At 41.2% G+C, this 72,089-nt stretch overlaps 1 protein-coding gene across 1 annotated transcript; it reads right to left on the bottom strand.

Annotated features, from left to right (window-relative positions):
• Positions 1-34,179: 34,179 nt before the first annotated feature.
• On the bottom strand, positions 34,180-46,241 carry ISL1 (ISL LIM homeobox 1). The gene is made up of 6 exons (XM_020878288.2): positions 45,975-46,241; positions 44,959-45,148; positions 41,991-42,250; positions 39,923-40,209; positions 38,533-38,700; positions 34,180-36,510 (listed from the first exon to the last, which is right to left on the bottom strand). Exons 1-6 carry the CDS (start codon positions 46,000-46,002, stop codon positions 36,394-36,396), a joined length of 1,050 nt encoding a protein of 349 aa, XP_020733947.1. The 5' UTR covers positions 46,003-46,241; the 3' UTR covers positions 34,180-36,393.
• Between the last annotated feature and the right edge of the window lie 25,848 nt (positions 46,242-72,089).

Below are 72,089 nucleotides of genomic sequence, written 5' to 3'. Positions count from 1 at the left end.
GTGCTTCTTTGGGGCTGGAATGAAAACTGACCTTTTCCAGTCCTGTGGCCACTGCTGAGTTTTCCAAATTGGCTGCCATATTGAGTGCAGCACTTTTATAGCATCATCTTTTAGGATTTGAAATAGCTCAACTGGAATTCCATTACCTCCACTAGCTTTGTTTGTGGTGATGCTTCCTAAGGACCACTGGACATTGTATCCCAGGGTTTCTGGCTCTAGGTGAGTGATCACACCATTGTGATTATCTGGGTCATGAAGATCTTTTTTGTGCAGTTCTTCCATGTATTCTTGCCACCTCTTCTTAATATCTTCTGTTTCTGTTAGGTCCATACCATATCTGTCCTTTATTGAGCCTGTCTCTGCATGAAATTTTCCCTTTGTATCTCTAATTTTCTTGAAGAGATCTCTATACTTTTCCATCTTATTGTTTTCCTCTATTTCTTTGCATTGATCACTGAGGAAGGCTTTCTTCTCTTTCCTTGCTATTCTTTGGAACTCTACATGCAAATGAGTATATTTTTTCCTTTCTCCTTTGCTTTTGGGTTTTCTTCTTTTCACAATAAGTCCTTCTAAGACAGCCATTTTACTCTTTTGCATTTCTTTTTTGGGGGGAATGGTCCTGATCCCTGCCTCCTGTACAATGCCACAAACCTCCATCCATAGTTCATCAGGCACTCTGTCTATCAGATCTAGTCCCTTAAATCTATTTCTCACTTCCACTGTATAATCGTAAGGGATTTGATTTAGCTCATACCTAAATGGTCTAGTGGTTTTCCTACTTTCTTCAATTTAAGTCTGAATTTGGCAATAAGGAGTTCATGATCTGAGCCACAGTCAGCTACCAGTCTTATTTTTGCTGGCTGTATAGAGCTTCTCCATCTTTGGCTGCAAAGAATATAATCAATCTGATTTCAGTATTGACCATCTGATGATGTCCATGTGTAGAGTCTTCTCTTGTATTGCTGAAGAGGGTGTTTGCCTTGACCAGTGCATTCTTTTGGCAAAACTCTATGCAGAGTACATCATGCAAAATGATGGGCTGGATGAAACACAAGCTGGAATCAAGATTGCTGGGAGAAGTATCAATCAACAGCCTCAGATACTCAGATGATACCACCCTAATGGCATAAAGTGAAGGGGAACTAAAAAGCCTCTTGATAAGTGTGAAAGAGGAGAGTGAAAAAGCTGGCTTAAAACTCAACATTCACAAAGCTAAGATCATAGCATCTGGCCCTATCACTTCATGGCAAATAGAAGGAGAAAAAGTGGAAGCAGTGACAGATTTTATTTTCTTGGGCTCCAAAATCACTGCAGATGGTGACTGCAGCCATGAAAAGACATGTGCTCCTTGGAAGAAAAGCTATGACAAACCTAGACTGTGTATTAAAAAACAGCGACATTACTTTGCCAACAAAGGTCCATTTAGGTGAAGCTATGTGTTTCCAGTAGTCATGTACATATGTGAGAGTTGGACCACAAAGAAGGCTGAGTGCCAAAGAATTGATGCTTTCAAACTCTTGGGTCCCTTGGACTTCAAGGAGATCAAACCAGTCAATCCAAAGGAAATCAACCCTGAATATTCATTGGAAAGACTGATGCTGAAGTTGAAGCTTCAATACTTTGGCCACCTGATGCAGAGTCAACTCACTGGAAAAGACTCTGATGCTGGGAAAGACTGGAGGCAAAATGAGAAGCAGAGGGCAGAGAATGAGATGGTTGGATGGCATATCCAACTCAATGGATATGAATTTGAGCAAACTCTGGGAGATAGTGAAGGACAGGGAAGCCTGCCGTACTTCAGTCCATGAGGTTGCATAAAGTCAGACCCAGCTTAGCAACTGAACAACAGCAACAACAGTGTATACTTTTAAAAACTATATGCATAGGTAAAAATTCAGATTAAAATTATATAAACCTGTGATAATAATTGTTTGGAATGATGATAGATGATTCTCAGTTACTTCTTTTTTAGTTTTCTTTTTTTTCCCCTTCGCCATGTATTGCTTTTGTAATAAGAATATAGAAACAAACATTTTTAAAGAACCTGAATATAAAGAAGGCCATTTCTTAGAAAACATATAAAATATATATTTAATAATCTTACATTTCTATAAAATTTTACATGTAATACTTTTCCATACAGTATTGTCTGAAGCCTTTGTGATATATCTATTATTCATCCCAATTTAAGGATGAAGAAACTAAGCTACTTCAACAAAGTCATCCCACTGATAAATGACAAGTGTGTTAGTTTCTTCAGTTTCTTCAGCCATATGACCCAGTAATCCCACTCCTAGGCATACACACCAAGGAAACCAGATCTGAAAGAGACACGTGCACCCCAGTGTTCATCGCAGCACTGTTTCTAATAGCCAGGACATGGAAGCAACCTAGATGCCCATCAGCAGACGAATGGATAAGGAAGCTATGGTACATATACACAATGGAATATTACTCAGCCATTAAAAAGAATTCATTTGAATCAGTTCTAATGAGATGGATGAAACTGGAGCCCATCATACAGAGTGAAGTAAGGCAGAAAGATAAACACCAATACAGTATACTAATGCATATATATGGAATTTAAAAAGATGGTAACGATAACCCTATATGCAAAACAGAAAAAGAGACACAGATGTACAGAACAGATTTTTGGACTCTGTGGGAGAAGGCGAGGGTGGGATGATCTGAGAGAATAGCATCGAAACATGTATATTATCAAGTGTGAAACAGATCACCAGCCCACGTTGGATGCATGAGACAAGTGCTCGGGCCTGGTGCACTGGGAAGACCCAGAGGAATTGGGTGTAGAGGGAGGTGGAGGGGGATCGGGATGGGGAACACATGTAAATCCATGGCTGATTCATGTCAATGTATGGCAAAAATCACTACAATATTGTAAAGTAATTAGCCTCCAACTAATAAAAATAAATGTAAAAACAATTAAAAAAAATAATAAAGCCATGGCCCTTTCCAACTGCACTGAGAGCTGCCTCCCACTTAATCCCCGCATGGCAGTGAAAGAAGCCAACCAAGTATTAAAATACAGTAACTTCAGCATTTCTGCTCCAGAGGCTTGGAGGAGCAAGTCAGTATATCATTATTTTTCATTTAATCGAGTTTTTTAATTACAAATTTTGACTGCAAACTCTTTCCAGAGTGAAGAGTTCAAATTAAAATGTCAGTTTTGATTCAGTGAAGATGCTTTACTTTCAAAATATTTAAGGAAAATATTTTCATTAAAACCAGGATGATTGGATGTTAGGGGATAGAAATATTGTAACAAGTTCCACTGTTTAGTAAAAAGATTTCAGCCCTCATTAGACAAATCCTGAAACTCTGTAATACAGGAAAATACTCATCTTATTAAAAATACACACATGCATATATAGCACATTTACCTAAATATTTAAAATGTATGCACCAAGTTCAAGATCTGGATACTTTAGTTGTCAACGTCTATGACAAACAATCCAATCTGCTGACAAGCAGTCTCCAACAATTATTGACAATGACAGCATCTATTAGACTTCTGTGCACTAGTAGATGTCTCACTGATGAATTGCTATGCATACTGCTAAGTCTCATTTCCTTCCATACATACATATTAACTCCTTTGTAGTTTTTTTCTAAATAGGAGGTAGATGTAGACTTTTGAGGTTTCTTTTAGTCTAGACTGACATTCTTCAGACAAAACAAAATCTCATTATTTAAAAAAAAAAAGACCACAATTTTTAATACCCCCAGCATCCTACACCAAAATGGTGGATCATATCACAAATAATTTTATTAGAGTCTGGCCTTATGGGCAGTTTTCATTTGAATTTAAAACTTCACCCATAATTGGGTAGAGATCTCTTCAACCATGGTGAAAAGATCACCACTGTCTTAAGAGAAGAGGCTTTTGCACAAATTCCACTTCTCCTCCCCTTCTTTCTCTCTTCCAGGATCTAGAATGAACTCAACCCAATCTCTTTCTCTTTCAGCAGCATCACCATTTGCCTTCACATTTCTCTGCAATGTTCAATAAGGATAAGGGAAGGGCTTCTTTAGTTCTTCCTACTCTGAGAATTTCTAAGTACTCTTCTGCAACCCATGAAAACTGAATCAAAGCAGAAGCTGTAGTTAATTCTGCTGTCCTAGCATCGCACTACCTACTCTGCTCTCTCCCATCTGTCCTGTTAGCCTTCGTCTTTATTTTTCTGCCTCTCATCAGTAAGTCTCTTTGAGATTTCTCCAGCATGATGGAGGTCTCCCAACAAGGTCCTTCTCATTGGGAGGGTGATAATCCACACTCTGGATTATCATAATCTCTGCTGCTTGCTTTGTTTTACTATGCAGACCATGGCAAGACCCTTCCTTAGACATGCACATGGCTTATTAAGGGTTTTATATACACAAGGCTTAAAAGTGGTATCCTTGCATGTATAAACTCATTCAAAAAGCACAATAAAACTATTTTAACTGATTTGATCCCATTGCCAAAATACTTAAAAACAAGTCATCTACTGAATTTAACCAGAATGCTTTGAAGGTTAGTGAAAGTCTCTCAGTTGTGTCCAACTCTTTATGATCCCATGGACTATACAGTCCATGGAATTTTCCAGGCCAGAATACTGGAGTGGGTAGCCTTTCCCTTCTCCAGGGGATCTTCCTAACCCAAGGATCGAACCCAGGTCTCCCGCATTGTGGGCAGATGCTTTACCAGCTGAGCCACAAGGGAAGCTTTAACCATTGTATTTAGACATGGAAAATCATGATTGGACAGATCCACTAGAAACTGGAGCAAAGAGGGTTTGATAATGTTGAATTCAAGAAGGGTTCTCTTAGTCAACCCAAAATTCAAGTAATAATTATTTATAGAGAACTTAGATTCCAGTACTATGTGAAATTCATCAAATATTCCACCAGAAACATAAGACAAGTTACAGGAGAATTCAGGAGAAGCATACATAAAGAATTTAGAGAACAAAACCACAAAACAGTGTATAATTAAAAGGTAATCACCAAGGTAAAAGCAGAGATACTAAAGAAATTCTTATAAGTGAAATACTAGACAAGGATGGTTTGGATGAGGATATGGAACTCAAAATGAACTATGTGGATTAAAAAAGTAATAATAACATTTCAGGAAAGGATATGAGGAAGGACACAAAGTTGAAACTAATAACCATGTAAGGGACTAGAACTAAACATTATAAGAAGTAGATGACTTTCTCATGTATCTGTTTCAAACAGTCTCACATGGGGAAATTCAAAATAGCCACAGATCTTCCCTTCCAGGAGCTAAAGTCTATCTCTTCACCTCCTGGATCAGAGTTGTCACTGTGGCTTCCTTTGGCCAATAGAACCTTAGCAAGCATGCCACAGCAGAGAAATGAGTGAGAAACACTTGCATCTTGGAGCTTGCCTTTTATTATACTGGTATCCTAAGACCATCATGGATGAAAAAGAACCCAAGCTGGCCTCCTGTAGGATGAAAGATGAAAAGACCCCAAGGGGAAGTGAGGTGACACAAATAACAATCAGACAGCTCCAGGAAAAAGCCAGACAACTGCCAGGGATATAGTGAGGCCAAGCAGCCTGCTAGCTCACCAGGGACCCATGAGTAAGTAAGATCAGTGCGGCCAGCCCAGTGCACCTTGCCAATCCATGGAATTCACACACACACTCTCTTGAGTGTTTGTGTCTTCCTTCAAAATTACTATCTTCCAATTAATAACCTCCGAACTGATGACCCAGCTTTCAGCTTTTCTGTCCAAGCTACCTTAATCATTGCTGTCAGATTAACTTTTCAAAAGAGTTCATCTTTGATCCTCTCATTCCTCTGATCCCAGGTTTCTAATAAGCATTCATTCATTCAATACATTTATTGATCACCTGCTAGGTCCTGGCCACTAATCTAGATGTAGGAAATACAGTTTTTAAAACATTGTACAAAATCTCTGTTCCACAAGATTAACACTTCAGCTCATCAGTTTCTTTTTTGTTTTTGTTTGTTTTATTTATTTTTTCAATTATTTTTATTAGTTGGAGGCTAATTACTTTACAATATTGTAGTGGGTTTTGTCATACATTGACATGAATCAGCCATGGATTTACATGTATTCCCCATCCCGATCCCCCCTCCCACCTCCCTCTCTACCCAATCCCTCTGAGTCTTCCCAGTGCACCAGGCCCGAGCACTTGTCTCATGCATCCAACCTGGGCTGGTGATCTGTTTCACTATAGATAATATACATGTTTCGATGCTGTTCTCTTGAAACATCCCACCCTCGCCTTCGTTTCTATAGTAAAGGATCTCCAGTTACTCCACATAAGATCACTGGGGGAGATTAATAATGACGTACTGAACATAAACAACAGAATGACTAACCACACATTGTTTAAATGGTTATCCACAGGGGGAAGAGGTATATAGGCTGGTGTAGTTTTGTTGTTGTTGTTTAGTTGCTAAGTCATGCCCGAATCTTTTGTGACCCCGTGGGCTGTAGCCTGCTAGGCTCCTCTCTCCATGGGATTTCCCAGGCAAGAGTACTGGAGTGGACTGGTGGGACAGGCTAAATTAATTTGACAGTAACGTGATTTGTAAATTTAACATGGGAAACATGTAAATATCCTACACAATTATAAAAGAAAATTAAACTTATAAATTAGCCTCGTTAAATGAAAATAAAATGAGCTTTAATACATAACCAGTTGCTGGTGCAATCAAATGGATAAACTGACTGTGGGCTTCCTGGTAGCTCAGTGGTAAAGAATCCGCCTGCAATGCAAGAGATATAGGAGACACGGGTTCAATCCCTAGGTCAGGAAGATACCCTGGAGGAGGAAATGGCAACCCACTCCAGTATTCTTGTCTAGAGACTCCCATGGACAGATGAGCCTGACGGGCTACAGTCCATGGGGTCGCAAAGAGTTGGACATGACTGAAGCGACTGAGCCTGCATATAAACTGACTGTAACCCCTAGTGGCATATACACTAAGAATAAAAAGATAACAAAGGTTCCAGTAATAATATTATTAGAAAAGATGTGTTTGTTGTTAATCTGAAATTTTTGTGTGATCACTACAGGTCAAAGCAAATGGCTTATTATAAAATACTCTTCTAACATTCCTCATATCATTGAAAAGTAGGATTTGGGAGAGACTTGGGGAAAAAACCTACTGACATAAAACAAATCCTGTGGTGCTGAGTTTGAATGGAATGTATCTATAGATCTTTGAGGTGAGAGTATCTTAGAAAATAAAATCTTCCCTGGCACTTTCCATTTAAAAGGCTTAGAAACATGGCTTAATAGCAGCGCAAACCACTAGTATCCAGCATGTAATCTTAACATATGGTTTCCCAATGAAAGACATCAAAGCTCCACCTCAGGTTTGGGACAGGAAGTGTCCTAGATGATCCTGACACATTCCGTCATACTAGAAAGTAAATAATGTTTTAAATATTATTAAGGTCATGTCAGAAGAACTCTGAAGCCAAACTGAAGAAGTCCCCACCAGGCAAAGAAAGAATTGAGAATCAGTAACAACAACATTGCAATGGACTGGAATGTGCCAAACATGTTTAAATTCAGAGTAATACTAAATAAACTAATAAAATAATTTAATTCACTGTACGATGCTAATGAACAAATTCATTATTTTTAAAACTGGTAAATAAGGAAAAGAATCATGTATCCTGCTTTTCCAGTCTAGACTGTACCACTTTTTAAGCAACTAGCAGATGAAAGAAAATGTCTCTTTATAGAAGTATTTCAGCAAGTTAATGAGAGATGATAGAATATCATCATTTTGCAATTTCTGTTAAATTAATGGATCAAGGCATTGCTCATCAGTGGTTGCTAACATATTAATAAGAGAAGCAAACAGGTATTAAGTGCTCCTAATGAAAGAACACATCATTACCTAGATATCGGTCTTGGAAAAAAAAAAAAAAACACAACTGGAAGAGAGATCTTTTAAAACTTCTTGTTCCAACTGTAAATAACTAGAAAATATTCTAAATATGTTTCATACACTAGTTTGCAGGAACAGTATGGGCCTAACAGAAGCACAAGATATTAAGAAGAGGTCTCAAGAATACACAGAAGAACTAAACAAAAAAGATCTCCATGACCCAGATAACCACAATGGTGTGATCACTCACCTAGAGCCAGCCATCCTGGAATGTGAAGTCAAGTGGGCCTTAGGAAGCATCACTATGAACAAAGCTAGTGGAGATGATGGAATTCCAGCTCAGCTATTTCAAATCCTGAAAGACAATGTTGTGAAAGTGCTGCACTTAATATGCCAGCAAATTTGGAAAACTCAGCAGTGGCCACAGCCCTGGAAATGGTCAGTTTTCATTCCAATCCCAAAGAAAGGTAATCCCAAACAATGTTCAAATTACTGCACCATTGCACTCATCTCACACACTAGCAAAGTAATGCTCAAAATTCTCCAAGTCAGACTTCAATAGAACGTGAACCAAGAACTCCCAGATGGTCAAGCTGGATTTAGAAAAGGTGGAGGAACCGGAGATCAAATTGCCAACATCTGCTGAATCATAGAGAAAGTAAGAAAATTCCAGAAAAACATCTACTCCTGCTTCATTGACTATGCCAAAGCATTTGACTGTGTGGATCACAAAAAAACTATGAAAATTCTTAAAGAGATGTGAATACCAGATCACCTGACCTGCCTCCTGAGAAATCTGTATGCAGGTCAATAAGCAACAGTTAGAACCAGACATGGAACAATGGATTGGTTCCAAATTGGGAAAGGAGTAAGTCAAGGCTGTATATTGTCACCCTGCTTATTTAACTTACCTACAGAGGACATCATGCAAAATGCCAGAATGGATGAAGCAGAAGCTGGAATCAAGACTGCTGGGAGAAATATCAATAATCTCAGATGCGCAGATGATACTACCCTTATAGCAGAAAGTGAAGAACTATAGAGCCTCTTGATGAAGGTGAAAGAGGAGAGTGAAAAAGCTAGCTTAAAACTCAACATTAAAAACAAAGATCATGGCATCCAGTCCCAAGACTTCATGGCAAATAGATGGGGAAGCAATGGAAACAGTGGCAGACTTTATTTTCTTGGGCTCCAAAATCACTGGAGATGGTGACTGCAGCCATGAAATTAAGACGCTTGCTCCGTGGAAGAAAAGCTATGACAAACCTAGACAGCATATCAAAATCAGAGATATTACTTTGTCAACATAGGTCCTTATAGTACAAGCTCTGGTTTTTCCACTAGTCATGTACGGACGTAAGAGTTGGACCATAAAGAAAGTTGAGTGCCAAAGAATTGATGCTTTTGAATTGTGGTGTTGGAGAAGACTCTTGAGAATCCCTTGGACTGCAAGAGGATCAAACTGGTCAATCCTAAAGGAAATCTGTCCTAAATATTCCATGGATGGACTAATGCTGAAGCTGAAGCTCCAATATTTTGGCCACTTGATGTGAAGAACTGCCTCATTAGAAAAGACATTTATGCTGGGAAAGGAAAGACTGAAGGTAGGAGGAGATGGGGATGACAGAGGATGAGATGGTTGGATGGCATCACTGACTCCATCACAGACTCAATGACACGAGTTTGAGCAAACTCTGGGAGATGGTGGACAGGGAAGCCTGGCGTGTTGCAGTCCATGGGGTTGCAGAGTCAGATATGACTAAGTGATTGAACTGATGCTAAATGATATCATAGGAAAGAAACCAGCAAAATGCAAAGTAAAGAAAATTTTGTAGAACAATCTAGTTTTTTAACAGAAAGAGAGAGAAATGAAGAGGGAATATTATATATTAAAAGAGATATATACCAGCCAACATTATTGTATTGCTGTTGTTCAGTCGCTAAGTTGTTTCTGACTCTTGGAGACCCAGAACAGCACACCAGGTTTCCCTGTCCTTCACTATCTCCCAGCATTTGCTCAGATTCATGTCAATTGATACGGTGATGCTATCTAACCATCAAAATTCTAATTCAAACAATCTGTAGAAAACTGTAGACAAACACTCACACTGATGAAACAGTAACTAATTAAAATACAACTGGTTATTTCATGATATTATAAAAGTATGGCATCATTGTATTTCCTTATTTTGCGATACAAACCGAAATGTTACAGCTTCCCTGGAAGCTCAGCAGTAAAGAATCTGCCTACTAATGCAGGAGACACAGGAGATGTGGGTTTGAACTCGGGAAGATCCGCTGGAGGAGGGCATGGCAGCCCACTCCAACATTCTTGCCTGGAGAGTCCCATGGACAGAGGAACATAGGGTCACAAAGAGTCAGATATGACTGAAGCGACTGAGCACACACTCACTGAAACGTTATGGATGAAATTTTATAATGTCCAAGATCCGCCTCAAAACAATATAGAAGATGGGGAGTGGTAGGGGTACAAGTGAAATGAGACTGGGTGGAGGAGAGTTTACAATTGTAGAAGTCGGATGATGGGGTGGGTGCAGAGGTGTTCACTATCCTGCGCTGCCTACTTTTATATACATTTAAATCTTCCCATAACAAAAAGAAAAATGCACATATACATTGCTACAAAGACCCTAATCTCAGAAATTCAAATGTAATTGGCCTGAGCCTCAGGTAGGAGAAGGAGAGAGAGAGAAGAAAAAGAGGAAGCAGAAATAAAAAGGGAGGAGAAGAAGCAGCAGGAGGAAGAACAGAAGAGGAAGAAAGAAAATTACAGAAAGAAGAAAGGAACGAAGATAGGGAGGAAGGGAAGGAGGAGGGAAGAGGGAACTCTCCCCGTGATCCTATTGCAGGAGAATCCTGGGCAAAGAGCTACTCGTCTACCCTCCAACCATCCCTTTACTTCCAGTCACCCAGCCATGCCTGTTTCTCAGTGGTTCCATCAGAAATTAGCGGTAAAAAAACTGCCTGCCAATGCAGGAGATAAGAGACAGGGCTCTATTCCTAGCTCAGGAAAATCCCCTTGAGGAAGGCATGGCAACCCACTCCAGAATCTGTATCTGGAGAATCCCATGGATAGAGGAGCCTGGCAGGTTACAGTCTATAATGTCACAAAGAGTTGGACATGACTGAAATGACTTAGCACACCTGTGTTAAACATGCTGATTCCTGGACCTCCTCTCAGGTTGGGGAGGGGCCTGGGAACATGGACATTTCATAAGTTCCACAGGTCACTGGCTGTCAAATTAGGTGAACACCTTCTTTGTGCTCATCAGAGCAAGCCTTCTCTTATTCCTGCACACGTGGCTCTCGGGCTACTGGTTCTGAGCCTTTGTTCTGCTCAGCCCTTTCTCCACCTGAAATGCCCTCTCCAGTCAGTTCAGTTCAGTCACTCAGTCGTGTCTGACTCTTTGTGACCATATGGACTGCAGCACGCCAGGCATCCCTGTCCATCACCAACTCCTGGAGTTTACCCAAACTCATGTCCATTGAGTCGGTGATGCCATCCAGCCATCTCATCCTCTGTCATCCCCTTCTCCTCTCGCCCTCAATCTTTCCCAGCATCAGGGTCTTTTCAAATGAGTCAGTTCTTCCCATCAGGTGGCCAAAGTATTGGAGTTTCAGCTTCAACATCAGTCTTTCCAATGAACGTTCAGGACAGATTTACTTTAGGATGGACTGGTTGGATCTTCTTGTAGTCCAAGGGACTCTCAAGAGTCTTCTCCAACACCATAGTTCAAAAGCATTAATTCTTTGGTGCTCAGCTTTCTTTATAGTCCAACTCTCACATCCATACATGACTATTGGAAAGACCATCGCTTTGACTAGACGGACCTTTGTAGGCAAAGCAATGTCTCTGTTTTTTAATACACTGTCTAGGTTGGTCATAACTTTTCTTCCAAGGAGTAAGCGCCTTTTTATTTCATGGCTGCAGTCACCATCTGCAGAGATTTTGGAGCCAAAAAATAAATAAATAAATAAAGTCTGCCACTGTTTCCACTGTTTCTCCATCTATTTGCCAAGAAGTGATGGGACCAGATGCCATGATCTTTGTTTTCTGAATGTTGAGCTTTAAGCCAACTTTTTCACTCTCCTCTTTCACATTCACCAAGAGGCTCTTTAGTTCTTCCTTACTTTTTGCCATAAGGGTGGTGTCATCTGCATATCTGAGGTTATTGATATTTCTCCCAGCAATCTTGATTCCAGCTGGTGCTACCTCCAGCCCAGCATTTCTCATGATGTACTCTGCATACAAGTTAAATAAGCATGATGACAATAAACAGCCTTGATGTACTCCTTTTCCTATTTGGAACCAGTCTGTTGTTCCATGTCCAGTTCTAGCTGTTGCTTCCTGACCTGCATACAGATTTCTCAAGAGGCAGGTCAGGTGGTCTGGTATTCCCATCTCTTTCAGAATGTTGCACAGTTTATTATGCCACACAGTAAAGGCTTTGGCATATTCAATAGAGCAGAAGTAGATGCTTTTCTGGAATTCTCTTGCTATTTTGATAATCCAACGGATGTTGGCAATTGATCTCTTGTTCCTCTGCCTTTTATAAAACCAGCTTGAACATCTGGAAGTTCATGGTTCACGTATGTTGAAGCCTGGCTTGGAGAATTTTGAGCATTACTTTACTAGCATGTGAGGTGAGTGCAATTGTGTGGTAGTTTGAGCATTCTTTGTCATTGCTTTTCTTTGGGATTGGAATGAAAACTGAGCTTTTCCAGTCCTGTGACCACTGCTGATTTTTCCAAATTTGCTGGCATATTGAGCACAGCATTTTCACAGCATCATCTTTTAGGATTTGAAATAGCTCAAGTGGAATTCCATCACCTCCACGTGCTTTGTTCATAGTGATGCTTCCTAAGACCCACTTGACTTCACATTCCAGGATGTCTGGCTCTAGGTGAGTGATCACACCATCGTGATTATCTGGGTCATGAAGATCTTTTTTGTGCTGTTCTTCTGTGTATTCTTGCCACCTCTTCTTAATATCTTCTGCTTCTGTTAGGTCCATACCATTTCTGTCCTTTATTGAGCCCATCTTTGCATGAAATGTTGCTTTGATATCTCTGATTTTCTTGAAGAGATCTCTAGTCTTTCCCATTCTATTGTTTTATTGCCTTCTCCTTATCTTCATCCAAATCCTTCCTACTCTATGAGAAGTGAAGTTGCTCAGCCATGTGCGACTCTTTGCCATCCCATTGACTGTAACCTACCAGACTCCCCATCCGTGGCATTTTTCAGGCAAGAGTACTGGAGTGGGTTGCCATTTTTTTCTCCAGGGGATCTTCCCAACCTGGGGATCGAACCTAGGTCTCCTGCATTGCAGGAACAGTTTACCCTCTGAGCCACAAGGGAAGTCCCTAGTCCATAACCCAGTTCAACCCTAACCCTAACCCTATAACCCAGTTCAAAAATCACCCATCCATGAAGGCTAATCACTTCAGCTGAAGTGATTCCTTCTTGTTTTGAAGTCAGTTTTCCCCCTCTACACAGGTTTGTATCAGTTTATATACTCCTACTCAATAATAAGCTGCTTTGCATCAAAGGGCCTTTTTAAAAACATAGTCTTACAATCTCATTGAATTTAGACACTGTTTTTGAGTTCAATAAATGTATATGAAATCAATGAAGCAATGAAAGCATAATGGCTGATGGTGGTCAGAATTCTTATCTATACACTCTCTTCTCTTAAGGACTAGTTACCATCCCCATTCCACCCTCAATATACAAAGAAGCACCTCTTGAGGAAAGGTGGTACTAGGAAGAAGGCTGCTGCTGCTGCTGCTAAGTCGCTTCAGTCGTGTCCCACTCTGTGCGATGCCATAGACGGCAGCCCACCAGGCTCCCCCGTCCCTGGGATTCTCCAGGCAAGAACACTGGAGTGGGTTGCCATTTCCTTCTCCAAATGCATGAAAGTGAAAAGCGAAAGTGAAGTCGCTCAGTCGTGTCCGACTCTTCACGACCCCATGGACCGCAGCCCACCAGCTCCTCCATCCATGGGATTCTCCAGGCAAGAGTACTGCAGTGGGGTGCCATTGTCTTCTCCAAGGAGGAAGGCAGTTCAAGATAAATGACTACAGTACCTCTCTAGAATCAGCTATAAAAGCTTAATGATGGTTTAATCTCTAAGTCATGTCCAACTCTTAAGACCCCTCAGTCTCTGTCCATGGAATTTTCCAGGCAAGAATACTAGAGTACATTGCCATTTTCTCCTTCAGGGGATCTTCCTGACCCAGGGATCAAACTTGGGTCTCCTGCATTGTAGGCAGTCTCCTGCATTGCAGGTGGATTCTTTACCTACTGGACACCAAGGAAGCTCATAAAAGTTTGACTACTTCCTAAATCAAAATTCCATGCTTATCATTTTTACCAACTAAAGAAACTGGTTTAAAGAAAAATATTTCAAAGACTATTTCGCATATGGCAACTGTGTCCAAATATCCTGATGCCTTGTTTTATAAAAATGTAAGTAAATATGCCTTTCTGTATAAATGTGCTTCAATTTTAGGAGACTTCTAAAGAAAAGGGATATGGATTTGTAAAGACCTCTATTTTAGTCTCAAAGGAAAGAAAAGTCTTTTAAACTCTGACTGGGAGAGTTATCATTATAAATTAATGCCTGGCACTCATTGAGTGCCTGCCGTGCTCAGCAGTTTATCTGATTTTTCTCACTAAGTCTCCTCTGAGTTAGGATTATCCATGGTTTATCAAGAAGAACAGTGAGATCTGGAGAGTTTGAGTAACTGCCTGTGGTCACCCAACTGGCAGAAGTGGAACTGAAGGCTCCATACACCTGATTCTTTCCTCCTACAGATCTCTGCTTTCTTAGAACTGGGCTGACTGTTGAGAGTAAAACGACAAATGCTGGGGAAAGGGATGAGGAAGAGGAGGAAGGGTGGACTAGAGAATGAGAGAAGAGATGAGTGAACAGAAGCGTTAGTGTTAGTGTTCAGTTACTCAATCGTGTCCGACTCTTTGCAATCCCATGGTACTGCAGCAGGCCAGGCTCCTCTGCTCATGGAATTTTCCAGGCAAGAATACTGGAGCAGGTTGTCATTCCCTTCTCCAGGGCATCTTCCTGACCCAGGGACTGAACTTGCATCTCCTGCATTGGCAGGTGGATTCTTACCACAGCCACCTGGGAAGCCCACTGAGGGTTTTATTGTGAGATGAATCTTCATCCATTCCTGTACTGAGCTCCTCTGATCTCCAGCTTCCTTCTCAGTAACAATACGGGCCATCTGGAGTTGCTGTGAGGACTGTTTAAGACGGTGCATATAAGGATCCTGACTCAACAAATGGAAAGTGTTGGTTAAAACAGCCAGTAAGGTCAACTTTGGTCTTGTCATGAATAGAGTGTCCTTGTAGATCTCTCCTCACTGGACCATCAACTAATTCAGTGAAATGAACTGAATGATATTTCAGCCTTCACAGATTCTAGTGAAATCATATTATATGACATTATATCACCTAATTTGCTGCTGTTGTTTTTTTGTCAAAACTATCTTAAAGCATTATATATATAAAATATTATATATTTATATTCATATTATATTAAAGTTATATAAATAAATTTAATATAATATAAATTTATATTTATATTATATATAAATATATTATTACAGTGTATAAATATATTACACATTCTTTATATATATATATAAAGGGTCACCCTCGTTTAACCCCAAACTCATGAGCTGAACTGCTCTTAGCAGCCTCATTCCACATGATCTGTCAGTTAGGCAGAAGGCCCCACTCCGTGCCCAAGTCTTGCCCAGGGGGACGAGGCCCGGAAGGGTCAGTTCAGCACGCACACAATACACACAGTGCACCTGTCATGGTCATCCTCTCTAGCAATCCTTCTGCAGCCTCCTTTGCCACACCCAGGGATAATGATGACCATTATTGCCCTCAAGTAATCCTTCCTAGCAGCTCAGACCTGGCAGAAGCGAATGGTTCTGGAGGGACACTCCGCTTGCCATTCCTCTCTCATCTGTTTTTTCCTCCCTAATTTGAATGGTTTTACCCTAAACTAAGGAGTGTCTACCTCTTAGGATTCGAAGAAAAAAAATTCTTTTCTAAATCCTCCTGTACCGTGTGTGTGTGTGTGTGTGTGTGTGTGTGTGTGTGTGTTCATGTCAATTGTGTCTGACACACAGTCTCCTCGGTTCATGAAATTTGCCCGGCAGGTATACTGGGGTGGGTTGCCATTTCCAAGCCAGGGGATCTTCCTGACCCAGGGATTGAACCCAGATCATCTGCGTCGCCTGCACTGACAGGAGAATTCTTTACCACTGTGCCACCTGGGAAGTCCCACCACCTGTTTAGGAGGTACTTATGAGGTTTAAGGAGAAGGCAATGGCACCCCACTCCAGTGCTCTTGCCTGGAAACTCCCATGGATGGAGGAGCCTGGTGGGCTCCAGTCCTTGGGGGCGCTGGGAGTCGGACACGACTGAGCGACTTCACTTTCACTTTTCACTTTCCTGCATTGGAGAAAGAAATGGCAGCCCACTCCAGTGTTCTTGCCTGGAGAATGCCAGGGACGGGGGAGCCTGATGGGCTGCCGTCTATGGGGTCGCACAGAGTCGGACACGACAGAAGTGACTTAGCAGCACCAGTAGCAGTATGAGGTTTAACGGAGTGGTCTGACTCCATGGTTAAATTCCAAGGTGATTCGATACTTAGAGATGCAAACTCTTCTGCCTTTAAATCAGTGTGGACTTTGAGTAATTGAGTCAATAGTCAGAGATACTGAGAGAGAGTCCACAATTGTTGATTTACCATTTTGTTTACCAATTATAGCAACAGACATTATTTATAGAAAATTATTTACAATTTCTACATTGTGAGAAACATAAATTACTAACAAAAATAAATAATTTGTAATTTGTGGGATTCTGTGCACAATCTTTAGTCTTCGAAATAAAATATTCCACTAGCACCTTCCTGTACCTGAATTGAAGAAAAAGCTAATAAAACTGAGTGTTTATTTATAACTTAGAAATAACTTTGCAGGTATGTTGACAGAATGATTCAGATACCAATACAAGCATACCTATTTTTTCTAGCAAATAATGTAGTTCTCCAAACTCCAGGATGGCTGAAAATCTCTTGCTCTCTGGGGGAATCTTTCACAAACTAATGTATGAAGATATTTTATTCTCCCTTTATTCACAGAAAGCTAGGTTTGGAGAGCTGACCCTTTTAAGTATACAACATTTCTTAAAACTTAAGCCCGTTATGTTTTTCTAAAAGATATGCTCAGATGTTCACACTTTTAATAATATGGCTATTTTTTACATACATACAGAAAATCTGAGACATAAATATAATATTAAAAGTAGCTTCTTCTTATTACGGAACCAGCACTAAAACAGGATTTTTATTGTTAAAATTTTCCTGAAAGCACTCTGCATTTATGAGATTAAGCTGCTGTGAGGTCTGCTTTATCTATTTCTGAAATTATTTTGTCAGTCTCTTTAACTATCTAAGTATCTTTTACAGTTAGAATTAAAAACCCAAACCTATTGTTAGGATTCTTATAAATCCTCTGTAGAAAATCTGTTTACCAAGGAAAAGAAACAGAACAATTCTTAAGCAGAGGATGTCCTACAACCGGAAATGATGTAGAAATAATGTAAATTACACATTTTTCCAAAATGTACATTTTCTCTCTTAGAAGGATATAGAGGAAAACAATTCTAACTCAGTATGCAGGGAAAACTTGGTCATACGCCCAATGCACTGGCTTAAGCTTTCTTCAGTGCTCCTGCACTGTTTTTCACTGGTTGCTGAGTAACATTAGCATAATCCTGAATTATTAAGAAAATTAGAGGTCAGATTTGCTTTACAGGAGAATTCAACCTAGCTGAATCAGGCCTGAGAGGGTGGTGGCATTCCAGATGTGAGCCTGGTGGTAGGTGTAAAGTGCACCCCATGTAGAGAATGTGCACAGTAAGGAAAAAGACAAATTACCCAGAGCTATTACTGTCATTAGTTCCATCAGCCTGGGAAGCCCTCCCACGGCATTTTCAGTGGAGTGTGTGGAGCAGGCCTGGGGCTTATCACATCTCGCAGGGGGTCGTCTTCTGCCGGGCATAGTCACATAGCTTGACATTTCAGTTAAAAAAAAAAAAAAGTCTGGGCCTTCATTCTCCATGCAGGCTTCTGTTTCTCAGCTCCACAACCACTAGCTCGAATAAAGGGAGCCAGCCCAGTGAAGACGCAATCATTTATCTGATGGCAGAATTGCTAGCCTACACCGGGGTGCACACTATTCTCTCACACAATCAGATCTCAGCCAAGGAAATAAGCGTGTGCCACTGCATTGTACCAGAAGCTCCTCTGGGATTTGTTTCATTAACCTTGACTATTTTGCCATAATTAAAAGGCTAGGAGTCTATGCCACAAGAAAAGTGATGAAATAAGCACACACAATAAATGTTAAATGGACACCATGCGATATTGAGCAGAAAGGGTAGAAAACAATGTATATAAATATATATATATATATATATGATATTGATATAATCTGCTATTCACTCATACTTTAATATATATACAATAAATATAGGTACACATATACATTATAATAACTATATGAGAATCTGTGCTTGTGGGAAGTTATATGTAAAAAGGAAATGGGTTGTGCTAGGTAGGGTGGTGTAATTTTTTTAAAATTGTCTTTTAGTCATTTGCTAAAATCCTTTTAATGTTGCATATTCTCCTCAGTTAAAGGAAGCCATAGAAGTTTATGTATACAAGGATTCTCATGAAGGAAACTGTAACCAGAGAGAGGAAAACAAGTGTAAAAATAAAAATAAGAAAAAACCACAAAGGCTCAGTATCTATTTCAATAGGGAACAAAGAAAAAGATGCAAAGAACCAAGTACATTCATTCAAGAGAATAATACTTTTCTTGAACGCTTCAGAATACAATAATCATTCTATATAGCAGGCACACATCAAACTAATCTAACAAGCCATTCCTAGACATATGGAAACAAGCTCTGAGAAGCTAAGTAACATATCCAAGGTCAAACAGCAAGTGTTCATATCCAAGACTGCTGCCTGATTCTGTCTTTGCTCTACATTGCACATCTCTCTCTCCTCACCATCATCATCATCACTTTATTAAGGTCTAGTTATGACTTTGAAGTAGCCCTCTTTTTCTGTTCCTCTCTAGCCCTTAATAAAACTACAATTCTCACCTGACTTTAGCAGGTCTGATATTCACTTGTACTTTAATGTATATACAGTAAATAAATATTTGAGTACCTTCTCTGCAGTGGGCTGGTTCTAGGGATACAAGGCTGAAGAAAACAGACACTCTGGAGGCTTACACTCAAGTAGCAGATACAAGCATGCAAGGAGGCAAGTGTAGTCTGTGATGGGAGCACAAAGCTGGGGCACATGACATCCTTCTCTTGAGGAAATGACATCTAAACCCAGAAACTGAGGCATACATAGGGATTAGACTGATGAATTGTGCATTATCTAATCTACCCTCATAGCTCAGTCAGTAAAGAATCTGCCTCCAGGGCAGAAGACCAGGGTTCGGTTCCTGGGTTGGGAGGATCCAATGGAGAAGGAAATGGCAACCCACTCCAGTATTCTTTTTTTTTTTTTTTCATTTATTTTTATTAGTGGGAGGCTAATTACTTTACATCACGGCAGTGGTTTTTGTTGTACATTGAAATGAATTAGCCATAGATTTACATGTATTCCCCATCCCCGTCACCCTCCCACCTCCCTCTCCACCCGATCCCTCTGGGTCTTCCCAGTGCACCAGGCCCGAGCACTTGTCTCATGCACCCAACCTGGGCTGGTGATCTGTTTCACTATAGATAATATACATGTTTCGATGCTGTTCTCTTGAAACATCCCACCCTCGCCTTCTCCCAGAGTCCACAAGTCTGTTCTATACATCTGAGTCTCTTTTTCTGTTTTGCATATAGGGTTATCGTTACCATCTTTCTAAATTCCATATATATGTGTTAGTATACTGTAATGGTCTTTATCTTTCTGGCTTACTTCACTCTGTATAATGGGCTCCAGTTTCATCCATCTCATTAGAACTGATTCAAATGAATTCTTTTTAATGGCTGAGTAATATTCCATGGTGTATATGTACCACTGCTTCCTCATCCATTCGTCTGCTGATGGGCATCTAGGTTGCTTCCATGTCCTGGCTATGATAAACAGTGCTGCGATGAACATTGGGGTGCACGTGTCTCTTTCAGATCTGGTTTCCTCGGTGTGTATGCCCAGAAGTGGGATTGCTGGGTCATATGGCAGTTCTATTTCCAGCTTTTTAAGAAATCTCCACACTGTTTTCCATAGTGGCTGTACTAATTTGCATTACCACCAACAGTGTAAGAGGGTTCCCTTTTCTCCACACCCTCTCCAGCATTTATTGCTTGTAGACTTTTGGATAGCAGCCATCCTGACTGGCGTATAATGGTACCTCATTGTGGTTTTGCTTTGCATTTCTCTGATAATGAGTGATGTTGAGCATCTTTTCATGTGTTTGTTAGCCATCTGTATGTCTTCCTTGGAGAAATGTCTGTTTAGTTCTTTGGCCCATTTTTTGATTGGGTCATTTATTTTTCTGGAGTTGAGCTGCAGGAGTTGCTTGTATATTTTTGAGATTAATCCTTTGTCTGTTGCTTCGTTTGCTATTATTTTCTCCCAATCTGAGGGCTGTCTTTTCACCTTGCTTATAGTTTCCTTTGTTGTGCAAAAGCTTTTAAGTTTCATTAGGTCCCATTTGTTTATTTTTGCTTTTATTTCTAAAATTCTGGGATGTGGGTCATAGAGGATCCTGCTGTGATTTATGTCGGAGAGTGTTTTGCCTATGTTCTCCTCTAGGAGTTTTATAGTTTCTGGTCTTACATTTAGATCTTTAATCCATTTTGAGTTTATTTTTGTGTATGGTGTTAGAAATACAGGTGGTTGACCAGTTTTCCCAGCACCACTTGTTAAAGAGGTTGTCTTTTTTCCATTGTATATCCTTGCCTCCTTTGTCGAAGATAAGGTGACCATAGGTTCGTGGATTTATCTCTGGGCTTTCTATTCTGTTCCATTGATCTATATTTCTGTCTTTGTGCCAGTACCATACTGTCTTGATGACTGTGGCTTTGTAGTATAGTCTGAAGTCAGGCAGATTGATTCCTCCAGTTCCATTCTTCTTTCTCAGGATTACTTTGGCTATTCGAGGTTTTTTGTATTTCCATACAAATTGTGAAATTATTTGTTCTAGTTCTGTGAAAAATACCATTGGTAGTTTGATAGGGATTGCATTGAATCTATAGATTGCTTTGGGTAGTATAGTCATTTTGACAATATTGATTCTTCCAATCCATGAACACGGTATATTTCTCCATCTGTTTGTGTCCTCTTTGATTTCTTTCATCAGTGTTTTATAGTTTTCTATGTATAAGTCTCTTGTTTTTTTAGGTAGATATACTCCTAAGTATTTTATTCTTTTTGTTGCAATGGTGAATGGTATTGTTTCCTTAATTTCTCTTTCTGTTTTCTCATTGTTAGTGTATAGGAATGCAAGAGATTTCTGCCACTCCAGTATTCTTGCTTGGAGAATCCTATGGACAGAGGAGCATGGCAGGCTACAGTCCATGGGATTGCAAAGAGTCAGACATGACTTAGTGACTAAACCACCACCATGGTCCGTTATAGCAAATGATTCCTGTAGAGGGCCAAAGTGGGGGACAATAAAAGACAAAACCAAACAAATATGGTATATTCTAGAAGCTGAAATTGACCCAGATAGCTGTATCTGGCATCAGTAATATCCACAAAAACTTGGTTGTGCCTAAACATTATTCTTTTTGACCATCTGGAGGGTTTGTTTTTCAAGGAAAAAAAAATTATCCATGATGGCAAAAAGCAACATTTAAAGCTTTTTAGATTTTTCCTCATTGCATGTCAACAATACAAACTTCTTATGAATGAGTACATCTAAATTGAGTTTTGTTATGAAAATTACATATGCAACTTAATTTAAATATCATTGTGCCTATTTTGGAAATTCTGAGACCTTGGGCAAGTTTTCTTGACTGGTCATTACCTTCCTCATCTGCAGAAAATGAACTTATCTTAACTGTGTGTGGATGAGAAAGGGGAACAATCTAAGACTAGCACCTAATCCGGTGCCTGATACATAGAAGACACCACTAAATAACAACTATAGTAGAAGAGTTTGGCACTTCCCAGGTGGCTCAAGTGGCAGAGAATCCACCTGCAAATGCAGGAGCTGCAGGAGACTCTGGTTTGATCTCTGGGTTGTGAAGATCCTCTGGAGGCGGAAATGGCAACCCACTCCAGTATTCTTGTCTCTGGAGAATCCCAGGGACAGAGGAACCTAGTGAGCTCCGTCCACGGGATGCAAAGAGTCAGACACGACTGAAGCAACTGAGCACACACGTATAGTAGAATTGTTTAGAAAGCCAAATACCCATAAAGGATCATTTTAGTGACAAGAGGAGGAAAGGGGGAAACAAAAAGAAGGAAGAACCATTTGCTTACCTGCCTCACACTTTGTTCCGAATACCAACTGACTATTTAAATATACGATTATTTTACTAACAGCAAACTTCAACCTTGTTAATGACTCAAAAGCCCTCCTGTCTTTCTCTTACTCCATATGCATTCATGTTGCATACAAGAATATGTGCTACAGATCAATAGCTACAGATCGGAATGGAAGCCTTGATTCATTGAGGATAAGGCTTCTAGGCACAGTTAGAACATGCCTAAACTTCATAGGACGGGTCACAAAAGTTCTCATTCACTGCCTGGGTCACCTAGCCACCCACCTGCCGTATGCACTGCTTGCTATAGAGCTAATTGAATGCCAAGAGGTTTAGGGACTCATGCAGAGAGTCTAACTGTTGTGAATTTATTGGCATGTTTCCTTCTGAGAGTTTATTGCATCACGTCAAGACCAAGACATTTATTTAACTCTATAACTTTCTAGACTATGATGCTCACAGTCTTGCTAAGCAATAGTGAGCAATTCAGAGTTGCCTTTCTGAGATAGTGGGTAGTGGGGAAGAAAACAATTCTCATTAACTCTCAAGCATAAAAATAGATTTATCATCATTCATTTTGAAGAAAAATGATTTTCTCTCTAATCAACTGGTTTCAGAAAGCCACTCTTCTGAAAGCGAATGTAGTTTGGATTACTGTGGCATTTTTTTTTCCACAGAGAAACAAACAAGACTTTGTCTTTGGAAAAAAAGACAACTAATATCAGGTGATAACAAATTAGTTTAGTTATAAGAGGTAAATTACATTTACATTATTAATATAGTTTTTACATGATGCACATTTGAGAAATTTCATCAGATGAACACAAATGATATTTCATTCAGAAGAAAACAGAAGATTATATAGGAAAGTATTTTATATGCCAAATCTGCATTCCACAAAGAAAAGAATAGCTAAAACCTTTACAGTTATGGAGGTGTCTTCATTTTATTGTTTGATGCACTTTAACATAATCTCAAAATTAGAGTTCGGGGTTGGGGAGAGATGGGGTCTCTCTCATTCTAGGGTAAAACAGTATTAAAGAACTCACCAAGACTTAACATGTTCAAAACTGACTAATTCAACTATCCCTCCTAAAGTCCTTTGCTCTGTCTTTACACACTTTTCCATACTACACCTTGTGCATTTACACATCGGATGAGGTTTCCTATTTCCTCTACGTTGGCCCTTATAATCACATAAGCCTTTCTCTTCTTCCTCCATCCATTCCTTCCTTTAACAAAGATTTTATGTTTTACCTTCTTGTGTATACTCCAAGTACTGGATTAAAAAAAGTATTTAATCTTTTAAAATTATTTAACTACTAATACAAAGTATGTTTTTATGTTAATAGATTTAGACTTTACCTTTCCCTCCAAAATGTCTACATTTTATGCACATCTGTAGTGGTACATATACACCCTACCATTTCTCAGAGAGTAAAATAAAACTAACAGAAATATACATTCTTGGGAGGCAACCATTCCATGAGAAGCAAATTATGGCAGATATTACCACTGGCTTTCTCTTCCCACGGACACCTCTGTGATGCAAACTAACATACCATCTGATTCTGTGGTGTTTTCAGGCTGGCAAAACATCAGCTGGATGATGAGTTATAAGACAAAATATATGAAGGCTTTGCTTCTTGAGACTTGAGTTTCTAAGGCCGAAGTATTTTTTTCCTTACTTCAAGTGATTTTCAAACCTGTTGCTTTTTTTCAAAGTCCTTTCAGCTGAGTTTTCAGTAGCATGATAATATACAGTTCAAGGAATCCCACTTTCTCATGAAACATCATCTATTCTTAGTTAACAAAACTAAGCAAATTGCTAACCTCTCAAAGAGTTTTACAACATGTCAATATGTCTTTTTCTCTTTTAGGTTTTTGCCTAGGTTCTTATAATTACTGCATAATGACCTCTCCACGCTCACTCTCTTTTGACAGCTTAGTTCTAGCCTCTGGGATCTTAACATCTAATTGGTTTGTCTGCTTAGATTGTGGATACTTGAGTCTTCCTGAACTCAGCAAAGCCAGACGGCCAAAGGGATTAAAAACATTTTAGGTAATTCTGTCCTCCAGAGCCCTTCTAAAATAGAAGTACCAGGCTCTGGTACTCTGTCACTTTTCACAGAAGTGGTAACTGGACTCAGCGAATACTTTGGTTATCAGAGCAGCACTCTATAGAATCACTGCACTCAATAAATGTCCAATAACAATGGTGAAGAGTTAGATGAACTATATTTAAAATATTTTCCCCTTAATTCCCCTCCTAAATCTGGCTTCCATCTTTGCCTCTTTATGGTATCCAATGATCTCAATTCAGCCAAGTTCAAAGGCATTTTCTCTGTCCTTATCTTCCTTGATCTTTCTGATGTATGGGGCACAGCTTTTCATACCTGCCCCTTTGAAGGCTTCTGGCTTCAGTTCCTGAGACACTTCTATTGTCATTTATTTTTCTTCACCACCACCCTGATCTCTTCACTTATTTCTCATGTTGCTTTGTCTTTCTTTTTTCCTTATACCTTTCCAGTCACTTTTCTTCCAAACATATCTCTGATGAATTACTGTTTTCCTTGTGTCTTCCTGATTTTTTTTAATTCTACAGAGATTCTTTTGTTTTCACTAAGTTATGTAAGCTAATAATTTACAGCTACCTCTCTAACATTGATTCATTTCTTTCTGTACATCAAGGGCACATTAAAACTCAAATATACAGTTTCAGTATATTGAATTGATACAGTACATTTATTATTTCATTTTCATTTTTTCCAGTGCTCACTATCTCTTCAAATGTCACTTCTTCCGAGAAGTTGTTCTTGATCACTCTATCTCAAATTCTGTCTCCCTTTCTAAAATAGGCTTGATTTTTCTTCAGAGCATTTATTATTGCTTTCACTGTAGTGTGCATTTATTTCTATGTCATTTGAATACATCACAAAAATATAAATTTCATGAAAGCTTCATGTTTGTCGCCATACAGCCAACATATAAAACAGTACATAGGATGAAGTTAACTACAAGATCAGAATTAAAATGGGTTAATGAATGAGTCAATGACTCAGTAAATAAATACATGATTCATTCAGAATCTGTCATTCAGATTCAGAACTTTAGAACCATCCTTCTATTTCTCACTACCTCAATGCTCTAGTCTATATCCTATTGTATTAGGGTAAGGCTAGGCTGATGTAATAAATAGACCTAAAAATAACTTAGTGGCTTAAAGAAGATAAAAAATTACTTCTCACTTATAGTTTGAGCTATTTCAGGCTCCATTGGGAAGCTGGGCATGCCAGTCCCTGAAATTATTTAGAACATAAGTTATTTCCATCCTGTTGAGCCACCATACGCATAGGGCACTTTCATCATCGGTCCTTTCAAAGCTGGACTTTCTTGGGCTCCAGCTAGTTAGGAGGAAAAAGAAAACATGAATGAAGCACATCCCCAAGCCTAAAATAACCTACTTTATTTCTGCTTAGATTCCACTGGTGAGGATGTAATCATGTGTCCCCTCCCCTAACACACACCTGTAAGAGAACCTGGGATATGAGCTTATTATCAAGAGCTTACGAAAAGGGAAAAACACATTCTGATGAGACAACTGCCAGTCTGCTTCACATCAGTTAGTTTATCAGAATATTTTTAAGACCAATTCCTTCTGTTCTCTTCCTGCCGAATCAAAAAAGTCCATCCCCTGCCTGAACCACTGTGATCCTTGGCTTATTATTTTTCTAGACTTCAGTCTTTCATCTCACAAGCTTCCTAAATCCAAATCCAAATGACTTTTTCAAATTATAAAAGTCATTTTTAATTTGTTGTCTCAAAATGCTGCAGCTAGCAATTCTCATATACATCAAGTCAGAATTATTTGCTATGGATTTCTGTGCTCATCATCCTCCAACTTCACTAAAGTAAAGGAGAAATGAATCCAGCACATATGACACTTCCTAGTCCACACTCATGGGTCTGTTTCTCCTAAAGGTTCTAAGAAAGACGTCTTAAATTTTAAGTTATATAACATCACAATATTTCTTTTTTTCTTCAAGGCCCTGTATCTAAGCAACTTTCAGATCAGAGTTTGATAATGGAATTGAAAAGTCACAAAGTAAAACTGCAACCAAGATTTGCCTTGAAAGCAAACCTGAATCACTAGAACTTAGCCTAAGCAACTAAATTCCCTCAAGCAGTAGTTTCTCTATAATCCTTTTGTAAAAGCATATTTTTAAGGCAAAGTTTCTCACTATGTGATCTGGGGACCTCTGAGGACATATCTCTGAAACTTTTTCAGGTCTATGAGGTCAAAAGTCTTTTCATAATAATTATGCTAAGACATTTTTTACCTTGTAACTTTCATTCTCTTATGAGGACATGAACTTTTCCAGAGGCTATAGGATGTATGATATGACTACAGCTGGAATGAGGAAGCAGATATGAGAATTAAGCTGTCTTCTTTAAGCCAGATATCTAAAAGGTTTGCAAAAACAGAAAACTATATACCACTCTTCTCACTAGATTTTTTGCTTTGCAATCTAGACTTATTTTTCATTAAAAAGTAATTTATGTGATTCTATGGCATGTTATTTCAAGTAATAAATATTTCAAAATTATCACTTAAAATTTATACAGTAAACAATGACAAATATAACTCACATAAACCAAAACTTTTGGAGATTCTCAATAATTTTAAAGTTTAAAGGGGTCCTGAAATCAAAAAGTTTAAGAGTCCCTTATTAATGGAGATTAGGTACAGTGTTGCTAGTAGTCAACTGAACTCACCAACTTCACCATTCAGCATCTCCCCTTACTTCCTGGAAGTAAGGAGAGTGGACCTCACTGAAAATGTCTATAAAACAGTTTCCATTCTCTGATCTAATGTAGTCCTCACTAAGGCTATCGAGGACAAACTATTGCTTCTTTGATGTTCTGCTCTTACACATATGCGGGAAAGACAAGGGAATTGAGAATTGTGCTAAGAAACAGGTAGAGAGGTCATTATGAAAACAGGCTCAGCGGCTCTCATGCATAACTAATGACTGCAAAGTGCTTTACAGATAGAAAAGTGTCATGTCATGGCAGAAATAACCACTATGCATCTCTGGCTCTAGGAGAAACAGCCTCCTTCCCTGATACTCCCTATAAAAAAAGACTTAAAATATTCTTTGTCAGTACAGTGATTCTAGAAGAGTTTAACTTGAATATAACCAAAACAGCATTCACAATGAACAGCATTCATCATTTATACTCTTTGACCATCATTCAATTCTGTAATGTTACAGATTCTATTCTAATACAGCCACTTGGCTTGGCCCTAGAGAAAACTCTATGCCACGGCCAAAGGCTGCCATAATACACATTAGAAATGCACACATTTATCCACAGGAATGATTTCACAGGGTCCATCACCACTACAAAATGAAAACAAATAAACAAAGCATCACTCAAATTCCAGTAAATAATTCATTAAAAACAAGTTCCTATATGGTGAGTAAGCAGTTTCTAGGACCAGGTTAGGTCCTAGATCTCAGTGGTAGAGAAGTTACATGATTTGCCTGGCAGGAAAATTTCTAAACCATCAGGTAGCTAATAAGAGTTACTCCCAGAATTCTAAAAGATGGGGGAAATACTTTCAGGCCTCTTTAAAAAAAAAAAAGTGTTTGTTTTTAAAGTCAATTCTAATCTTACCATTTCATATGCTCATTTTCACCTGTGAGATTAATATATTATGTAGGCCCAGATGTGATTGAAATTACTTCTTAGGTCATTTTGGCCTTGACATACTTGCTATAAAGACATTGCTGGGTGAAATATCTCCAAGCCCTGTTTTGCAAATGACACAAAAGGACATTTTCCATTAACATTAATGAGACCTATGAATCCATTGATGGGATAATAGAGCTAAAAGGTGAATTTTTATTGGTGATATATAATCCTTCATCCAAGTGTTCAACTTCTGGTAAATAGGTAGATATTTGGTCATGCATAAAATGCCACAGTGACAAGTATCTTTGAAGTTGCAAAGTCTTCAAAGATACAGCATAGTCTTAAAATAGGAAATGTACTTTGATACAAAAATAAAAGTCTAAGCAATAAGTCTCTAAAGTATTTCCATACATTACTGAAGAAAGTAAATGAATGATTTCAGAATTTACTCTGCATTTTTACTCTCCAGAAAATGATAATCAGTTTCATTCTCCAGAAACTGACAATAAAGTATTCTCTATGTTTAATCATTTTAGACATCTGCATTCATCATTAATGGAAGAAAATTATTGTATTTTACAAACAAAGTCACTCATTTTGTTTGATAAATTAAACCTTAAAGTTATTTAGGTTGCCAGTTTATTTTTATTTCCAGTATTTCTTCTTGAGAACTTATATCCCCACAACAAAAACTTTTGGACAATTGTTACACAATTTCAAATAACAATCAATTATAGTCTCTGAATTTAACATGAGATTTTAACTATTTGGCCAACAGGCACTTTCTCTTTTATTGCTTAAAATATACTGTTTCAAATATATGCTCTCTTTCCAAATATAACTTTTTTTTTCTATTTCCTGATAGTTTTATGCCCAAATCAGATATTCCTTTTACTATGCTAAACCTACTTTTACAACAAACCTCCTGTATATAATAAAAACAAATCAATATTTGATCTAATAAGTTATTATTGAAATTTCTAAGACAAAATGTGTTTTTAACTAAGTGTGGGCATTTTTTTTTTTTACTAAAGGTAAAAAACTTACCTAAAACTAATTGAGACTAGATGCAATCTAAATTATCAAAATAACTGCAGACCATTACCTGCACAAGTAGCATTTTGCTAGTCATGTCTTTAATGCACCTTGGACAACTGTTTACTGTATGATATTACAGAAATGTGAAAAAATAGTTGAAACATTTTGAAGAGATTAATTGAAAAGCTATTGGGAAAAAGTAAATTCCTTCATAGTCCCTAAAAGTTCATTCCCACCATATTTTACCTTATCATATTCAGTGGCCTGTCTAGTATTATCTCCATATACCTGCTAAGTTTAACAAGTTTCAAACAACACATTGTATTTGTGACAGTTCAAAATAAACAGCAATTCTTACCCATGAGAAAAAGGAAAGTCAGTTGCCTGAGTTACAGTTAAGGATTATTTTCTGGAGAAAGAAAAGAAAATTCTTTTAAGCTCCCTATGGAAGTTCTTTCATTTCAGGAAAACCTGAGTTTTGTCTTTTTTCATTTGACACTTTGGTGAGAGGGACCAGGCAGGGAAGAAGGTGATGTGAACTCACCTACCTCAAAGCTGGGAGATGGGGTTGTCTGTATTACCATCACATGAAGCACATAACCAAATTTCCTGACCTCCACTGATGGTTCGTTTTTAAACAGAGGCAGTATTATCTTCCATGCCAAGGACACATATACACGTACAATGTTTGCAAACTAGAATAGTGAGTAACCAGATGTAACTAGAAACTCTCCCTTCTTTTTGAAACAAGAGAAAAACCCCACAGAGATGGACCAAAATTGTAATTAACTTAATCGTACTCAATTAATTTGAAATGCAAGCCACAAAATCCTGGATTAGAAATCCCCAAGCTGGGTTATTCGTCATTCCGAAAAGGGCAAGCGCTTGTCCCCATGGTCCCCCGGCTCCCAAGTGGACAGCAGTGTCAGCCTCTCCGTGGTGGAAGCCAGTTGGATGATCAAGGCAGGATTCCACGGTGTGCCCAGTGAAGTGGTCACGAAAACACAAGAAAGTCACGCCACTTTCTGTGCGCGCTGGGAAAAGAAAGGGCGCTCGCCGCTCAGGGCCACCCTGTCCAAGATGGTGACGCATCTTTCTCGGTACATGGGGGGGGGGGGGGGGGAGCTTATTACTGAACTAAATGTTTTTATCGATCGCCCTTGAGTCAGAGCCCACTGACCCCGAAGACCATAAGTGGTGATAGCGCAAAACTGTCATTTCCAGGCAGCAAGAGGAGATCCCGGAGCAGTCGAGGACACCTCACGCTGAGCTTTCTCCCACAGCCCCTCCACCCTCCTCGCTCCCCGGGTTCAGATCCAGATGCGGGCAGCTCTGGGGGCTCCGGCTGGCCTCGGCCCCGGGCGATGCGGGACCGGGTAGCCGCCACGCGCACGCGCGGGGGCCCGAGGACCCTGAGCGGACGGCGGGGCTGACGAGCACCCCACCCGGCGTCCGCGGCCCGCCGCCACGCAGAACTGCCAGGCTCGGGGGCCGAGAAGACAAACGACTGCTTCGCGGCCCTCCCCATTAAACAATAAAGCGAGCTGTAAAGCCTCAGGTGCTGTGTTTGTTGTGCCGTCTGCGCCGCGCGGTGGCTCCGGCCGGGGCGAGCCGGGCGCAGTGGCCCGGGGAGCGCCTCTTCGGCTGATTCCAGGGAAAGATAAGGAGCCGCCGAGCCACCGGCTCTGTCTAGACTCGCGACCTCACAAGTCAAGCGCCTTGTTTGGATTAGCCCTCCATCTGCCAACCTGATCAACCCCTGAAAGAGAAGGGGCCAGCAACACCCTTTTTTCCTCTCCGGTGCCACGATTGCCCCTACGTTAAGGGATCAAGGGCTGGCTTGCCCGCGGGAGTCACAGGGCTGGTTAGACCGGTGTCGGGTCCCCATCCCCCCACCCTCGGGTTCCTACACCCAAACCCGAGTGCAGCCGGGCTCTGCCCTGCTCTCCGGACGTCAGAAACACGGCAGTGGGGAGAACCCCCTAGAAAGACCGGGAAAATAAGTTGCAATTCAATCAAGTCCACAAATAACATCGCCTTAAAATGAGCACTAATTTTTGTTCAGTGGGAGGGAAAGAGTGTCCTAGGCGTGCAGGGTGGCTGAACAGAATCTGCCTGGGGCTGTCCTAAAGCTCAGGTCAAGGTGCCTTTCTTTCCACCTGGTGAAAAGCAATCTTACCCCCACAATCCCCCTACCCCCGTGCCCCACCCCCCAAAATCATAGGCATCCTCTTTTGGGGGAAAATGGTTTTCTTTTTAGAACGCTTTGCTTATCATTGCTGAGCGCTTTTGCAGAGGCATAATTATGCAGAAAGACTTGCAAAATAAATTGTAAAAAAATTAAAAGAATCAAGTAGCCTTTAAGTGCGGATCCTGGGAGAGCCTGGCTTCTCCAAGGCACAGAGACTGGCTTCGCGGAGCCAACAGCTTAAGCGCCATAAAAATTAAAGGATGTGATAGTAACAACGCTCCCAGCAAACACTCAGCAGCCTGCCCTCCCGCCCCTCCCCCTCCTTCGCTCCCCGAGAACCAACTTCTCTGTCTACACTTCAGAAGTCTCCGGGAGGTGTGGAGAGATCCTCCATCACGACTTGGGACATCGTAAGCTGTGAAGTTTACGTTTGTGGCGCCTGGGCTCAAACAGCCATTCAGTGGCTTGCTCGGTTATCAAGAAAACAACAATCAGAAAAGATCAGTAAACAGAATCGGCTGCCAGCGCTCTGAATTAACTACTTGCATTTTACTCTAAAAACACCAACTCACACCGTACAAGTTAATTGCTTTTATTTTAAATAGTTAATGAGAATTCAGGATTTGGAGTCATTTTTGAAAGTAACACTTTAAATAAGACAAAAAAGTAAAAAAAAAAAAAAAATCCTCTCTCCCTTTCTCCCAGTGCCCACAAAGAAAATTTGACTTGCCATGTTGTGACAAAATCTTTTATTGTTTGATTAGCAGCGAGGAAGTAAATAGTCCTTAATGAATAGAACCCAAGCATAATTTGGATTGTAAATCTCCTTTACAAAAGTGGACTAAACTGAACTTTACAGATAAGAAAATAAGCACTTTCTGCTCAGATAGTTTACTTGTATTAGGGGTGAGATTAGACCCAAACTGGCTGGGTTTCATTCAAACTTAGCTCTTCTGGTGGTTTGCAACTAGTTTTTACCCCCCCCCCCCCCTCTTTTTCAAGAAAAAGGAAAAGGGAAAATCCACATGGGACTTTTAAGATATTTCAATGAGACTGATTTTAAGGGTTAAAAATTCAAGGTGCTAGAAAAATATCAAGTACTTTGAGGTACCTTAAAAAGCACATTGTCTCTTTTAGTCAAAAGACAGACCAGAAAGAAAGTTAATAGATGAGTTTAACAAGTTGATCAGAGTGAAAAGCAGCAGACCATCACAAAATCTTGAATTCCAAAAAAGTTGTAAATTGGGAAATGGGTACACTCACCCACACAGAATCTCAAATAACCCAAAATGTTATTTCAACCTAGAAAAAAAAAATCTCTTCAAAAAGGATTCTAACTTAGAGTGCCTTTTTTTCCTAAAAGAAAACCCAGGTCCATTTGATGAAAGGGAAAGACATAGTAAACTGTAATACAGGATGTTATTGCTCTGAAACAATAGGGAGAAAAAAATCCAGTTGTTTTGAGTATAGATGTTGATATGGATTCCCTGATTTAAGGAGAGTGTCCTGGGTGTTTTTTGGTTGCATTCAATTTTAGCCTGCAGAAGCTGGAGGAAATGAGTCATAATGTCCAGAAGGAAGAATTCAGAGTAATAAGGGGAGGGAGGATCAAAGATAATGGCAAACAGGAGGAATTTCATTAGAAGAGAACCACTCAAAACTTGGTCTCCAGAGGTGTGCAGGGAAAAGGAGAGTATGTGCTGAAGATGGTTTGCAAACAAGAAGACATCTCAGCTACACGTTTTAGAGAACATGCTGAGGAGTCTAGAAGGGAACACACCTTTCATATGAATAATACAAGAACTGGAATGCTATCGACCAGTCAATCCATCCTTAGCCAACAGGCAGCAAATATCTTGAATCTAGCAAGTGAAACAAAATCATTCAACACTTCCCTCCCAAATTACAGTACTTAAATTCGAGCTGTGGACTTCAGAATAGACAGATATCTACACAGGAGATACAATAGTTATCTCCCCTTATCCCCTACCCCACACACTAATCTTAGAAATAAATGTCAGTATGAAAATCTATCACAAAGATGTGTGCCTCACTTAAGTACCTCCACTGCAAATCCTAATTCCCCCCTTCTCTAAGCCCTAAGGTTTTCAAGTGTCTACTAAAGGCTATGCCTGGGGAAGAGGACTTAATAGTTTTCAAACCAGGACCTCGGCAATGGATAACTTTGGGCTCCTGACGCCAGTATTCATGTTGTACCTGCCATCCTTGCACATATCCCAGGTATGAGGGCCAGGAAAAAGGAAAATCGAAAAGACAGGTGAATAGAAACAGTGAATGGGAAGCTGAAGAAGTCCAGTTTGGTGCAAGAGAGGAGAGGAGTGAGACAGGAAAGAAAAGAAAAAAAAAGAAGAGGGGGAAGCCTTTCTCGATCTCTGTGAGATAAGACATAACGCCTGTTTTTCTCAACAGATTACTACAAGCCATTATTACTGCCGGCCAAATTATTACCCCTCTGTCAAGAATTAGACACAACAATCAAAGTAATCAACGGGCATGTCTAATGCACTGTAGCATTTTCAATGCAAAGTTTGTTTTCTCTCTGCCCCCACGTTAGAGCCTGTAATTAACCCGTTATGTAGAACGAGGCCAAACAAAAGCCTAATTGAAGCTCGTTTCCCGACTTGCGGCAGGTTTGGAGCGGGTGAAAGCGACTTGAGAGGTGGGGAGCCGCGGGCTTCCGTCTCCAGCCCGGCCTCTGCCCCACTCACCAAGGGTCCGCAGGGGCGCACGCCACGAGACACACGACGAGGGTACGTTAGCTTTCGTGTTTATTACGAGTTGTCAGATGTTTAAAAAGGCATTACACTCGCGCATACAAATGCATCCCGTTTCTAAAGAGCCAGGGTATCATGGTGGGGGGGTGGGGAGCAGAGGGGATAGGGTAGAGCCCCAAATCCTAGCTCTTTACCCGCAAACGAACCGAGAAGCCTGCTGATTTCGAGCAGGGCCATTTCTCCGTCCCTGGGTTCAGCCTCTAGCACAGGAGCTCCGGCTCAACGCCAGCGAGAAAGGTGTGAGCGCGCACGTCCAGGAAACTCAGACCGCCGACAGGGCGGCGGAGCACGCGACGCGGGCCCCTGTCCTTTAAAAGCGGCACCCGACCGAGCCCCCGCAGCTCTTCTCCATCCTAGCCCATCACCCTCCTAAGGTTGGGGGGATCGGAGTTGGGGGAGAAAGGAAGGGAGGGGGCGGGTAGGAAACAAGTTGGAGGCGGCGGTGGGAGGGAGAGGCAAGGGAAGACCCACGCTGGCTCGTCTGGGAATTGGTGAGAAAACTCCCCTCTCTTGGCCTGGTCTGCGCAAATAAAGCAGCATTTCTCTATCGGCTGACAGCCGCCACTGGTAAATAATGGTCGTACTTCACTGGCTAGGCAGAAAGCCTCTCTTTTAGCGAGAGCTTATACTTGAAATATGGGTCATTTCAATAATCCTAAGCAGGCGACTTTGGTAGAAAGCACTCTAAGATAAAAATAGTGACTGGATCAAAATCCTTTTTAAGCAGGACCTTCTTCCTATTTTGGGTGGGGTGGCATGGGTACGATGGAGGGTAGGGCTAGAAAAGTGGGGAACAGAGGAAAGAAAGGTGGGGAACAGGACTGAGGATATTTTCAAAAAGCCAGTAACATTACCGCAGCTGTGAGTTATAAGCTTACGACCAGTTTTCCCCAACTATTGAAATGCAAATTTGCAAGCTCCACCTTAACTACTTGCAATAAAATATCACACCTATTGTATGTCTGTTTACCCCATTCACATGCAGTCCTTAATTTCAGACATTTTAATGACTTAACTTGTAAACATATAAAAGAGGGACCCTGGATCATTGCATTTATTTATTTATCTATGCCAAACATTTATTGGTGAAATAGTCCTGAAGATATAATTCTACATATGGCGCTTTCATTTCACATAATATTTAAGAAAAAAAAAAAGACAAAACAAATAGAATTAGACATATAATTCAAAGACCACGGTTACAACCTTTATCGTTTTTTTACTTCAGCAAACAAAAAATAATGTCAAATGACATGAAAAGTGGCAAGTCTTCCGACAATAAATAATAAATTACTTTATAATTTTTGCAATGCAAGAGCAAACAAAAAAAAAAAGTTTCCTTTTTTTCCTCTTTATTTCCAGAGAGAGAGAAAACAGTCATTTTAACCAATAACTATACACATCTTTGGGGGAAAAGTTCTTGGACGACACAAGTCAAACACAATCCCGAGACGCTTGTGGCAAAATAGAGGTAACCTTGTTGCAATGCTTTATAAGTTGGTTTTTAAATCTGAATTCAAAAACCTTTAAAGTCGCTTCAGACTTCTTGATAGAGGATGGATCTCAAAAAAAAGGGGGGGGGGGCAAAAGGAAAAAAGAAATCAGCTACAGGACATGCTAGAGACCCAAGATTTCAATTAACCCCTTGTTAAAGTCAACTAAAAACATCGCAAACCAAGCAGCTCCACCTTCTTGAAAGGACTCTTTCAGCCAAAGAGGCCAGTTTCTCTTCCTGCTCATTTGCTGGAGCTCCTGTTTGGCAAGGCAATGACCAATATAGAAACAGCACCATTCAGAATAAGATGGACTAGAAAATCTCTATTTCTGCTTTTCTCTAGATGTGCAGTGAAATGAAAATGCTTTTTTTGAGATCCTTGAATATAAATCCTCTACGTTTCAAAAACGTCTTTTTTTTTTTTTTCTTTCAGTACTCCTAAGGTCATTGGATAGCGTTATGTTGGGTTTGGGTTTTGTTTGCTGTTTTAATTCTAGTAAAATCCCATGATTGTCTTCACAGTGTTGCTACCATATCACCTTGTCATTAAAACAGACTTCGTGCATTTCATGGAGCATTCATTTCTCGATTCAGTTTTCATTGACTGGGTCGTTAAATACTTTTGTTTCGGAGTTCAACATTATAATTTCCCACTTTCTCCAACAGGGAAAAAAAATACGTCTGAATGAATGTTCCTCATGCCTCAATTGGACTGGCTACCATGCTGTTAGGTGTATCTGGGAGCTGAGAGGACATCGATGCCACTTCACTGCCAGTGGAATTAGAGCCCGGTCCTCCTTCTGAAAAATTAACCTGCACAGAAGGTTGAGACATGAATAAAGGAGGCTATGATCATATTCACAAAAGGATTATAAACTCATCTTGTGTGTGTAGACAGATAGATATAGAGATATCCGCATATGTAATTGAATTTTAACATGCTTAAAGAAAACCTATTAAAAAAAGAGAGAAGAAATCCTCTCACTTTCCCATCTTCCAAGAGATCTCTGTTTTAAATGAAACTGAATTCCCAACATTATGTTACATTAAATTATTTAAGAACAAATGTGTTTCCCGCTGTAAAATGGCATTGCAACTCTACCATGCACGCTGAAAATAAAATTATCCTGCTGGCTACATGTTGCCCTGGGAGCAGGCGAGTTCTCAGTCTCCAGGCATCAAAGCCTCTCTTCTCGAGTTGAAAAATCCATAACACAATGCTTAGATCCTGTGACGGGAGATTCAGAGGAGGCTCCAGAGAACAATGATTAACTCCTCAGAGAGTTCACAGCAGGGGCTTTCTTCCTTCTTGTTGGTCCTGCTGCCTTTTGGCCTCTTTTTCTCTTTCAGTCAGGCTCTTCCTTCCGAGAGGAGACCCATATATTATAACGTCACCCACATTATAAATATCTGGCTCCTTCTCTTAAGTCCAAAGTATTGTGTTGCTGCTGTAAACCTTCTCCACTCTGCTCTCAACACTCCCCCCCACTCTTTGGCTGCTCTCAGCTGACACTAAAGATTCAGAAGGTGCAAATGCTTGGCTGCCCTGAAACCTCCCCTTACCTGTCTTCTATGATCCAAATAACTGGCAAGATTAGTGTGACATTAAAAATCAGCCCTTTTTCCTAAAATTCCAGGGTCTACCTTTCTTCCTACCTTATAGAACTTTCCCACTGTGAAGGTCAAGGAACTTTTCAAATTTGCCTCCTTTAGCCTGGCCCATTTGTAAACAGACACCTGGGCCAAGCCCTTTTTAATGCACTGCCTGTGGTCCATTACCCAACTGTTGCCACAAAGAAAGAAAATGCCCGCCAGGTAAATGTGAGGGTAAAATACCAACCTCAATTCAAGCTTTATTTTCAAAGAAGGGAACAAGTTTTTAGGATGGATCATGTTTTATAGAACAAGATTCTATAGGGCTGATTATTATTTAAGAAAAAAAAAAGCCTTACAAACATATGTCATATCACAAGGACATACACTTAATAATCTTAGTTATCTTTACCCTTAAGCTTTTTGTAGGTGAAATTGATTTTCTTTTCTCTGGATGTGTAAGTGAGTTGATTTTCTCTTCTCTGGATGTGTAAAACATATTAATGCTAAGAGAGGCTTTTATATTCTCATCTGATTGATAGAATTCTGGTTCCTTTTGCTATACATGCCCCACAGAATATGACTGTATGCTATTTGAACTTATACCCTAAAAAAATGTTTAAGCAGTCCAACATTTTAGATTAAGATACAGTCCCAGAAAGGGATATAGTTATAAAAAGCATCAGTCACATCTCTGAATAACTGAACTCTTTATTGATATATTTGAAAATTGCAACTATGGGTGCCTGCTAACCATTGATAATAAAATTATGTATTACAACATTGATTATTATTATATTCACCTTGACTTAGGGCCTTAACAAGATCATTCTCTAGGAACTGAGGAAGGAGTATATTTACTAGCTGCTGATCAAAATGCCAAGGTGATCTCTAATGTCCGTTTTGACTCTACAAGTTGGACATGTATGATGCTGCAACCAATACACCCCTTTCCCACATGTGTCTAGTGAGTTAGGTACCTTGAAGCTAATCCCTAAGAGCAGGCCTGATTGATAGAAAATTCAACGTAAATGGTCAAATTAAGAAGTCTCAGAGAACAGACTCACAAGAGGCCTGTTGTCCTTGCATTCCTTCCTTCTACAAGGCCTCCCCTGGCTCTCCCCAGTGCTGGGGCCACAATGGCCCCCTCCCCACCCCCAGAATCTTTAATTGTGTGACAGTTTGATCAGAATCTCCTTTCTTTGGAGATTCAGCCTCCCCACTCTGGGAGCTGACACTTACCAGTTGCTGAAAAGCCGGCTGATCGATGTCACTCTGCAAGGCGAAGTCACTGAGCACTTTCCAAGGCGGCTGGTAACTCTGCACTTCCACTGGGTTTGCCTGCAAGCCACCATCGTGTCTCTCCGGACTGGCAGCCACCATGGGCGTTCCTGTCATCCCTTGGATATTCTGTGAATAGCCCCCCCACCCCAAACCCAACATGTTAATGAGCAAACTCCCTCCCTCCATTGTCTGTGCAGGCTAAACAAATATACCCTGGTATTATCTTATCTATATAGTTGCCTTTATTGACTCAGTTAATCTGCTGCACCTATGGATATTAGCCAGGGTTCAGTTTTTTTTTTTATTACGTTTTGTTTTTCTGCTTCTGGGGGCTGAGCTATTAGCTATGCTTGAACCTTAGGAAGTGAAATTCTGTCTCAACTTTCTTCTTTCCCCTTATGTTCAGTAGTCATCTCAGTTTCCTCTTTCTGCTTTCCCAAGCCACAGCATCTCAGCAGAAAGCTGGAGCAGGATGGGCCTCCCTTCAGCCTCTAGACATGGTGGTTTTCTGGGCAGTTTCAGTGAATCAAACTTTTGGTTAGATTTTCTCCAGGCAATTCTCTGGGAGCCAACCCCCCACTCGCAAGCATTTGAGTCTGGCGGCTATTGTGCTGTTATGCACTAACCAACTTCGAAAGTGCCCTGGCTCAGGCTTGGCTGGTCTGCCACATTTAATGACAGCAGGTTTTATGGCATTTAAAAATAGGGCCTAAGCAGTAAAAAGGAAAAGCTAAAAAAACAAAACAAAACTCTTTAAACTTAACCAGGAGGCCTGCCTGGTGGGTGCTGTCCTGGCCCAGGGATGCCAGGGGCCTGACATCTCTGGAGCCCTGGGCTTAACCTGGAGCAGAGGGTGTCCTATTTTCATGGGTCACCTTCCAGGACTTTCCTGGCCTGGGGGCTCTGCAGCAGGCCTCCCACCAAGGGGCGCCTAGAGTGACCCTGGATTAAATAGGAAACCAAGGATTCCTCCCTTCCTCCCCTCGGGTGTCTGAGGAACTGACAACCAGAAGTTTGGCACAAGGCCTCTCTGCCCCCACGGTGGGGGTGACTGCCCCTCCTGATCTGGGATGGGGCAGGGGCAAGAAACTGAAGGGCAGGAGAGCCCACCCACGCAGGCTGGGGGCCGGTGGGCCTCCAACCCGCAGGAGGGGCCTCCTGGAGCAGCTGGGGCCCTGGAGGGTGGGCTGGGGGCGGTGGCCTCTCCCCGGGGTGCGGGTTGGGGTGAGAGGCCGCCAGGGCCAGCTTCTGCTCAGGAGCCGGAGGAAGACAGTTGGCCCATCTGGGCAGACAGCACGCACTCCTCGGCTTCCCCCTCGAGCTCCCTGCCCGGCCCAGGGCCACTCACAGTTTTATCATTGGGCTGCTGCTGCTGGAGCTGCTTCATCATGATGCTCCGCTTCTTGTCCTTGCACCGCTTGTTCTGAAACCAGACCCGGATCACACGGGGACTGAGGCCGGTCATCTCCACCAGTTGCTCCTTCATGAGCGCATCGGGCCGGGGGTTGGCGGCGTAGCAGGTCCGCAAGGTGTGCAGCTGCTTCTCGTTCAGCACAGTCCGCACGCGGGTGGTCTTCTCCGGCTGCTTGTGGACGTGGGGCCGCAGGGCCGGCTGCCGGGCGGAGATGGGCTCGGCTGCGGGGCAAGGGGTGCGGTGAGCCCGGGCCGGGCCGCCCGCCTGCCCGCGCCCGATCCGGGGAAAACGGGACAATGGCCAGCGCTTTGCGACCTCGACAGACAAAAGCAGAGGCGGCAGAGGTGGGGGTGCGGGACGCAAAAGGGAGAATGAAATCTCGCTCTCTCATCTTAAGAGGTCAATGCTGAGTAGTCTGGACCCGAGAAAGCGACCTCCGCCTCTGCTCGAGTCAACACGGCAGAGTTAGCAAAGGGGCGCATCTCTCAGGTTCTGTCCCCCGGTTCACAGCAAGGGTGTGAACCCTAGTTTCTCCCCCGTTCTCCCCTTTCTTAGTACCCAGATGGGGGCCCAGGTTCCCCTCCCCCTCCTCACAGGCCCTACAAGGGAAGGAAAGTCAGGATACCCAGTGACAGCGAGAGACACTACCCCCGTGGGATGTCTGCAACTAAGGCAGAGAATTCTGCCCGAGAGCGTTGAACTGCAGTCCCCAGAGGACAGTTATGTCAAGAGGATAAAGAAATTCAGTACTTCGGCCGTCTCTCTAGCTTCTGATCCTTCCTACTCTACCTGGATCTACTATATCTACCTGGATGGTTCCCGATGCGATCTGCTCCCCAGAAAAGGAAAACTGAAACTCTTTAGAGCTGCCGGGCCTCTAGAGAAAAGACAGCTGGGGCATGCTCCTGACCCCTTCCCAGTACTGTGTGTCCCACAGCAGAGCCCAGGTTGCTCTAACAGAAGTTGCCACCACTGGCTTTGCTCCGCTGCAAGCTAAGTCACAACCCCTCCCACCCCCCACCCCCCGACAGGATTCTTAAGAAAGCAGAGGGGGAAGAGCTGTAGATTTTTCACCATCAGGGGTCCGGGAGGATTGATACTTTTAAAAATACACCAGGGCAGTTCCATTCAAGACCGGAAGGCAGGTTTGGAAACATTGTCGGCCTTCTTACCTGCGGCCCCCACTCCGGGCCAACCCTGTTCTATTTCTACTCTCCTTCCTGGGGCAAGGGCCCTCATATCTTTATGTTACAAATCTTGCATTTTTCCAGGACCCCCAGGGTCAGGTCAACACCTATGAGGTCAACTCGGTGTCACAGCAACAGGCCTGAAGATGAAATTCTCACCAAATCAAGTAGAATGAACGGTTTAAAGAGGCAGGCTCCCTTTAAAAGGCAATTACTGCAGATTAGCTTGTTGACAGTTTTAAATGACGGCTCTGTGCGAAGGCTTGCAATTATTAAAACTGTATCTTTTTAGGTCCCCTGTCTCACAAAGGGATGAAGATACACTTTAAAAATATTTTGGAGTGTAGGGCAGTTGGCAAGGAAAAAAGGAATTGAGGGTCTAACTTAAGCTTCCTTCATTGGGTTAAAGGAGGAAGCTCCAGGGGCCCAGAGCTCCACCCCTTTAATTAGGCAGCGGCAGAGAATACCTGGAGGGGAGCTGAAGCCGGTTGTCAGAAAGCCACGGTTTGGAGGCCAAGGTGAACTGAAGTACTCTCTGGGCGTGTGTATACATGCGTGCACAAGCGGTGTACATTCGCGGGCACCCACACATAGACAGACATGTAGTGTAGGTGTGCCAGGGGACTCAAGGGAGACATTGAGGGCATTGAACCTGGCCGCAAAAAGAGGGAAGTACTGTGCAAACCGCACCCAGAACCCTCCGTGTAACTGGCAGCTGCAGCGACAGCCGCGTGGGTCCCAAGATCGCGGCGCGGCGCTGGGCTCGCCTGGCGGCGGCCTCCCCAAACAGGGCCTCCCTCCGCTCCCAGGAGTACCTGCCATTTGCAGCGGCCGCGCCGGGTGCAAGGGGCTGAGCGGGTCGCCGGCGCCCAGGCTGGCCCTCTCCACCACGTCGTGGTCCGCGCGGCAGAAGAGCCCGTCCTCCCGCAGCGCGAACTCATCCCCGGGGATAAGCTGGCGGCTGCAGGCCACGCAGCGGAAACACTCGATGTGGTACACCTTGGAGCGCGCGCGCATCACGAAGTCGTTTTTGCTGAAGCCGATGCTGCACTTGGCGCATTTGATCCCGTACAACCTGCGCGGGGGTGGGATGGGGGGCGGGCCGGGAAGGGAGGGAAGCAGAGAGAGAGGGAGTCACTTCAGGCGGGCGCTGCCCCGGGTCTAGGGTCGCTGGCGACTTCGGCCACAACGCCCTGAGACACTGAAATCAGTATTAGCAGACAAGCTGGGAATGGGAGGATGGAAACAACTAGATTTCTCTTTTCCCGTTCCGTTTCCCTTGCCTATGAACCTCTGTGTCTCGGTCTGCACCAGTCCAAACTAGAGAGAAATGTTTGCTGTATTGGAAGCCTGGACGGCTGCTCCAGCAACCAGTACCCGGGTGCCTCTTGCTGCTCTTGGCAGGAAGGAATCCCGAGGTGAATTCCGGGAGCCACTGGTCCCACATTTTCACCTTCCTATCCCCCAATTTCTGCTGCTAGAAACGTCTCTAAAACTGCAACTTGCATCCTCCTTTCAAAAGAAAATTAGGTTGGGCAATGAGATTGTCACCCCCACAAAACATACACAAATGCATGGGTATTAGAACAAAATGAAACCTCGGAGGGTTTCCAGAGTCCTTTCTGCATCAGGAGCCCATTGCTGTTTACCCAGCTAAAGATTTTTTTCCTCAGGCAGCAATGTTAACAGAAAGTTTCCTCTCCATTCTTATTATTATTTTTTAAAATCTGCTTGGGTTCCTTCCATCTTTATCCAGTCGCTGAAACATCTACCTCTATTTCTGTCTGTCTGAGAACCCTGACCTGCCAGAAAAATGAAAAGACCCACTTCTAAGGTCTTCCTTGCCGCTCACCTTTCCTTGCCAACAGACAATCCTTGTAGGTTCCATCTAGACGCCCTACCCTGGCCCCCTCTCCACGTATCACTAATAACCAGAGCGGGGGATTACTACAGAGAGAATGGAGGAGAGGCAAAGACCCACACGAAGAGGGGCAGTGGGGTGAACCTCGCTCCCCCAAGGGGAGAAAGGTTTTGGGAAATCTCAACAGTCTCTCTGTTCTCCTCTTACAACTACAGGATTTCAAAGGGACACACACAATTTTACGCGGGCGAGCGCGCGCGCGCGCACACACACACACAGTTGAAAGAGTGGAGAAGAAAAGGTAAAAGCAATTGGTTCCTTCCACAAGCATGTCTGCAGAAATAGGCACATGCAGGTCTAAATAAAGCTGAGCAAAACACGACCCCCACAGGAGTAAAGATACTTCTGCAGTGGCCCCCTCTCCAGAATCTGGAGCTCATACACCAATCAAGTAAACAATTGAAAACGGCTCATTTGTCAGAGGTTAGAAGGTAGATTCAAAAGTTTTCCTTCCCTCCGCCTACTCCATGTGAGATCTGCCATTTCATAGGATGAGGACTTTACCTTGCCTGTGACCAAACAATTGGGAAAATCCCTCCCCCTTCCTCCAGCGCCCCACTTCCCCTCTTTGCTCTCATTCTCCTCTCCCACCACCAAAGTATTAATAAACTTTTCCCCCCTGCACTGTTAACCTTTATCTAATAAAATTCTGCTCTCCACTTCATGGTTTGAAAATAAGAAAAAATACTGAACACTGAGTGAGCAGGAAAAAAAATCGTTAACTGCATACTTAAATCCTAACTAAACTTTAAGTTCTCAGCTCCATAAACTCTGTAACTTCCAAAGCTAATTACTTGTTAATAGCCACTGGACAATTTATTTTTAAAGATAATATTTTGTATTATTCAACATAATAATGAAGGTGTTATCTCTTCTGTTTTGTTCTTAAAACAATATTTTCTTTGGAAATTCTACTTCCTTCCTTAGGCAGAAAATGAATTTTCTGACTTATGTATACACAAGTCAGAAAATTTGAGATTGGCAACGCATGAAGTTTAGATGCAGAATAAATTGATAGAAAAAAATTCAGGACGTTCCTTATGTGGTTTTATTCTTGTCAGTGAGGGCAATACGTCATTTTATCAGTTACCAGATTTTAATGTGAGAAAGGAAGCTGTTCAATTATCTAAATATACCGATTGTTCATAGACAGATGATGGGCAATTTGATCTGCTCTGTCTAGTTCATCAGCTCAGATAAGATAAGAAAGAAGACAGTCATATGTCACCAAAGGGTTAATATTTAAAAAGATTAAATCTCCGGGTCGTTTTTACAGAGAATATTTGGGTTGCTTTTTAAATTTTCTAAGCAGGATCCCTTACCCAAAAAGTAAAGGGCAACACCTCTATTTGCTCTTGCAAAGTATACTTTTAAACATGCCTAGGTCAAACTTTTATTTTACCTATTGCATTGACATCTTCAAAGAATCTGGAAGTTTCTAATAAAATATTGAATTAAAATAAAAAGGAAAACCACTGTATGATAGAATAAAATCCAACCTTTTAAAAAAAGTTTAGAAACCCCAACTTATCCATACTGTATTGTATTTTTAAGTTTGTTTTGGAAGGGGGAGGGTAACAGGAAAATAATTTCAGCATCACAAATTCCAAAAGCAATTAAACAAAGCTTCAAACCACATTATTTTTGAAAACCACTATTGAGTCTCATTTTTTTTCCCCTTAAAAGTAAAATGAACAGCATAGTTTTTAATATACGTATTACATTTACAGGGGTAACTTCTGCACGCTAGTACCCATTAAGGCATACTCTGGCAAAAGACAAAGCCACACAAAATAATAAATAACGAATGGGGAGAGGAAGGGGACTCTCACAAAATTAAGTAAACGGTATAAATGGCGTACCTGATATAATCTCTTTTACAGTAGGTTTTCCCATCTCTAACAAAGCACGTACAGCTCTCGTCCAAATACTGATTACACTCCGCACATTTCAAACATGCCGCATGCCATTCCAAATCCGGAGAAACCCTCAGAATATACTGATCGTGAATTTGATTGCCGCAACCAACACACAGGGAAATCAGACGTTTTTCTGAAATGAAAATAAATACATGATTGACTAACCGTTTACTTCCTACAGAGATAAACACACTTTTAGTGTCGTTCTCTTATAGGGCGTACTCTGGGAGTTTTTTTTTTTTCCCCCTTTTTTTTAAGAGTATTGCACTTTGGGATGGTAATTGAAGTGTGCCATCAAAACCTTGACTCATTTTTAAAAGGAGGTGGAATATATATAAAATGCAGATTTGAATAGTCTGCGTTTGCAAGCCTAGCACGCAATCAAACCCGTTCATTTTGTATTTCTTTTCCCTCCCTCCTCCCTCTGCCATAATCATTGGGAAAGATTATGGATAAGTCAAGTCAAAGAAAAAAAGGTTTTGACTAGAAGCGTTACGTGAACGCAGGGATGTCTATATTTTCCACGAAGCACGCTCTTAAATAGCACATAGGACTGGATATTGTTAGCAAGAGCAGACATCAATACAGTTGTCAGTCGTTCTCTTTTGCAAGTCTAATGCTAATTCACATCTCCGGGTATTGTACGTGCAGGCATATCTTTGCAACAGAATAACCTTCTCGGAGAGCTCCGGAGTCCCAAAGAGAAAACCGCCGCTTAGCACCGGAAGGCTAAGGTTTTGGAGGACGCGCAGGCGAATTCAAACACAAGGTACGATCAGTTTCCCCGAAGATCGGAACCGACAGCAAGCATGCAGGCGTGGCAGCAACGAGAAACTGCCACCTTCTCTCTCTCTCCAAGCTATGACTCCAACTCCGAAGAGCCCTTGGCACCCGTGCCTGAGAGAGAGACCCCCGCACAAGAACAGCACCGAGCCCCACAAGGTAAAATCGCTTCTTACTTTTTGGTGGATCTCCCATGTCTCCCATATCTGTAACAGGGAGTAATGTCCACAGTGAAATGGTGGTTGTACAGTTGGTGAACAGCCCACAGAGAGGATGCTGGAGCTGTGGCTAAGTGGGAAACAGTGGCCCCTGGGGTTGCCAAGGCTGAGACAGCCCGCTGCCCGGCTGCGCCGCGCCCTCGCTGATCGGGGAGTCCAATTTAAGCCGGCGGAGTTGGCGGAGCGGAGGCGCTGCGGCGGCGCGGACTCGGCGCGGCTCGGGCACCTCTCTTCCTTATCTCTTACTCAAACTTCTCTGCTCCAACTCAGCTCCATCGCCATTGGTCTGACGCAGCGCGCGGGGACGTCAGGCGAGCGCCGCGCCCATTGGCTGCGGGGCGCGCGGCGCAGCTGTTCTGATTATCATATTTCAGCCTCGCAGCCGCGGTGCGCCACTGACCGTTCGGCAAGCCCGCGGGAGAGGGTTAGGGCTCCCGAGGCGACTCGCTCGGGGCTCAGACCGCTCTCCCCCGGTGCTCCGGCGGCCCGGCTGCCCTGGCTTCTGGCCTCCCTTCTCCTTCCGCCCCGCCTGCCCCCTTGCTCCTAGCCGGCCGCGCCGCCAGCGCCCTCGCCTCCTGTCGCGCTGCTCCTCCGCCCTGCGCTCCTGGGGTCCCCGCAGTCCGGCTGGCCGCGTTGCGCGCGGGGCTCGCTTTTCCGCCTCCGGTGGCGAGTGGCTGGTGGGTAGGTGTTCTAGATGACGAGGACCCTTCCGGACTTTAGGAAAAGGGCGACTTGGAACAGGCCGTTTGGCTCCGTTTGGTCTCGCGCTTTGGCAGACAGCTCCGGGCCCGGCCGGGCTTGGTTGCCAGGGCGGGTGAGTTCCCGAATTGTCTGCGCGTGGCGCGCTGGGAGCTGCCTAGGGGAAGACTCCGGTCCTGGGATGAATGGACCCAGAGGAGTTGTTCGCTGCTGCTACCCCAATACCCCGTTACCCCTTACCTCAGATCTCCAGAAACGCGGGGTGGGGGTAAAGGCGCTTCTTACCTAAGCGCAGAATCAGGTCGGAAGATCACAGGTATAACCAAGTTGACTCCATGGACTTCTCTCTCTTTCGGACCCGTGGGATCTGCTTTGCAGTTTAACTTTAGAACTAACCCGAAGCCTAAGTACAAAGTGGTCTTCCAGTCGTTTAAAGTTTGCAAAGCTATGACGCCTATCCGATTCCTCTCTCTGCCGGTCTCCTGCCTTTTGTTTTTAAGCAATCTTGTGCAGTTAGCTCGTGGTGTGTAGATCATTGTAAGGACAAGTCTCCACGTCTCTATAGAGATTTTAAAAATGCGTCAATCTAAGGGCGTGAGTAGGGAGGGGTCTAACACAGAAGAACAGCGAAATACCTATTTCATTTCACCGGCTGTGTTTACTTTATCATTTTCTCTCGAGAAACAACCTGGAGAGAGACGAATGTTGACTTCAACTCGCCGGTAGCCCTCTTGAATAATTTCTTACATGTTCCCATCATATCTTACTGTCTCCCCAAAACAAAGTCTTAGGGAGGCCACGAAGAATCCCCCCTCCCCGTCCGCATTTCCAAAAGCTTCTAAACATTGATTCCTTATCTAGTGCGACTGCCAGTTTTATCTGAAAAGGTCCGCAAATGCACGCAGTAGTAGGTTTAATTTCGGTGTCTCATTGCCTTGAGAAAACCTGGTGTGTTAGGAAACTCCTTTCTTTGTATCATTCATCAGATCTAGCCCTCGATAAGAGCTGTGAGCCCTCCGCCGGCCTGAGAGGCTCAGTTTACAACGGTATGCTTCTCCAGAGCGCAGAGAGAAGCAAAGATGCTGAATTTACTGGTGATATGGCTGGGGCTTTACCAAGAACATGCTTTTGTTTTCTCTCAAGGAAAATTTCTAACTGGATCACATCCTTTCTATTTTTATTATAAGTTATATCAGTGTGGGTGTGTGAAATCGAAAGTTAGATGATGATACATTTACCAGGTTGGGGGAGGGGCAGGATGTTTCTGTTTTTGGTTTTTGCTCATAGTTTTCTAGTGTCTCCGGTATTATATACGTGGAGTCTTTTGTCAGGCTGCTTTGGTAAAACTGATGCTGATAATGACAACATGAAGCAAATCATCCCAGTATATGGGCATGTTTCCTGTACAGATAACCAAGTTGACACTAGTTTTGTTTTGTTTTTTTAAAGGTACTATATCCCCAGAAAGTAAATAGAGAAGTTTAACCAATCATATTCCATCATGCCACCTTTATAACATGGAATTAAACAACGGAAGCTGCCAGAAGCCTGATGACTTATATTTGAGACCCAGAAAGCACCCTCACTATCCATTCTTCTTCAACCACACACAGACACACAGACTAAAGAATTAGTGCTGATATGATAGCACGCGTGCACACACACACACACACACACACAGACTAAAGAATTAGTGCTAATGATGATAGCAAGTCTAGAAAGAAAACCTGGTATGTGGCTTGTAGGAAAAGCGTTAGTAACTGGCAGTTTCATCATAATGAAGACAACGGGTGTTTCTCTTTCTTCAGCGCATACTGTTACTGTAAATAAGTAGTATTTTCTTAAGTTCCTAAGCTGTTAGAGGTAAAAAAATCATCCAGAAGATACCCTCTGTCAAAGAGAGAAATCTGAGGAAAACTCAGTAGTTATATTGCTCCACGATGGATGTACTCTGGAGGTCTGTGTGTTGCTAATACATTATGCATTAAAATCACAGGATAGCGGGCATTATTGTTTCCTTTCACCTTGAAATTCAAATTTGGTCACAGATATTCCCCTGTTTCTTTAAGTGATTTCTGTACACGTTTAATGCAGCAAATATGTCTGTAAAAAAATTGTAATGTTTTTATAGAATACATCAAACTGTGATTAGCAATATTTTCCCCCAGTATTTGATCACAGGAGCGACCTCTTGTGTTCAAAGCGGGGATTAGACCCTCTTGTCAAAAATGGACTCAATTTTGACCTTTGTATATTCTGTCAGGTCAAAAAAAATCTACCCTTAAAAACAGTAGTTTTGAGAATCCCCTCTCTAAGCTCCTCTACTGATGAGAAAGAAAAGAAGAATATGAGTACTTACTTAGTTACCATTACCTCCAGGCCACCCCAAATATACTTTAGTGTCCTTGAATATAAAAAGGATGCCGAGACTTATTAAGTTCTATGTAAACCTGTGGCATCTGCCCACATGGCCTTATAGTGCTTTTCCACCTAAAATTCCTAGTGGGCTCAAAGCCTGCGTTTTGTGTGTGGTTGCTTTCTCTGCTTTGATTAAAATTTAAGCATTCTGCGTCAAAAATGCCAAATACAGATTCCTATACAAATATCATGTTCTCAAGATACATTTCAAATATTTAAATAGGTTTTAACTGCAATTGACAAGTAGCATTACATATTTAGGATTTATTTCCCAACAACTTCTGGCAGATATAAGTGGATTTTTAATTTTGTTGTGCAATTAAAAAGTTTTATTTGGGGGGGGGATAAATTATGTACAGTAAGGGAGAAAGCTTTTCCTCACCAACTAACCAAGATTGGGAAGGAAAGGCAACTTTGATAAGCTTTCCCTGAATTATGGATTTGTTTTGGGAACTTATTCCCAGGGAGGTGATGCTGTGTTTAGCTGACACCAAGCTCAAGTGTTTGAATAACAACTGGAATGGCAATTTTCCACAAATAAGGTGTTCTGACAGAAAAAAATTAACTGAAGGACTTATATTTTCTGATATCCACAAATATGTAATTTGGGGAGTCAAAATGAAACATGGACGTATTTTATTCACCTCAGAAAATGTGGAATGGAATACATATATATTTATCCCACTCACACTTTTTGTTTTTACTTTTCCTGTGTAGTGTAATCATGTAGAATAAAGCTATACAAACCATCAGTATCTTAAATCTCATCCAAGTGTCAGGTAAATTATATGTGTATAAAGGGAGTCATGATTAACTATTTTCCAACCAGAACCGGGTGTGGATATTTAGAGCCTCTGCCTCTCTTCTAGTTTCTGGTGGTGGCTTAATGACGAATCAAGAGAATCTGCACTCTAATTTCAGAGAAAAATGAAAGCGATGTTCTGTCTGTACCATTGGGTAGGAAACGATTGTCTCTTTTTTCCCCTCTCCTTTTACTCTCCCCACCCCCCATAATGCTAAGCAATGATAATAATAAAGGTAGTTGTTAACAACAAAACTTTAGTCTTGATTCTTACTGTATTGCCAAAGACCCCTGCTGTGATTGTGGTTTTGTTGAGTGTCAGTTGCTTTATTAACCAGTTAAAACAATCTGGGTGAATTAGCACGAATTTTCTTCCGCACGCAGAGCCTCTTAGCCTGAGTCTAGGTAGTTGTGTCTGTCACCAGCAGTCCTGCTCTTCTTTACTGGCAGACGGCAGCCCCGGAGGCCGCGTTCCTGGGCGGTCTGCTGCTCGGTTCCCAGCCAAGATAGAATTCCACGCTCCCGGCAGCTGCGAAGCCACAAACCTCAGATCAGTCTTGAGAATGCGAGGTTCCGCATCTCATTACCAGTAGGACTTCGACCAAGCGAGGCCAGAAATTTGCACCCTCCCTTTAAAATTGTGCTTTTGGAAGTATTTTCTATAATTTCACAAAAGCGCTGGCCGTGTCAGGTGAAACCCTTTCCTTTAAAAAGTTTTTTGTTTTGTTCTTTTTGAAACCCTATGTGACTAGGAACAGGCAGTTTTTAACAGGACCAGAGTTCTGCGTGGAGCCCAGGTTGGAGCCAGTGACTGCAAAGTGCTAAGAGGTTCTGACCCCAGGATGCGTTGAACCCTACCTCTGGCAAAACCTTTGTTAAATGTACCGGATTCTCACGGGGGGTAATTGGAGTCCTGAGCGCGAAAAACCTTTATCCCCCAAGGTCCTGGGCGGTTCAGCTGAAAGCTACCACAAATGCACGGAATCCAGCAAAGCACCCACGGACCCACCCAAGCTCTCGGGAAACCCGGAGTGAATTAAGTGTAGCTGATCAAATGACGTTCTTTCTGAAAGAAGTGACACCATTTTCCCCACTGCAATCCTGTCGAACCGGCAGCTCTGAATTTAGCGCCAAAGGATTGATTTCCAAATCAGTACTGGAGGTTTACTGAGAAGGAGAGGGGGAGGGGAGGCGACGGTACCTTGTTGGAGGTCAAGAGGAGGAGGAGGAGCAGCAGAAAATTACCCGCTCAGCGCGGGAGGGAGTTGGAGGCCAGGAAATCTACCCAGGAAGCCTCAAATAACCTCTCACGTCTCAGAATTCAGCGCTCAAAAAATCAGCCTCAGAATAAGGTGTCCTGGGCTGGAGTCCTCGGGTGGGCTGCGGAGGCGAAGTCAAGAGTTATTGCTCCTTTCTATGAATGAAACTGGTGGCTAAAGCGTGTCAGGGCCGTTTAATGTAGCTTGAGAGGAGCGTGGGTGGGGGCTGTTTTTAAGTGGAGAGGCAAGTCATTGGTGGCATCTACCCGTAGATCGTGAGAGAGAAGGTGGTTTCGGGGCTGGAGAAAATTCTGCAAACCCCAGGGAATGGCTAGTCAGTTCGGAAGATAAGATTTTAGGGAAAATCTTAAAGGTGGTGGTCTGATTCGACTCCGTGGAGATGAAGGGGAGGCTGTGCTCGCGGCGCCTGTATCTTTAGAATTCTGTACGCCTCCCAATCCGTGCTGTTAAGGAAACTCATTAATTCTTCCCGACTTTAGGTTGAAAGGAGATTTTGCTTCGCTCCTCTACTTGCTAAATTCCAACTGAGAAAGGGGCTCAGGAGACGACCCCTTTTAGGAAGAACGTCATTTGATCAACTCAACCGAGTTAATAACTGGTCTCCCGGAAGGGGTCAAGAACGCCTTCCCTTCCCACTCGCGCAGCGCGCGGAGCGGGGTCGACCACTCCTACCCCAGGTAGCCTCTCACCGAGGCCCAGGAAATCCTGCCTGACTGTCCTTTGAAGGCTCAGCGCTTTGCGATCAAGTTTCTGGTATTTCCTAGAACCACACTCGCTCGCGTTCAAGCGCGTAGGTCGTAAAGATTTAGACTACCCGAAGTCCTAGGATAAGAGCAACGAGAAACAAAGAGACCGCCCCCTCCCCCACCAGCAACCTCTGTCCCTTGGCCTCCTCCCTTACGAATTTCCGATTTGCAAACCTCTGCTGGGAACCCCCAACCTCCGCCACCCTCGGTGTTCTGCGCTTAAGGGCATTTTTCAATGTGTCTTGTCATTGAAAGGCGCGGAAAAATCAAACTGGAGCTACACTCCCGGCCCTAATTCCTGTTAGACTTAAGGAAAAACAAACAAAAAAATAACATCCTGCAGACCTCTTTCGGTCCGATTGGCGAGCCTAGCCCCCAGAGGCCACTTCCTTACTTTGAATTTGTTTGCCACCCACCTTTGGGACCACAGCTCCCCTGATGGCCTGTCTCTGTCGCGCACTAATGGGCCCAGGTGGGGACTCGAAAGGAAAGATGAATCAGGTCTCCAGCCCGCGGTGCCAGAACTCTAAAAGGGCAGGAGTGTCTGCCTGCCACCTGGGGGAGGGGGAGGGGGCTGCTGGGAGACCCTCTAACCCTCTAGACCACGAATGGAGAAGAAAGCGCAACTCCTGGCTGCAGGCAGAGGCAAAGACTAAACCCTTTCGGAAGGTAAAACTTTGTGTTAGGTTTTCCCCCTTCTCTGTCCATACCCCAAGCCCCAGGGTTTCCCCCCAAATGAATACTTGGAAATGAAAGAATCAAGGTGCCACGTTAACTGCTTCAAACTCTGTCAGATCACCTTTTTATGCTATCTGCCAGAGGCTCAACTTGCTCTGGGCGCCTACATTCCGGAAAATTGTGAGGACGACGTTCCCTCTGCTTTTGACTTGGTGGCAGCGTCCGGAAGTGATGGCATAGTTACTGATACAGAACGTCGGAGTGACTAGTTTAATTCTTACTATCACGTCTAAAATATAGGTAGCCCCAAGTATTAGTTGGCATTTTCTCCCTAGGTTTATTTTACTCACTCGTTTATTTTACTCGTGTGGCAAATGTTTGAATTGGAAAACAAGAGAGAAACCCCACAGCGTAGATTCACTTCTCTGTTCTCCTGTCAGGCGGGAGACCCTCACAGGCTGATTAGCTATAGAGGCAGGCTTCTTTGTTGATTTAAGAGTTCATCAGGCAAGACGCAACAATTACCTTGTTGCCTTTTCTTGATTCTCTATTGTTGACTTATATCTGGAATGCTTCCATTGTACAAAATTCGATCCAAAAATGAAAAAAAAAATTAAGGCAGAAAGGTAATGATGGCACCAGAAGTCTCTTTTAACTGACTTTTGCGTGTAGATTGTACAGACCTCGCATATGTATGAAAAACATGACAAGTTATAACATTTTGTATATAATTCTGTATGTTATAATTATGTGCTAATGATAACATTATTTAATATTGTAATTCCAGAAAGAAATGTTTGAAATGTCACTTCATAGTACACTGTAATACTCTCCTTCTGAGAAAATAATTAGCAGGCTTCAAAATGATATTCACGGTGCATTGTAATAATAAGAACAAAACCTGAAACTTCATAGACCAAAGTCCCATCAAACATGATGGTTCACAGCTAGGTTGTTACAGGTTAATTCTATAAGGCGATAACCTTCTGTTTTGCACAACTGCATTTTATTTCAGTTGTGCATTTAAAATATGTAGTCTACATTTGCTATTCTGAAATTTCCAATCACATAATATCAGCAAAAATAAAATAAGTCCTAGATATGTTTAAGGATGACTATGGTTAACTTTTGTGGTTTGACAGTATTGTGCTCTTTATTTAAATGTAAATATTAATATATTAATATTACTAGATAGTTTCATCACCCCATGCTTTACAAGATATTCATATAAAGTGAAAGAGTGAATATTACATTCTATAATGCTACTTAGAGTCTATTATCAAAAGATAGTAACAATAAGAAGATTCACTTGTGTATATGTAGCTATCCACTCTGCTCCCAGAGTGTTCAGTTTAGTTACAAAAACATTGAACTATTACATCATGTGTGCTCTCACTTGAGTGTAGTTAATGTTTTGCCAGTTTTAAGAATCCTCCCCTCACTCTCCAGGTATATGTAATAGCCTAGGAAGGTCACTGCATCAAATGTAATGCAAAGTGAGATATTATAATATTACCTATAACTAGCATCCTGCTGACTTGTATACCAGGACTTGAAGTATGTTATGTCTCACTTTAGAGTGTGATACAATGTGCTATTTTGTCTTCTTTGCTCAGTGTTAAGATTTATTATTCACTCTCCTTTTTATGAGCTGCATGAACAACTGGTGATAGTGATGAGAAGCATTGGGTATAGTTTCACTGGCTTTGGAATCTCTTATGCTATATGGAAGAATAGAAATCTTATCTTTTAATGTCTTGATGGTGTGTTTCTCCCAATCCTGAGATGTTAATTTAGCTGAGCCAAATGTCCTGTGATGTGCCTCTCTGTGATCCTGTACCCAAGTCATTGCAGATCTGCTGATGTGACTTTGGATATGCTGTGCCAGGGCAATATAGTCTTTTGAATGATGCCAGTAAGGAAGAAACATGAGTATAGCTCTCAAAGTGGAAGAAAAGGTAAGTGGATGGAAAATCACTCCTTTGAATAAGGTGGTGGAGAAAGAATTGAGTGTACATAACTTTAACAGCCATCAAAAGAGAGAATGAAAATAGATACTAGACTAAGATGAGTAAAGTATTCAGTTTTGAGAAGGGTAAGAGAAAGTTTAGTGAGGAAAAGAAAAAAGTATAGTAAATGTCAAGAGGGACGAAAGAAAGGAACAGGCCTTGGTGACCCAATTCATCTAGCACCCATATCTTTACTAGCAGTAGATGGAGGTTGAGAAAGTAGTGGAAAAAATAGACTTTATAGTTACTTTAATCTGGCATTTAAACTTTAAAACTCTTTTTTAAGGGGGGAGGTTTTTGTAGGCTATTTGGCAATAATTTTTAAAAGTTGTACTGCATCCTTAAGTATCTTATATTGGTTGGCCAAAAAGTTTGTTAGGGTTTTCGTTACAGAAAAACCTGAATGAATTTTTTTTTTTTGCCAAACCAATACTAGAATGCTTACCAAAAATAAACCCATTGTTGGTAAACTGAATCAGCATAGAAAAGACAAACTAAAGTTACTAAAATACCATAGAATGGATTCAATTATTCATGTAACTGGTTTCATTAACAACAAGATTCAGGACTCAAAAAAGAGAAAGAACTAAATCTAAGAAGGAATTTTCAAAAATGTCTTCAGGGTTTTCCAGAGTTTTGGTCAGTTGTTGCCCTTTCTACAGGTTGGATTATACCAGAAAGTGTAATTCACATATTTGGAACTGCTCACTTAAACCATAATGAAAACTGAAAGATGTGAAAAAACTGCTCTCTGCTCAAATTCATGCCAGGGAACTTGAAGGGCTGCCAGAAAATCACTGCTCTGTTAGCATTTCTGACCTGGTTTCACAGTCTCCCAGACTTCATTCTTTTCATGTGAGAAGAATGTAAGCCAAAACCACAAGGAAGCATTCTTTGCACCTTGGGAAGAGTTGGGGTGTCCAAAATGTTGGAAAGGTTAGATACAGTTGTCCTCACAGAATCTGTTTTGGAGGTCATGAGGTCAGAATGTCTGCCCATGTGCACAAACCAGCAAGCCCATAAAAGCCGGATAGGAGGCAGCAGTGCCCCATAAAAGGTCATACCCAGCCAGAACCCAACAACATTTGAAAAGTGTCTGCTACAGAGAAGAAATATGAGACTGACAGCATCGACTTTGGCCACTGCAGCAGCAGTGAAGAGAGGTGGATGGGGATTAATCATGCTAAAATACTGAGCAGAGGAGACAGCAAATTCTGCCAAGCATGAATACTTCTCCACTCATGTGTTTCACCAAGTACACTCTTCAAAGTACAAGCTGATTGGCCAAGGTCAGGTTGATCTTTGCTAGGCCAAAAGAAGTAGCTACTGAGAGTATACTCATGGCAGAAGACACTTAAAGATTTTTAATGTTAAAAAAAGAGGAAAGTTATTTGTGGTTCAACAGTAGAAATACTCCTAATAACAGTTGGTTATCAAAATTGCATTCTGTCTCAACACCCATACCATTCATTTTGGGGTAACACTGATTTATAAAGGTTACTGGTTGCTATTGGCCAGTGGAACTTCAGGACTTTTCATGTGTATCTCTTATGTTACTATATTTAGCATTTTGCCTCATTTTATAATATCTCCTCTTCAAGACATCCTTTGTAAAACCTTTACAGAACAGCCTTTGAAAGACTGAATATGTGACTCTATACAAGGCTACCAAGAATGACATAGCCCCACACCCAGTATCTATCAAGGGACATAATATAAATTTTGTAAGGATTTATTTCTCTGACATTCATAAAAAGCTTTTTAGAGGCTTTTGTTTAGTTTTGTTTCTTGTTTCTTAATTCAAATACCAAAGCTTTCTGTTCAGTTCAGTTCAGTCACTCATCGTGTCTGACTCTTCGTGACTTCATGGATTGCAGCACACCAGGCCTCGCTGTCCATTGCCAACTCCCGGAGTTTACTCAAGCTCATGCCCATTGAGTCAGTGATGCCATCCAGCCATCTCATCCTCTGTCGTCCCCGTCTCCTCCCACCTTCAATCTTTCCCAGCATCAGGGTCTTTTCAAATGAGTCAGCTCTTCATATCAGGTGGCCAAAGTATTGGAGTTTCAGCTTCAACATCAGTACTTCCAATGAATATTAAGGACTGATTTCCTTTAGAATTCACTGGGTTTGATCTCCTTGCAGTCCAAGTGACTCTCAAGAGTCTTCTCCAACACCACAGTTCAAAAGCATCAATTCTTTGGCACTCAGTTTTCTTTATAGTCCAACTCTCACATCCATACATGACTACTGGAAAAACCATAGCCTTGACCAGATGGACCTTTGTTGATAAGTAATGTCTCTGCTTTTTAATATGCTGTCTAGGTTGGTCATAACCTTTCTTCCAAGGAGTAACTGTCTTTTAATTTCATGGCTGCAAACACCATCTGCAGTGATTTTGAAGCCCAAGAAAATAAAGTCTGTCACTGTTTCCACTGTTTCCCCATCTCTTTGCCACGAAGTGATGGGACCAGATACTGTGATCTTAGTTTTCTGAATGTTGAGCTTTAAGCCAATTTTTTCACTCTCCTCTTTCACTTTCATCAAGAGGCTCTTTAGTTCTTCTTCACTTTCTGCCATAAGGGTGGTGTCATCTGCATATCTGAGGTTATTGATGTTCCTCCTGGCAATCTTGATTCCAGCTTGTGCTACATCCAGCCAGCATTTGCCATGATGTACTCTGCAAAAGAAGCAGAAGATATTAAGAAGAGGTGGCAAGAATACACAGAAGAACTGTACAAAAAAGATCTTTACCACCCAGATAATCACAATGGTGTGATCACTCACCTAGAGCCAGACATCCTGAAATGTGAAGTCTAGTGGGCCTTTGGAAGCATCACTACTAATAAAGCTAGTGGAGTTGATGGAATTCCAGTTGAGCTATTACAGATCCTAAAAGATGTTGCTGTTAAGAGTGCTGCACTCAATATGTCAGAAAATTTGGAAAACTTGGCAGTGGCCACAGGACTGGAAAATGTCAGTTTCCATTTCAGTCCCAAAGAAAGGCAATGCCAAAGAATGTTCAAACTACCACACAATTGCACTCATCTCACATGCTAGTAAAGTAATGCTCAAAATTCTCCACGCCAGGCTTCAGCAATAAATGAACTATGAAACTCCAGATGTTCAAGCTGGTTTTAGAAAAGGCAGAGGAACCAGAGGTCAAATTGCCAACATTCATTGGATCATTGAAAAAGCAAGAGAGCTCCAGTAAAACATCTATTTCTGCTTTATTGACTATGTCAAAGCCTTTGACTGTGTGGATCACAGTAAACTGTGGAAGATTCTTCAAAGATGGGAATATCAGACCACCTGACCTGCCTCTTGAGAAATCTGTATGCAGGTCAGGAAGCAGCAGTTAGAACTGGGCATGGAACAACAGACTGGTTCCAAATAGGAAAAGGAGAACATCAAGGCTGTATATGGTCAACCTGCTTATTTAACTTATATACAGAGTACATCATGAGAAATGCTGGGCTGGATGAAGCACCAGCTGGAATCAAGATTGCCGGGAGAAATATCAATAACCTCAGATATGCAGATGACATCACCCTTATGGCAGAAAGTGAAGAAGAACTAAAAAGCCTCTTGATGAAAGTGAAAGAGGAAAGTGAAAAGTTTAGGTTAAAGCTCAACATTCAGAGAACTAAGATCATGGCATCCAGTTCCATCACTTCATGGCAAATAGATGGGGAAACAGTGGAAATAGTGGCTGATTTTATTCCTTAGGGGGCTCCAAAATCACTGCAGATGGTAACTGCAGCCATGAAATGAAAAGACGCTTACTCCTTGTAAGGAAAGTTAGGACCAACCTAGGCAGCATATTAAAAAGCAGAGACATTACTTTGTCAACAAAGGTTCGTCTAGTCAAGGCTATGGTTTTTCCTGTAGTCATGTATGGATGTGAGAGTTGGACTATAAAGAAAGCTGAGTGCAGAAGAATTTATGCTTTTGAACTGTGGTGTTGGAGAAGACTCTTGGGAGTCCCTTGGACTGCAAGGAGATCCAACAAATTCATCTTAAAGGAAATCAGTCCTGGGTGTTCATTGGAAGTGCTGATGTTGAAGCTGAAACTCCAATACTTTGGACACCTGATGGGGAGAGCTGAAAAGACCCTGATGCTGGGAAAGATTGAGGGCAGGAGGAGAAGGGGACGACAGAGGGTGAGATGGTTGGATGGCATCACTGACTCAATGGACATGAGTTTAGGGAAACTCCAGGGGTTGGTGGTGGACAGGGAGGCCTGGCGTGCTGCGGTTCATGGGGTCGCAAAGAGTTGGACACAACTGAGCAACTGAACTGAGCTGAACTCTGCATAGAAGTTAAATAAGCAGGGTGAGAATATTCAGCCTTAACGTACTCCTTTCTTATTTGGAACCAGTCTGTTGTTCCATGTCCAGTTCTAACTGATGTTTCTTGACCTGCATACAGATTTCTCAGGAGTTAGCTCAGGTGGTGCGGCATTCCCATATCTTCAAGTATTTTCCAGTTTGTTGTGATCCACACAGTCAAAGGCTTTGGCATAGTCAATAAAACAGAAATAGATATTTTTCTGGAATTCTCTTGCTTTTTCAATGACCCAACAAATGTTGGCAACTTGATCTCTGGTTCCTCTGCCTTTTCTAAATCCAGCTTGCAAATCTGGAAGTTCTCAGTTCATGTACTGTTGAAGCCTGCCTTGGAGGATTTTGAGCATTACTTTGCTAGAGTGTGAGATGAGTGCAGTTGTGTGGTAGTTTGAGCATTCTTTTGCATTGCCTTTCTTTGGGATTGGACCTTTTCCAGTCCTGTGGCCACTGCCAAGTTTTCCAAATTTGTTGGCATATCGAGTGCAGCACTTTCACAGCATTATCTTTTAGGATTTGAAATAGCTTAACTGGAATGCCATCACCTCCACTAGCTTTGTTCGTAGTGATGCTTTCTAAGGCCCACTTGACTTCACATTCCAAGTTATCTGGCTCTAGGTTAGTGATCACACCACTGTGGTTATCTGGGTCATGAAGATCTTTTTTGTATAGTTCTTCTGTGTATTCTTACCACCTCTTCTTTATATCTTCTGCTTCTGTTAGATCCATACCGTTTCTGTCCTTTATTGTGCCCATCTTTGCATGTTATTTTCTTGAAGAGATCTCTAGCCTTTCCCATTGTATTGTTTTCCTCTATTTCTTTGCTTTGCTCACTGAGGAAGGCTTTCTTGTCCCTCTGTGCTATTCTTTGGAACTCTGCATTCACATGGGTATATCTTTCCTTTTCTCCTTTGCCTTTAGCTTCTCTTCTCGGGTATTTCTAAGTCTTCCTCAGATAACCCTTTGGCCTTTTTGCATTTCTTTTTCTTGGGGATGGTCTTGATAACTGTCTCCTTTGCAATGTCACGAACAGCCATCCATAGTTCTTCAGGCAGTCTGTCTATGATATCTAATCCCTTGAATCTATCTGTCACTTCTGCTGTATTATTGTGGAAATTTGATTTAAGTCATACCTGAATGATCTAGTGGTTTTCCTTACTTTCTTCAGTTTAAGTTGGAATTTGCAATAAGGAGTTCTAGACCACTAGAGTTGACTAGAAACCTTTCTTCACACCTGTTTACCCCATCACTATTCAAAGTTACAAAATATGCAACACAGTATTATTGACAATAGTCATCATGCTGTACATTATATACCCAAAACATTTATGACTGGAAGTTTGCAGCTTGTGACCCCCTTCATCTATTTTGCTTATTGCTTTTAAAGCAGAAGAAAGGAACATCTGGAAGGCTGTTGCCAGAAAACTGTTCCTTTTTTCCCCTCTCTGTGGAAGAAACTGCTGTTTGCTTACCAATATCCATTCCTCTCTTTCTCCTCTTCTTTGCTAATAGAATCCTATTTGGTGTTTGTTTGCCTGTTGGCTATATTCTCAGCTAAAATACACTGTTTCCTAGCCTCTCTTATAGATAGGATTAGCCAGTAAGATTTAAGTGGGGGTATATACATTGGTCTCCTGGGAAAACTACTTAAAGGGTAACTGACAACTGGTGTGCATCTTGATTGCTCTTATTTCCACTCTCTCCTTGACTGGAACTCGGGCATTGTGCCAGGAGTTCCAGCAGCCACTTTGTGTCTTTGGAATGACCATGAGGAAGGGTTTTCTGTTTAGAGTCATCATACTATCTCTGAACTGTGGTGCTAGTTATCTATTGCTGCATAACAAATTACCACCGATCTATTAACTTAAAACAACACTTGGTTTTTATACCATAATTTCCCTGTATCATGAGTCTGGCGTGGCCTAGGTGGGTCCTTTGCTCAAGGTCTTCCAAGGTTACAGTCAAGGTGTCAGCCAGGCTGCATTCTCTTCAGAAAGCTTGACTGGGGGGAAGAATCTGCTTCCAAACTCACTCACGTTGTTGGCAGAATTCATTTCCTACCAATTGTAGGACTGAGGTTCCCATTTTCATACCAGCTTTTAGCCAGGAACTACTCGCAACATCTAGTTCAGGAGTTTGCCATGTAGCCTTCTCCACAGTTCACAGCATGTCTGTTGGCTCCTTCAAGGCAAGCAGAGGACCCTCTCTCTTCAGGAAGGATGCAGTCCATTTAATGGCTTCAGCTGATGAAGTCAGGTGATTCCAAATAATCTCCCTTTTATTCAAAAATCAACTGATTTGGGACCTTAATTACATCTTCAGAATCCTTTCACTTTTGCTACATACTGTCTCCTAATCACTAGAGTGACATGCCATCATATTTAGAGGTCCTGTCCACAATCAAAAGGCATATATAAGGCATATATAAGGTTGAGAACCTTGGAGGCTGTCTTGGAATTCTGGCATGGGCTTCCTTTCAGTTCAGTTCAGTTCAGTTGCTCAGTCATATCCAACTCTTTGCAACCCCACAGACTGCAGCACACCAGGCCTCCCTGTCCATTGCCAGCTCCCAGAGTTTACTGAAACTCATGTCCATACAGTCAGTGATGCCATCCAATCATCTCATCTTCCATCGTCCCCTTCTCCTCCTGCCTTCAGTCTTTCCCAGCATAAGGGTCTTTTCAAATGAGTCAGCTCTTTGCATCAGGTGGCCAAAGTATTTTAGTTTCAGCTTCATCATCAGTCCTTCCATTGAATATTCAGGACTGATTTCCTTTAGGATTGACTGGTTGGATCTCCTTGTAGTCCAAGAGACACTCAAGAATCTCCTCCAACACTGCAGTTCAAAAGCATTAATTCTTTGGTGCTCAGCTTTCTTTATGGTCCAACTCTCACATCCATATACATGACTACTGGAAAAGCCATAGGTTTGACTAGACGGACCTTTGTTGGTTTCCTTTACTTTCAGACAATAAACCCCATACTTCTTTTGCTGTAGACAGACACATCTCTGATATCTGCAATCATATACAATTCTTAACTATTACAATATCTGGAAATGTAATGGAAAATATATAAAGAAATAAATGAGTAAAAAAAAAACCCTTAGTTTCAAAATTAATACAGAAGCATATATTTATAAATTTTAAAAGAGTCAAAAGCAAAAGCCCTCCTTCAAACACCCCAATACCTATTCATTCCCTTAGATCAGAGACAGTTATTTTCCTATGTGATTATAGACATATTCATATGTGTGCATTATATACGTTAAAACATTTAGCTTTCTAAAATATAATGCAGCACATCTAACTCACTAAAAATTAATCATTTGGTACACAATATTGTAGAATTTTTACGTACATTAATGCCTTCCTTCCGAAGTCCACTCAAGTTGGGTTTACTGTTCACTGCCGCAGCAGAGACCACACATCATGGAGAACTGGGGAGGATCTTGATAAATGGTATTAAAAAGAATTGAGGGTTTATGCTTGATTGGGTGTTTTGAGGGGAGGATTCTAAGAAATGGGAGTTTGCTTAGTCTGGATTGGATGCTATCAGAAAGTGGGGATAATTTTGTGATCAGGTAACTTAACAAATCTTTTCTAGCAGAAGGGAAGACTAGAATGAAAATAAAGCTGTCACTGCTAGAGAAGCAGAGATCACTTAAATGAACCAGCCGTTGTTTGATATTTTTGTGCTTTGTACAGTGACTTGGCTTTTGTCTTGTGAGTAGACCAGATTAGAAGATGGCCTTGGTCTTTACGGTCATAGAGAAACCTGTCCTCATGTTGATGTCTGTTAGACTGTGTTGCTGGGTCAGATGGGAAAACAACCAGCTTTAGCTGTGAGTGTCAGGCCAGCTCCTAGCAACACTGAGGCCCAGCTGAGTCAGACTAAGTTCCGAGATGTCAGGAGCTGCTTTCCAGAGAATCTATCTACTGAGAGAAAAAGAGAGATACAAAATGAGGTAACAGACTGCATTGATTTGGAGATATAACTCATAAGCCATCCATCATATGCATAATTATATATGTAGGATCATAATGTAGCTGATCATCCTAGACTTTGGGACATTTCAGTATTGTTTTAGAATATCCTATGTTGCTGTGATACAAACCCCTGTATGTTTGTATATATACAAACATACATGAAGTACATGTTTTATATATGTCTTATATATATATATATAAAAGTATATACATATACTTTTTAAGAGAAAACATTACTCTAAAGATATCTATAGACACATTTATAATATATAACTTGTATATACTTTGTTAAAGAAAGTATCATTAACGATCACATCCTAAATCAGTATACTAGTTAGAACTTGTAGGATTTATCTTGTAGGATTGGTCTTTGTTTCAAAGTTGTATAAAATAAACAACCAACTGCTGCTGCTAATATCAACAACATTTTCTAAAAATATGCTGAGTATGTTGTGTCCTTCTAAATATTTATCTTTTTAAATAATCTCAATAAGCTATATTTTGGGAAACTTTTTGGGTGGGCAAATAAATACTTCCAACTGAAACCAAATGAAGAACAGTCCAATTCTCCCCTAGCATTCACAGTATTCATCTCTACTAATCGAAATATCCTTGGTCCAAAATTGATGTGAGCCCTAATGATTTTTTCTCTAAAGTTGGAGTAAGTGAGCCAAGCAGCCTGTTTCCTCATTTTTCTGTTAGAGAACCTTTCGCAGTTCATTCTGAATTTCCAACTGGAGTCATGTGCATTTTTTTTTTTTTTTTTTACATTTTTAGTCTTTCAAGTATTATAAGTCTTGTCTACCAAGTAATTACAGAGTTATCTGAAAAGGACTGTGGGTTGCTTGTCTAGTTAAGATGACTTGTAGTTTCATGGGGCAATAATTAGAAAATGAAAGTTATCTCTTAAGTGTTTAGATTGAATTTCAGTATTCAAAGGATGAACTCTTCCACAAATCTTTCTATTTAAAGTTGTGGGAAAAGGTGTAATATAAGCACAATGCTGTACGTTCTTTCCTCTCCAAAACTTCTGGAAAGGTGCCATAGAACATATGTTTACATCAAGTTTCTGCTTGAGGTGAGTAGGCAATTATCATCAATCTGCTTGGTGGCCAAAAGACACCCAATTCATTATTCATTTTCCTGGTCCTTGTTCCCACCAGGTATTCTATCTGCTTCATATGCTGCTTCAGATCCAGGTTACCTGATGAATCAAAGGAAAAGAGAATAAGCTTTGTGGTCTCTTGAGAAGGCAGAATGATGAAGCAAGTTGAGTTTTAGCACACCTCCCACTTTTTAAATTTAATTTAATTTTATATTGAAGTAGTATTGTTTAATTGCTAAGTCGTATCTGACTCTTTTGCAGCCCCATGGACTATAGCCTGCCAGATTCTCCTCTCACTCCATGGACTGTAGCTTGCCAAGCTCCTCGGTCCATATGATTTCCCAGGCAAGAATACTGGAGTGGGCTGCCTTTTCTGGGTCATCTTCCTGACCTAGGGATTGAACCCATGTCTCCTGCATTGGCAGGCAGATTCTTTGCCACTGAACCACCAGGGAAGCCCATACTGAAATACATACTTACTTTGCAATATTATGTCAGTTTCAAGTATACAGCAAGGTGATTCAGTCATACGTATACACATATCCATTCTTCTTCATATTCCCTTCCCATATAGGTCATTATAGAATATTACGTAGAGTTCCCTGTGCTATTCAGTAGGTCCTCATTGACAATGTATTTTATATATACTATTGTATATATGTTAAGCACCAATTCCTAATTTACCCACCTGTTCCCCTTTGGTAACTATAAGTTTGGGCTTCCCTGGTGGTGCAGTTGGTAAAGAATCTCCCCATCTGCAATGTGGGAGACCTGGGTTTGATCCCTGGGTTGGGAAGAGCCCCTGGAGAAGGAAGTATCAACCCACTCTAGTATTCTTGCTTGGGAAATCCCATGGACAGAGGAGCTTGGTGTGCTGCAGTCCATGGGGTCACAAGAGTCAGGCATGACTTAGCAACTAAACTACCACCAAATAAGTTTATTTTTGAAGTCTGTAAGTCTGTTTCTGTTTTGTAAATATCATTTGTATCATATTTTTTTAGATTCCACATATAAGCGAAATCATATGGCATTTGTCCTTTTTTCTGACTTATTTCACTTAATATGATAAGCTCTAGGTCCATACATGTTGCTGCAAATGGCATTATCTTATTCTTTTTTATGGTTCAGTAATATTCCATTGCATCACATCTTTTTTATCCATTCCTCTGCTGATGGACATTTAGGCTGCTTCCATGTCTTGACTATTGTAAGTATGGAAACACAAAAGACCTCAAGTACCCAAAGCAATCTTGAGATAGAAAAACACAGCTGGAGGAATCAGGCTCCCTGACCCTCCATTTCCTGTGATACTGCGGTCCGCATGCCTCAGGAGCCATCCTGGCAAGCTCTGAACTCTGTGGGGATCATTTGGATGCCCACACTGTTCCTGATTGAGCTCCAGTGCCCAACCTTGTGATCTGGATTGTCATGTAGTAGATCCTCTTATCTCAGCCCTGGCTTGTCCATTCAAGACTTGTTCCTGTCTGGCTGGTCATGTACTTGCATGCTCCCAACTGATGACCCTGATGAGTTGAGGCAGCTCCATAACAGATGATGTTTTATTGGTTTTCAAGCACCAACCCAGTAAAAGTATTCTGAAGGTATTTGCTTAGGATTTCATTAAGCCATGCATGCATAAAAGTCTATTCACAGGGAAGGTAAAATGTAAGCCTTAGTTGCAAGAAATAATGAGTCATAAATAAACCTAATTTTTCTTTCCTACTCACTGCAATGCATACCTCTGTCACTAAAGATTATATTTGAGTATCAGAGATTGATGTGAACAAAATGAGATAATGGATCTGAAAATAATTCTAATTTAATAGAAAGCAGTTTGGCTCTATAGGTGCTGTAGTTAAGACAGTATAAATATCATTATTATTACTATAATTATTATTGGTGGTATATAGTAATACTATTAGGAATGATATTATAAATATGAATCTTTTCTGTTCTTAATAATAATTGCTGTTGTTCAGTCACTAAGTCATGTCCAACTCTTTGTGACCCCATGGACTGCAGCACACCAGGCTTCCCTGCCCTTCACTATCTCCTGGAGTTTGCTCAAACTCATATCCATTGATATGAGAAGGTGCCCAACCTTCTTTATGACCCAACTCTCATATCCATATGTGACTACTGGAAATACCATAACTTTGACTATAGGGACCTTTGTTGGCAAAGTGATGTCTCTGCTTTTTAATATGCTGTCTATGTTTGTTATGGCTTTTCTTCCAAGGAGCAAGCATTTGGAGCCCAGGAAAATAAAACCTGTCACTGTTGCCCTTCTATTTGCCATGCAGTGATGGGACCCGGTACCATGATCTTAGTTTTTTGAAGGTTGAGTTTTGTTCAAGTGGCAAAAGACTTAAGAATGGGAAATACACTAAGGACATAATTGCTAGTTAATAGATTGCTAATGATTATATTTTTTCTAGCTATTATATGTATAAATAGCCCTGTTATTTTCTTAGAGATGCCAGAGAAATATTATATGTTTATACAACATACAAGAATACTAATATAAGCACATATTTGTTAATGTTGTACATAGATTTTATATCTAAAATCCTTGATGTAATATGTAATATATCATACCACTATAATGTAGATTCAACATATAATAGAGTACACATAAAGTTAAAGAGGCACTGATATCTCATACCAAAGACAGACTAATTATCATGTATGTTACAGCCCCATCCTTAGTTCTCTTGTAAAGTACAAATTATTACAATATTATGTAAAAATGTTAAGTTGAACTTAGAAATGCAAGCATTCATCTATATTTGTATACTTTAAGCACATTACATTTTACTAACAAAAACCAATGAATCTAATGAAGACAGCTTAGAGTAGTTCAAACAAGTAATTAGTTCAGATGATGTAAGGATGAATCTTTTCCCTTTTCATATGCCTGTAGAGACAGGAGCCTATTTTGTAGTTAAATGCAAGTGCTAAAATTATAATCTTAGTGTGCATACTTAATTAGCTTTGTATTTTCACAATCCTTTGATTTGAGGCTTTTTTGTAGTATGCCTTATCTAGAGAGTGAAGCCTGTTCTTGTATTTTGTTTCAGTGAGTCTTTTAGAACTGACTGTTGTCTCTATATATAAGACTGTGGCATTTCCAGTAGTAACCTGTCTTGAGTCATCCACAATCCTTTCTTCTTTGTAACATTCATCCATGGACAAGGTGGAAAGAGTGTGTTCAGTTGAGGTAGACTTTGTAGCAAAATGGTAACTGAGAACAACTTTCATTGATATGAGAAAGTTCAAGCCCACCTGGTGGGGAACTTTGGGCTTTATTTCCCAGAATCTTTCATTGTCTGTACAACACAGATTAATCTTTTAGGGCTTGATATTTGCCAAATGGAGAGAGAATTTCATGATTTCTATGAAATATGGTTATTTGACCAATTTGAAGGGACTGGTAGAGGATTCTTTAAACTTTGATTTGTCTAATTTAATAAAATGTGAATGTTTGTGATTCAAGCATGTACAGACAAAATTTTCTTTTTCTGAGAACTTTGACCAGTGCTCACTTAGGCATAATTATGTGTATTTAGCATATTTGTATGCATATAATGTATGTAATTTGTGTATATAATGAAGTGTATACATGTGCTGTGCTGTGCTTAGCTGTGTCCAACTCTTTGTGGCCCCACAGACTGTAGCCCACCCGTCTCCTTGTTCATGGAGTTTCCCAGGCAAGAATACTGGAGTGGGTTGCCATTTCCTACTCCAGGGGATCTTCCCAGGGATTAAGCCTGTGTCTCCTGCATTGACAGCAGATTCTTTACCACTGTGCCACCTGGGGAGCCCAAATGTATATGTGTATACACAATAATCTAGATATAAAGGGATATCTAAAGTGGCGTTTTAGATATCAATAATTTTGTATATTTTCCACATTATAACAAATCTTCAGAAGTTTTACAAAATAGTTTTGATCAATCCAGATATTTGACATTTCATTGATATAGTTTCCAAAAGCAGCCATGAGAATACTTTTGATAGACTATAAACAAAATAAATGGGCTCCTGATGGGCACATACATTTTAAAAATTAAATTCTTAGATTCTATTTACATTTATTTATTCCTGTAATGATCTGTAATATCTGACTGACCTTCAATATTGCAGTGAATTGTATTACTTCGTGAAAAGCACCTCTCTCTACTCTTCTTTGTGCCTTTGTTTGATTGATAAAAAGTGCCTATAATACTTGAAAGTATTCACTCTCTGAAGATATGTTTTTTGTGTATAAATACGAATCTTCATCATAACTGTGGGATTTTTAGTGAAGGAAGATTCAGTTTTTCTAAAGGGGCGACAGACACATGATAATTCCAAAGATGAGCAAACTAAAATTTTAGTTATGGTAGATGATTATACTGTCTTAAACTTCCTTATGCTTGGTATTCTTTCCGAATGCCTCAGGGAAAATGTAAGACTCTGTTAACTGTGTCTAAATGAATAGTGTGAAAAAGATATTCTGTATTGAACCAGACAATTTATTGGCAGCAAAGAAATGGCACACTCAGAGAGCTTAGTTGGATAGTTACTAGTGATTTAGGAAAGTCTGGGCAGGACTAAGGGAAGCAACAGGGGTTGGGAAGCATTTGGGTCTCTCAGCAGTGAGGAGTGACCAGCCCTCGGTCTAGGATCCTTAAGCTGTGGGCTGTAGGGAGACTCTTCAAGGGCCAAAGCTGCAGTGAGTCGGCAGGGGAGGGGTAAGGACTCTAGCCTCTCTCTTCCAGCCTTCCAGCCCAGCCCCACCAGGCAATGCCTCTTCCCATTCCCTGATCTCAGGTAGAAGCTAAAGGTTAGCCTCCTGTGGCACAGACCCAAACAAGAAGGGGTGGAAAATGGATCTGGGGCATCAGAAAGAAACAACAGAAACTCTGTATTAGTTTCTTATTTCTGCTGTAGCAAATGACCAAAAACAGTGCCTTAAAATCACACAGATGTATTATCTTATAGTTCTTCAGCTAAAGTTCTAAATGCAAGGTGTCTGCAGGACTGTATTCCTTCTGCAGGCTCCAGAGGAGAATCTGTTTCCGTGCCTTTTCCAGCTTCTGGAGACTACACACATTCCTTACTTCATCACCCCTTCCTCAAAACACTCAAGCCTCTACTTCTATCTTTTTATTTCCTTCTGGCACTCTGACCCTATTGCTTCCCTCTCCTCAAGAACTTGGTGGTTACTTTGGGAGCATTTAGATAATTCAACACAGTCTCTTCATTTTAAGATCCTTAACTGAATCCCAGGTGTGAAGTTCCTTTGCAGTATAAGGTAACATATTCACAGGTTTTAAGAATTCAGACTTGGGCATCTTTGGTTAGAGAGTATCACCGACTCAGTGGACATGAGTTTGAGCAGACTCCAGGAGACAGGGAAGGACAGGGATGCCTGATGTGCTGCAGTCCATGGGGTTGCAAAGAGTCAGACACAACTGAGTGACTGAACAACAATGACATCTTTGGGGAGCCATTTTCTGTGTTCAGATCACAGGCCCCCAATTAACAGTGAATGTGAAAGAAGCTGATATTTCTGCTAGTAAGAGATTAAACCTAGAGACTATGTTATACATTGGACAACTAAGAATTGCTTTTCATAATTTGAAAAGTAAGTTTTGGAAGAATGCAAAAAAAGGTGTTAAACTAATGCTCCATTTAGTGTTAACACTGTTGTATATATTTAGGTCTTTATGTTTTGAATCTCTTCCAAGTTTTCAACTTCCCAAGATGATGAAACAGAAACATAAGTAATATGTCTCAGGTAATATAATTAACATGTTGATATGTTCACTATCATTTTATATTTTGCTTTCTTAGATCAATTTTCTGCTTTCCTCTACCCTGCTCTGTAAGGTTGAACTATTCAAATCACATCAGGCTCTCTTTCTCTCTCTTTTTTTTTTCTTTTTTGATTTCTGGTAGGCTTCAACTTAAGGGAGATCTCAGCAGGGTTTTTGGGTGAAATAAGAGGAGAGTGGTGGTATTTTCCCTACACTATAGCCACCCTGCTCCTTTCCTGCCTGGATACAGCAGTCTGTTTCCCATACAATTATAGCTCCTGTTGGGTGATCATCACATTCTGGTAATTCTTTTCTTGAGTTCTTGAGGATAGCAATAGATTTCCATTTTTTGTATGTCCCTGAGTTCTTCAGGATAACTTTATACCTTGTTGTTCCTTTCAATTTCCCCACACCTCTGCAAATAATCCTTTCAGTAATTATTATTTAAACCCCTCTGAAGGTACCATCTTTTTTTATTCCTTTGGTAGTTAGCTGCAATTTCATTACAAGGGTATTTGACTTAGAAGCTGAGGTCTTAATCATTTCAATGTATTGGCTTTAACAAAAACATATTCCCCCAAGCAAGTGACTTTTTAACTTGAAATAAATTAGTTACATCTGGTCAACTGTTTATATACTTGTTTATAGTAACTAATTTAAAAATAATGACTAATTTACTAAATTCAACCAGTTTATTAATTTTCAGTTGTAGGCAGCATACCTTATGTTGGGTGTAATGAGTGTATTATGTAAAAAAAATCTCTCAGTAAATATAAAGCCAGTTCACCTTTATTAATATTCTGCCCTCTGCAAGCATTTCATAACATCTTTGCTGTCATGCTCAGATTTCATGTTTTGCAGTGAGTTTGGGTTCTGTTCATTGACATTGGAAACCTATCAAGGTCCCCTTCAGAGAAGGGAGCTCTTACTCCTGCAACACACGATATACCTCTCTTATTTTACAGATTTCTTTTCACTACTTCCTAAGTGAGCCTGCTGTCTGTTTCCTTGACAACAAGGTAGAGTAAGCCCTGAAATGATACTGAGTACATGTCAGATGTATTCATAAAATGAATTGTAGTTGTTCAGAGGAAATGTATCAGAGCAACCCTGTCTTCTTTCTCGAGCAAAGATTCTAATGCAGGAGCTTCACGTTGCCAGTGATTTCCATGGAGCCGACAGGATAGGTACACATGTTTCTTAACACTGGTCTATCATATTTTTGCATTTGCTTACTACTCCTGTTCACTTTTTCTCCCCATTTATTCTTAAGTCACACATCGTGACCAACAAATTTATAACTTGAAAGCTAAGTGTACACTTCATCTATTCCTTTTCAACTCTGGGATGCAGTTAAGGGATAGCATGATGGTCTCTGGTGGTCTTTGCAACTACAACATGTAGTTCAAACTGTAACAGTATAATTATTATTCTGGGATTCAACAGCAAAAGTCTCCATTAGTAGTCATTCTTGCAAGTTTAAATGACAATGTTGATATTGATAAACCTGTGATGTAACAAAATCCTAAAATGACTTCTACATTGTTAAAAAAAGTTAGATTATTTTTGGTCAATTGGATCTTAAATGTATATCGTGTGTCAAATTATTTGAAAATTGGTAATTCAAACATAATGCATATGGAATCTCTATTAAAAAGACTGTAATTAATCAACACATTCCTTTTCCTGATCATGATGAAAAATAGAGAGTTTACTCTCCTTGAGTAATGACCCTTCTGAAACTAAAACCTGGGATATTTTGATTGAAAATTAATTTATATATATGATATAATTTTTGGTGATGCTTGAAAGAGATGGGAATACCAGACCACCTGACCTGCCTCTTGAGAAACCTATATGCAGGTCAGGAAGCAACAGTTAGAACTGGACATTTGACATGGAACAACAGACTGGTTCCAAATAGGAAAAGGAGTACGTTAAGGCTGTATATTGTCACCCTGCTTATTTAACTTATATGCAGAGTACATCATGAGAAACGCTGGGCTGCAGGAAGCACAAGCTGCAATCAAGATTGCAGGGAGAAATATCAATAACCTCAGATATGCAGATGACACCACCCTTATGGCAGAAAGTGAAGAAGAACTAAAGAGCCTCTTGATGAAAGTGAAAGAGAAGAGCGAAAAAGTTGGCTTAAAACTCAACATTCAGAAAACTAAGATCACAGCATCCAGTCCCA

Source organism: Odocoileus virginianus, chromosome 14 (genome assembly GCF_023699985.2).
Source record: "Odocoileus virginianus isolate 20LAN1187 ecotype Illinois chromosome 14, Ovbor_1.2, whole genome shotgun sequence".
In the NCBI taxonomy this organism is placed as follows: domain Eukaryota; kingdom Metazoa; phylum Chordata; class Mammalia; order Artiodactyla; family Cervidae; genus Odocoileus; species Odocoileus virginianus.
Note: the sequence above shows the minus strand (reverse complement) of the source record. Positions and strands in the feature narration are given on the sequence as shown.

What these genes read in the sequence shown, in the direction of transcription:
- ISL1 (XM_020878288.2), bottom strand. Translation starts at nt 46,002, where the DNA reads ATGGGAGACATGGGAGATCCACCAAAAA. An exon ending in TGTAAAAGAGATTATATCAG is followed by an intron (nt 42,251 to 44,958) that starts GTACGCCATTTA and finishes ACCCCCGCGCAG; the next exon opens with GTTGTACGGGATCAAATGCG. An exon ending in AGCAGCCCAATGATAAAACT is followed by an intron (nt 38,701 to 39,922) that starts GTGAGTGGCCCT and finishes GGCTATTCACAG; the next exon opens with AATATCCAAGGGATGACAGG.